Source organism: Camelus dromedarius, chromosome 28, assembly GCF_036321535.1.
Source record: "Camelus dromedarius isolate mCamDro1 chromosome 28, mCamDro1.pat, whole genome shotgun sequence".
Classification (NCBI taxonomy): Eukaryota; Metazoa; Chordata; class Mammalia; order Artiodactyla; family Camelidae; genus Camelus; species Camelus dromedarius.
In genome coordinates, this window is record NC_087463.1 from 15895560 (window position 1) to 15967648 (window position 72089).

Here is a 72089-nt window from a genome sequence, read left to right on the forward strand (position 1 = left end):
TACTCAAGATAGATAGTTGAGATAGTTGACGTGTAATATTATATGTTTAGAGTTTTTAAAGGAATCCGTATGCATTCTTATGAGTTCCTATAACTCACCCAGTCCCTGTGACTGCAGAGTTGAGGGAGAAAGCCCTTCTTCCCAGAAGGAGAGGCTTTTCTTAGATGAAATGCCCTAACATACATGCTCTGGTACAGAGGCGGTTCGCCCCAGGGTTGGGGGCTTGGCGGGGAGGGAAGAGGGAGCATGTGGGCAATTCTGGACTCCAGCAGGGAAGGGCAGGGAGGAGAGACAAATCCTTCCGGGGCGGAGAAGGAGACCCCCATCACCGCACCCAGGGCTTCACCAGGGGAGGACCCTGGCTGGCTGTGAGAGTTGACCAAACCCTCCTGATCGACTTCAGGGGCAAGCTGAGACTGCGGCAGGATTAGGGGAGGGCAATGGGTGCCTCACACAATTTCCATGTGCATTTTTCCTGTCTCAGAAGGACCGACTTTGAGTTTAAATGAGGAAATGCATGCTGAGTTTTTAAGTTTTTTTCCCCCACTGAACATCGATTCTTGATTGTTCTGACCACTTTCTAGAGCTCTAAGGCAAGAGGTAGGCAGCCCATGCGCCACTCAGCCCTAAACATGGTGCCAGGGCTCCGAGGTGGTCCTGTCACAGCTGCCGTGCTCGGGAAGACAGCCAGCCACGCCCCGCTCCCACCCCAGAGGGCTGGGCAGCAACAGGAAGGACATGGAGGCCCCCACCTTCCAGCCCTTTCTAGCACCGCCTGTTTCAGCGGGCTCAGCTTGAGTGGTCTTGACTCCAGTCTCACTTTGCACATCTCTAGCAACTAGATGCTCCCAAGGGCCTTGGAGACAAATGAACCTGCCGGCTCTGCCACTCACAGCTTTGTGGCTTTAGGCGAGTTGCGTAATTTCTCTGAGCATCCATCTTTTCTTGTGAGGAAAGAGGCTTCGCTGTCTATCTTGCAAGGTGGTTGTGCTAGCTGGAGAGATTATGTCTCTGCTGTGACATTTTGCTGGCAATCAGTGGCTGGTAATGATTATTATCCAATCCTTGGAGAGACGGTGTCAGTCTGTTTGACTGTTTGCATTACCACCTCGTAATGTTTCCACAACCACAACCACAACCACATTTCACTCTATCCATTCAACAAATATTGAACACCGTCTCCATCTCAGGCACAAAGCACCGAGGCTCTGCAGACATGAGCAGGGATCCCTTCTGCAGGAAGTGTAAGTCTCCAGCAGAAACTAAATGGCTTGCATTTACTGGTCTATAAATCAAGATAGAGAGAGATGAGTCTCTGTTCTAAATAGATAAAGTCAGTTGGTAAACAGCACTTCCAGGGCCGGCTCACACAGAGACAACATCCTAAACAGCTTGTAATTAGTGACCCAGAGCGGGGAACAGAGCTGGTTATCTCTGGGGTGCCGGCAGACATCTGGCAGAAGTAGTAAAGAACGACCCGAGAGAGTTCCTCTGGTCCCTGGGGCACATTTGGCCTGAGCTGGGCCCGGGTAATTAGCGCTAGGGCCAGGCCTCTCTGGCTGTGACCACAGTGGTTATTGGAGATTCTGTTTATGTCTCCCCAGCTGATGGACCATTACCCTCGCCCCCTTCAAAAATAGTATTAAAAGCCTCCTCCTCTCATCGCAAAAGGATGCACCACCCAGCTAAACATCCCCTTCCCAGTACCCAGGAAAGGAATCAACACTTGGCAGGCTGCCTCGAGGAGAGGAGGAGACATCCAAGATGGAGGTGTGGTTCTGGCCACAATCGCTGGAGATGCCCAGTGCGGAACGTCCGAACCAGCTGGAGGCGGTGACTTACACAAAAGCCAGGAGTTTGTCTGCATATTCCAAAGGCTCCCGCACCTGCAGAGACCCTTAGCACAAATCATCACCATCACAATGAATCACGGCCCCTGGGAAGTTTGGGCACTGTTGTCTCCTGGATTCCCCTTCAGTTGTCTGGGGAGTGTTTTTCTACAGGGCTGACCCTCTGGTAAACAAAGTTTGCATCACAGATAGGATTACTCCCTCACTCCTTGCTTTTCAAAACCAGCTCCGGAAAGCTGGTGCGTTTCCAGCCAGGGCTTACTGCCTTTTATGACACATATCTGAACAAAAGCCAAGGCAAGAGTTAAAAATAAGTATGTCAGTCAGTGGAAGAAATCCCAACTGAAAGCCTGATTTCTAAGAAGTTCCAGGGAAAACACCCCATTTACAAGCCATACGAGGGAGATAAGGCAGATAAAAACCCTGGTCATGGGTTATTTATAAAGTGATTATGAGTTGCTGATGAATAAGAGGAACCTGAGAAACTATTAGTAAACACAGTTCTGATGACTTAATATTGTCATTAGAAAAGGAAATGGAAGTTTGGAGTAGGCGTTCAAGCTAAAAACTAGAATTAAATATCACTGAGATCCTGAAATTATGGAAAATAGGCTGAAATGGTTAAATTACACAAAACTTCCCCAATTAAAAGTTATAAAGGATGACTAGTGGGTTGCTGCTTTTTTTAAAAAAAAAACATTTTTTTTATTGCGTTATAGTGGGCTGCTGCTTTTTTGTGTGGAAAAGCTTACTTGGGGGATAGTCCAAGTTTAATGCGCATGAACTCGCTCAGTACACATCTTGCCAGTTCAAAAATGAGGTGCTTTAACCCTCAGTAACACAAGCTTTCACAATCGGTGCCCTCCCTCCCACTTCTGGGGTCCCAGTTTCTTACCCCAGCAGCCCCCGACGCTGTTGCCCAGCTGGGAGATGCAGAGTCAGGCAGGGTTGTTAAATGTGGCTAGTGTTTTCCGTGCACGCACAGACTGAGCGCTCCCAGAGTTTGCGGCCTTATCCTCAGGGTGGCTTATAACTCAAACTCTGCCACCATGTTGTTCTACCATGCCCACAGCCTGAAGGCAAGAAGATGCCTTTCACCGAAGTTGCTTTAGGAAGAAACAGAGCTTGGCAGAGTGTTTCTAGAAGCTTCACTCTGTCGACACCATGAAGCAGGAAACCCATATGCTTTCTTGCCAGACCACCTCGGCCTGTTTTTCCTCCCACCTCTCTGGGCTTATCTTTCTTCCCCCTTGACTTAATCTTATCTTTAGATAAGACTGATCCCAGCGCAGTGCCACAGAAAAAATGGCAGGCAAAACAGCATCAACAAAAGGAAGAGACATACTCCCTCATAAGGGTGGAAAGATTCGGCCACACTTTCTAATAAACTTAATTGGACAAGGTCACGCTTCCCCTTCAAGGCAGTCATCACGAGCCTCTCTGGAAGGCTCCAGGCAGCAGAGAGAGTGTTGTTTACCTACTTCTGTTCAGCATACAGGACGTAGATTAAGAGAAGTAGTTCCCAGGTTCAGGAACGAGGAAAACGTCCTCACCTGTGACCATTGCTCTCCAGCTCATTAGCTGATCCTGGCTGTACTTGGGGTTGGCTTCGTTTGAAAGCAGAGATGCACCGAAACTCAGTAACCTTGAAGGTGAATGGACAGGCCGAAAGTTTCCAAGCATCTGACTGTAATAACCAGGAAACGTTCAATGAAAGTGTTATTAGCAGGCTCATGACAAGCCAAAGTGCAGCAAATAATGACAAAGGTCGCAGAGGGATACTTGCTCTGACATTAATGTCTGGAGACTATGTACTCGGAGCAGGTGTAAAAAGGAATTATTTCCTGGCATGTCTGCCTAACCCTGAGATAATGCGCAGATATCAAGGGAAATTTGTGCAGCAAGATGGGAAAATCATGCTCTTATTACTTATGTGCCAACATTTTAATGAAACTTAGAAGTACGAATGATGACGTGACACCTCGCTAGGCGTGGCTGTGTGACGGCCAGCATTCCAAATCCAGAGCTCTGAAATAGGGAGATGTAAAATCACAAGCACTGAGCATCAGAGACAAGGTATCAAAATAATTGGCTCTCTTGTGTTGGCTGCCATGGCAAGTGACATGCACTGGGCCATGATGGTGAGGGGTAGGTGTAGGGAGGGTAGATCTAGGGAGAGGAGGTGTAATTTGGAGCCCAAAAACCTGTGACTCTGGAGCTCTAGCTTAAGGGAAAAAAAAAAACACATGTCTGTTACAGTGCTTGGAATTTTAGGTATTTAAGTCTCTGCGCTCACCCATGCATCACGTGGGTAAGCCAAAGCAGAGACAAAATACATAATCTGTCTATGGCGCTGTCTAAGTGTCCCCCAAGAGCATCGAATGGAGTGTTATAGGTTTGGTGAGCCTCCAAGACCTCGGACTCCCCTCCCCTCCCTTCCAGCCCCTCTTCCCTCGGTCAGTTTCCCTTATGACCCTTGGTGGGCGAGCCCCAGACACAGCACCAGAAGCCACCATCAATACCCGAGTGTTAGCATGAGAATGAGTCATGCTTGGTGGGGACTTGTTTTGGGGGAGAGGTTTGTTTTGTCTTGACATTTACCATAAACTGTTTGCAAAGTTTTCTTTACCCCGCTCCCCAGCCCCCGCCCCCAGCATGGTGTTTACCTCCGGTCAACAACTCAGCTTCCACGCGCTGGGGTTTCATCCCTATCAGGAACAGTTTAAAATACAATTCAAAACATTTGCAACATACATAATGGGAAAAAAAGGTCATCTCTTTCACATTCCTTTTCTGAATTGTGTTGTAAATGCATAAGAAAATAAAAACACCTCTTGCAGATGTTCTTTACTTTTTCTGCTGGGCTTTATTCATTCTTTTTTTTTTAACAATCTTTTTTTTTTTTATCAGTTTACAGTGTTGTGTCAGTTTCTGGTGTACAGCATGTTTCAGTCATACATGTACTGGGCTTCATTATTTTTTAATATTATTTTTTATTTTTATTTTCATGTTAAAATATGAAGCCCAGCAGAAAACTATAGTAAGGACATAACTAAATCAGTTTTCAGAGAAAAAATGAAGATTGTAAATGAACGTATCTTCGCATAAAATGGAAAAGAAAGAAAATGTGAAGTAAAATAAGAAGGACATTTTTTTTTTCTTTTCCAATTGGAAAGCATTAAAATGAAAAACAATAGGCAGTGTGGCCAAGGATGGTGAAAACATATTTTTATTCACTGCTGGCCGGAGTGTAAATGGGTATAACCTTTCTGGAGGGCAGTTTATGTCAAAGTGTTTTCCTCTTGGGGAGAAAAAGAAAGAAGTAACTGCATGGATGACTTCAGTGAGGTAAAAGAAAACACTGGTAAAAAATGATGGAAAATATTTCTATAACTGATGGGGTAGGAGCTGCTTAGAATAAAACCAATGCTAAAATCTATAAGGGGAAAGATAGCCAAATCTACGTTCCTAAAAAGATGAAAACCCTTTATGCAAAAATACAACGTTAAGCACAGTTGTCAGGTTAGAGAAAATAATTTCTGCAGCATGAATGAGAGACAAATACTTGGGGAGATGGTAGATCATGTGTTCCAATGCCATGAGAGGGAATATAAATGGGGACATGAACTTTCTGCCGAGGAGGGTGTAAAAAATTAAAATGTTTTGGATTCAAACAGTTTCACTTAGAATTTACCTTTTTCAGAGATATGTACAGAAGAATGTTAAGATACCGAGGTTCAAGAGTGTCCCTTGTAGCATGTGTATAATAGCAAAATACTGAAAACCAATAAAATGTCCATCACCAGTAGACTGATTATTAATGATGGCATGTACTATTATTTATGCCACTCACCTAATGAGACAGATAAATGGAAAAGATGTCAAAATATATCACTAAGTATAAAAAGATTACAGAATGGGAAATGCATTATGTTCTAAATATGCATGTGCATATATGCTTGTGTATTCATGTAAACAAGTCTAGCAATTTATATACTAAAAATAATGAATTATCTCTATTAAATGAGATAACAGGGAATTTGCTTCTCAGTTCTTACATTTCCATGCTTTTGAATTTGTTTACAATGAACAAACATGAATTAATTATATAACGAGAAAAATACATTTATGTTTTAATAGAAAAAAATGAGAAGCTGGAAGGATTATGTCTTTCCCTCATTCTTTCTACCATTTTTAATTTTTAATGCACCCCAAAATGTAGCATTATGGGCACAGTAAATGGTTTTACCCACATTTCATTTAAAAAAGAAAAATACTGTAATTTAAAGATCACAAATGAAAAGAGAAAGTTCATGTCACTGTCACCTATTAGGATTATATGCATGTGATAGGTTTTGATTTGTATCTTATTCATCTTTTATTATATATTTTCATTTTTTAAAAAAATGAACAATCAACATGGCTTTCGAAGAATTAAAGAGAGGGTGGTAAAATAAAAGGAATTCCACTTCTACAGGAATAGGTGACAAAAATCTCAATTTGACTGAGCTGTTTTGTGATGTGGGAATGGAGACAATAAATATGTAAACCAAAGACTTTTGCTGCATTGAAAATTACCTTTGTTATAACCTGAAAACTAAAGAGTTCCTTTTTCAAAACTTTCTTAACTATGCAGATGAGAAATCTGATACTTGAGAGTAAACAAAGGTCAGGTCCCAGCATACAAGAATTCAACAAAGTCTTATTTCTCCTGAGATCCACAAGCATGAGGTAACCTACCCAAGATCACTTAGAGTTAGAAACAGAGTCACAATTAGAACCCTAGATCCCCAATCCTAAACTTGTTTCCCTTCACTCTGAGATGACTTTAATCCTGAATTCTTTTCCTCTTTAAAACTTAGTGTTTTTAAGTATTGCCTCTCATTATTTTCCTATTTCTTGTAAAAACCTAATGAGCTATGTATATATTAGCAAGGATTTCTGAAATTTATAAAGGATATCGAGGTTTATCTTTCTTGAAATATTTCTGAGAACTTCTTTTTGATGTTACGCCATTTAAAAACTTAGAATTGTTAATATTTGACATTGAATAATTAATTATGCTGCTGCTTGCTTTTTTTCCCAGTGCTACTGTTAGTGTTAAAATATAGATCAAGACACTTAAATAAGTAATGTCCATAGAATATAAACTTCTGGTTGCCAAGGGGGTAGGGGGTGGGAAGAGATAGACTGGGATTTCAAAATTGTAGAATAGATAAACAAGATTATACTGTATAGCACAGGGAAATATATACAAGACAAGATCTTATGGTAGCTCACAGAGAAAAAAATTAACAATGAATATACACATGTTCATGTATAACTGAAAAATTGTGCTCTACACTGGAATTTGACACAACATTGTAAAATGATTATAAATCAATAAAAAAAAGTTAAAAAAAAATAAGTAATGTCCAGATGGGAGAGTCTAATATTGAGCCTTATGACGTTGGGCCTTCACAAAAAAACTCTGGCTTTCATCCTTAATTCTTGAAAAAGAGAGAGAGAGACAGGCACACATTTCCAAGTTACGTCTCTGCATCCAGGTCAGCAGGAAATGACTATATCTGATGTTGCTCTGAAAATAACCAGGCCCTGTCCTCATATTTACACAAATGTGCAGAAGTGAGTATCTGTAGGCTTCAGTTTGCTAGAATGAAAGTCCAGATTTTGCTCCAGGATTGTGTTCTCTGTCTTCCACAAAGAATCCTGGAAAACAATTAGAAAAAGCCTGGAAATTTTCCAAACTCAAAAAAGTAGAGGAGGCCACAAGAATGCTTCCTATTCAAATAACTTCACTGTTCCGTGAGATAAATCCTTTTAGGACAAAACTCCAAATGGATATGATTCCATTAAAGAGGATGACAGCCTATTTACAACAAAGTCTACGTGGAAGTACACTCAACAAGCAACTAATAACCAAAATACAAGTACAATAAATTCTCTTATTTGTATAAAGTTATTTCAGAGTTTACAAAGTGACTTTATGCATATGTGATCATTTGAGCAATCAAAAGAGGAATTACATTCTGTTGATATAGTGGACATTTGTCATCATTTCAAATCACCCGGAGTTAACCTTCCTCAGTGGAATTCATAAGATGCTGATGTGAACCACCATGAAGGACTTCAACCTTGCCTGGATCTCAAAATTAAAAACTGTCGTGTTTGAATCCCAATTCTGCCCCCACTTTACTAGGTATGTAGCCAAGGGCAGTTTTCAAATCTTGTAAAATTAAAATAACTCTTATCTGATAGGGCTGCAGTGGCAATTAAATAAAAGACTATATGAGCTTTATGCCCATTGAACATTATCTGGCTCATTTACATTCTCCTAGTTTTCTAGGACCCTGTGGGTATGAAAAATAAAAACAGGAGACATATTTGCTGAATAACAATATAGAACTGAAAACTCGTGACTTAAAAACAAAAACAAACCCTCAGCTAAAAATAGCAGCTCAGAAAGATTCCCCTCCCACTGGAAAGTGACATCAGAAACCACAGCCACAAAGAATCTTCTCAGTATATGGGAACTGACGGAAGGCATGGGTGACTCCAGAAATCTCAAGGAGTGTCTTATGCAAGCCCTCACTTTTCAGTCCCAATTGGTCAGAATTTTGTGCTCCAGTCCCCAAAGTTCTTTCCAGGTAGTAAAGTGTCCTTCAGTTCCGTCAGAAATATTCGACATCCTATATATACAGCTTATGACATCATGGTAAAAAAAAAAAGGGGGTCTGTAGGCAGAAAAATCATAGAGACAGCATATTTAATTTTTCTGATTTGTCCTAAGGTAAAATTACACTTTTTGCAGGGGGGCAGGGAGCTTTTTTCTCTTCCTCTTTTACATAGATGGATATCCAAAGGACTAAAAATAGCTGACTTCCCCTTTTTACTTAGGAGATCTTACCCAAGTAAGAAATCATTTGATTACACAAACATTCCTAGTCTTTCCAGGCGTCATTTTTTTCTTTATATTATTTTAAAATATATTATTATGTATTGTGTTTGGTCAGAAATATATTGATTTCTTTAAAACTATTTCTAGGCTCTTGAGAAAGCATAGCAATTTGTGTGTTTCCTCTTCTCACGTCCAAGATATTCCTTGACTCAGAAATTAGAAATCATTGCCTTTCAGAATTATTTCTATTTGCTGTGGCTGTTGTACCTCTGTGTGTGTGTGTGCATGCGTGCGTGTGTGTGTTGGAGTTCGTCAGTAGAATGAACTTGGTCATTGTAATCAAATTGTCACACAAAGCCATGGGTTCTGTCCAGAAATCTAATTAGAGACCTTTTATCACTGAGACTTACATGGTCCTTCCAGTTATAAGATGAGTAAGTCTGGGGGACCTATTGTACATGGTGAATACAGTTAACAATACTGTATTATACACTTGAAAATTGCTAAGAGAATAGATCTGAATAGATCTTTTTGGTTCTACCCCACAAAAAAGAGAAGGTGATTCTGTGGGGTGATGGAAGGATTAGCTGACACAATGGTGGTAATCACTTTGGTACATTTATAACTGTCTCATATCAAAACGTTCGTTCACCTTAAATGTACACAATGTTATATTTCGACTATATCTCAATAAAGCTGAGAGGAGGTAGGGGAAGAATTGTGTGATCCTGAGATTGGAAATTTATGAAAAGCATCCTGGTGAGATGGAAAACACATTTATTTATCTTAAGAGCTAAAGAAATATGACATCAAGTAAGAGACGGACAGGAGGGGCCACAGAATGGGCTGCAGGAGCCCATGGATGGAAGAGATGAAAATAAAGTCATCATAGGCGATTGGACCTACAGGTGATGACACTGCCGTTCTAGACTATAAACAAGGCTCAGGACGTTCCTTCTGGCTGTGTAATGAGAATCCGGCTAACACGTCCACCCCCCAAATTACATGGGAAGATGACCCCCTAGTTTGGGTACTTTGAAAGGATAGTTCCTTTTTTAAGTATTGTCTTTCCACCTGGAGAAGAATTTGAATTAGGTATAGAAATGTTTAAGAGAATCAAATCTTCAGGATTAACATTTTGGGAAGGAGATTATGCATGTTTAATATTTTATGTATTCCAGTGTTTAAGGAATTACAATGTGGGAACACTTTGGACCTATATGTTATTCAAGTTAGTTAGTGTTTAAGAAAAGTGAGCCTAAGTTTAAATGAGAGTTACTAGGCCAACTCCTCCCCCCGGACTCCTGCGCAGCTGACTCTCCAGAGCGCCTTTGCCCTGTCTCCGCCCTCCTCCTCAAGTACAAAAGTAATCTAAACAGCGCATCGTTAACTTGTTTGAGATCTAGTTGAAGGGGCGCCACTCACTCCCCACTAACAATACAATACAATGGTGACTATTTAAAGGTGTGTCCCCTGGTGCCCCACAGGTAACAAGGAGCCAGCTCAGAGCATCCCCCCTCCTCCAAATGCCCAATTAATCAGCACTGCTCATTCACAGAGAGAACATTAAACATCTTGTTTATTTACTTACTTATTTTACAAATGCTCTTAAAGCATTTCAGATTTGTCCAACTCCATTTCTACCATTTGTGGATGTTGTCAGGATTGGGAGAAAGTCACGCTCCCTAACTCTCTGTCTTCCAAAAATATGACAAAAATAAAACAAAACCCAAATCTTCCTTTTACATAAGACCAAACAATCAAACAAGAAAAGGATGAGAAAAACCAACTTTTACACATCCCAACAGGTGTCAGGGATTCTGTTTTGTTTTTTTTTTTAACTGCTAAATGCATGGAAATCAATGCACTTTCTTGTTTCCAATTGTTCTGCAAAAGCCCTGACCTCGACCTGTTATGGGCACAGAAATACCTTTAGACTCTCTCAGATCGCATGGTGCTAGTTTAAAAAAAGTTAACAGGGAGTGAGGCTAGACGGTGCTTCTCAAACTTTAAGGTGCTATGAACCGCTGGGGGTGTTTTTGACATGCAGATTCTGACTCAGTATGTCTGCAGTGGGGCCCCAAGAGTCTGCATTTGTAGCTCCCAGGAAACGCAGGTGTTCTTGGTCCCCTGGTCTCATATCGAGTAACCAGGATGGTAGCCGTGAGTTAGATCAGTCTAGAACTAGAAAGTTTTGTTTTGCTGGAGGCAAAAAATGTATAAGGCAAACTCTGCCAAGAAAGATAAGTTTGCTCTGCATGTGTGTCGTGTGTGGAGTTTTCCTTTCTGAGAAAACCCTAGGGGAGGGGTGCATTTTTTCACAAGTCATACTGTAACTAATGGGTCTCTCTTATATTTGAATTTCTCCCCTTTTCTTGGATCTCTGTCATTCGGTACATTGGTGCTGATGGCACTGGAACTTGCCTACATCTTTTGAAATTTGGGACCCCTGAAAACAAGAAAACTGGTGCTATTCCTGAGGTGAGGGCCAGCACATTTTGGCTTAGTGGCTATTTCTTGAAACAAACGCCTCTGGTAATAAACCTTCAGGGCGGGGAGGCTGAGTTTTGAGGCTGAGATGAAAGAAAACACTGGCTGAAGAAACAATGCCCAAAGTCATTCAATCGTCACTTTAGCGCTGGTGTGTGTGGATGCACTTTGCAGCCCGTGGTGCGCAGCACGGGCTGAAAGCAACATCCCTCGGGGTTAGTTATGACCCGGGCATCAAAGAAGGCCACCTCGAAGCCCAGCTGCCGGGAGGGAAATGATAGCCAAAGGAAAAAACAAGGGTGGGGCCCCTGTGAAGAGACAAAAATGTCCCCTCACTTTCAACAGGAGCTAGGATCAGCTGGGCAGATTACCAAGCCTTTGGCCAGGGCTCTGGAGGACTCAGATTAGAGAGAGAGACAGTGTGTGGGTGTAAGGATAGCAGTGGGAAGGGGGGCCCCGCTACTCCAGATTTTTGTAACAACTGCATCAAAACAACTCAAGAGAAGGCGGTGGACAGAGCCACCCTAGGCAAGTTCTATAAACTGTCACCAAAACCAAATATTGTCATTACTACCGATAGCTTCCTCTCTTTGTTTGTTCTCTTTGTCCTTCTGAGCCAACCTTTGTCCCCTGCCGCCCAGACGTGAATTTTCCTGGTTAGGACACTTCGAGTTCCCGAAGGATAACAAGATGAAGAACTGGAGGCTTGGCCAGGGGTGATGACCACCCCACATGCAAAACCTCCAAAACCTCGGTGCCTGCCCTCCAGATAGAACCCCACGCTTGGAAACGGAAAGAAGCCATCTGGGGTTTCTAGAGACCAGACCCCCCGGGACCACAGGACTTCAGAGGGGCCACCGCCTTCTTCCTGGAAGGGGGGAAGGGCAGGGATGATTTTTTAAATCCCAGCCCCTTTGAAGTCTGAGTTGAAATAAAGCGAAAGGGAGATGCTGAAGCTGAGAAAACCAGGAACCATCAGGACAGCTGACACTTAGGGGCCGACTGTCAGAGCCGGCTGCCCTCTGCGCAAAATTATCTCTCTGCAATCAGTTCTGCTGTTTTCACTTATCATGCTGCCTGATAGCCTAAAAACAGAGATGAGCGTGGAACATTATCTATTCAAAATGCAACCCTCTCTGGGAGTGGTAATGAGCCATCAGCCACTTACCACATACACGTTGTTGTGAATTAGTTTAATTTAGGGACTGAGAATTAGGATGGAGAAAACTTAGAGAGCCAGAGATCGGTCTAAGCCTTTATTTTCCGCACCAGGAAACCATGGTCCTGAGAGAGGAAGTTTCTTGTTCAAGAGCATAGACGGCCAAAGGCAGAATTAGGTCACAGCTACTGCTCTTGGTCTATGTAATCAGACAGCTCACATTCCCCCACAGCACAAATTAAGGCTGATTTATTTAAAATGGTCATCTGTTATATGACATCACTTATGTATGGAATCTAAAAAAATGAGACAAATGAACTTACTTACAAAACTGAAACAGACTCACAGACATAGAAAACAAACTTGTGGTTTCCAGGGGGAAAGGTGGGGGTAGGGTGGAGGGATAAATTCAGAGTTTGGGATTAGCAGATACAAACTACTATGTATAAAACAGATAAGCAACAAGGTTCTACTGTACAGCACAGGGAACAGTATTCAATACCTTGCAATAGCCTATAATGAAAAATAATATGAAAAGGAATATATATTTGTATAACTGAATCACTATGCTGTACACCAGAAACTAACACAACATTGGAATCTGAATATACTTAAATTAAAAATAAAATAAAATCGGGGGGGAGTGGTAATGTGCTTAGCATGCACAATGTCTGGGTTCAATCCCCAGTACCTCCATAAACAAACAAACAAACAAACAAACCTAAATCCACCCCCAAAAAAAGTTTAAAAAATAAAATTAAATTAAATAGTCATCTGTTGAGCATCTCCTCTGTGCCAGGTGCAGGAAGAAGAGCCTGAGACACAATGAATGTAGCTTTCACTTTGTTGAGTTTATAATCCAGTTTGGGAGACTGGTAAATAAATAAAAAGTCGATACTGCCACCCAGTAAATTAAGCAGCTAGTTTCTGATATGTCATAAAGGAAGAAAGCAAGAAATGGTGATCAAGAGGGAAAACTCAGACTAGGTGGCAGAGAAGGTCTCAGGGGCATTTCAGGTAGGGTCTGGAGGATAAGAGAGAGTCACCCTCAACAGAGTCTAGGGCAAGTACAAATAATGGCAAAGGCCTTGAGGAAAGGAAGAGCTGTACATGATCTGGAAACTGAGAGAGGGCCAAGATTCTTGGATGTGGGACTTCAGAGACCTGGGTTCAAACAACAACCCCTACCAGCTTTGGGCTTACACACCTTAGCCCTGGGACTAAGGCTGTAAGATACGATGGTTAGACCTATTGTCCTCCTCTTGATGGTCACTAAGATGAGAATTCACCACTCTCACATTTCACTTGACCCTACTTTGGGTACTTACCTCTAAGTTTCCTACATCATACGGCAGCAACATTTTCCATTTCAGAGGAATATAAAGCTGTCTTTTATGCTCACACTGACTTTCTTGACTCTAACATGTTAATATTGCCACCTCTGTGGGTTTCTGTCAAGATCCTGACAGGTTTCCCAATTGCACATCAAATCTTTATTTCATTGTTCTGTTACTTGGTTGGACTGAAAAAGATACCGGTTCAGCTGGACTCTAATTCACCTGGATTTTAATATCCCATTTTGCTCTGTATCTTCATTTCTGCTGCCACTAGCAAATGCTAGCCTCTGTGAATATCTTGAACTGCCACTTAGAGATTGAACAAAAAGCATACCATCTAGTGAATACTGGAAAAGCTTAAATCAAAATTTCTTTTATTGTTGTATCATTGTTTTGTGAGTCTCATTAGCGTGGCTCCTATCTCTGCCCCATTCAATATTTATTTATGTATACGTTGAATTGATGTATAACCTACAGACAGAAAAGAGTGTGATACATTTTCACACATTGAACACGCCCACACAAAGAGCACCCAGATCAAGAAATGGAAGATTATTCAGAGCCCAGAAACCCTTCCACAACCTTTTTAGTCACTAACTCCTCCCAGGGTAACCACTATCACAACTTTTGATAGCACGGACTAGTTACGTCTCTTTTGGAGCTCTTTACGGATGAGAGCATACACTCTGTACTCTTGTGCCTGGCTTGCTTCACTCCACATTGTCATCTTCATCCATGTTTCGTCACCTGGATGGTTGTAGGTCACTTATTCTGGTTGCTGCATAGTATTCCACTGTGGGAACAGGCTGCAGTGTACTTACCCATTCTACAGTTGTATCTGCATGCTCTTTGAGCAATTAATATAAATTCATATTCCTAAGACCCCTGTCCACCAAATGCTCATCCTCCTTCCAAGGAGCACACAGTTACTGGTTTCTTATGTGGTCACTTTTTTTTTCTTGTTTGGAACTGCCAAGTTGTATCAGTGTTGTGGCTTTATAATCACATCCTAACTGATGAGCTGCTGTGCTAATAATACTGATAAATCATGTATGTCCATTACTCTACAGTTTATACTGTTCCTATTTTTTAGATCATTTTCTTTATTTTTAAAAAACTTCTTATTTTTTAATTGAAGTTGATTTACGTTAGTTTCAGATGAACAGCAAAGTGATTCAGAGATACATATTCAGTTTCTTCTCCATTATGGCTCATTACAATAAATTGAATATAGTTTCCTGTGCTATATAGTACATACCATATTTTTAAAATCTACTGTCTCACTTATTTAATCGTTTCCAAAATTTATGAAGTAGGTACAGGGTTAGGACCAACTTTTAACAGATGGGTTAACTGGACACCAGGGAAGTCCTTTGCCTAAAAAGATGCTTGGTTTTAAGTGGCGGAGAGAATTTCTGACCCTAAAACTTGCTATGCTTGCATTCAGGAATCAAAGTTAGTAAATGACAGCAGCTGTGAGGTGAAAACGGACAGAATTTGTGTCGGGGTTTCCCTGCCTCCCGAGGACCCAGCCCGCGCCTGAGCGGAGGGAGGTCTCTTCAGCTCCCCCGCCAAGCGTTCCGGGAAGGGGGTGCCTGGAAAAGAGACGGCGGGGCTCCCCCGCTACCCAACAAAGGTTTCCAATCCCAGGCTCCTTTCCCATCGGAATTTATTTAGTCACATAAATTTGGAAATCTGCTCTTTCCATATTTCCCAAGAGACAGCTCAAAAAAAAAAAAAAAAAAGTCACCTGCGGATGAACCGGCGACTCCACCGCCACCCCCCCCCCTTCCGCCCCCACCACCCGCGCCTGCTCTGAGCTTGCTGAAGTCAAAGGCTCCGAAAGTGATTCATTTCCTCTTTTTCTTTTGGTTTCCTTTCTCTGCCTGTTGCCTCTTTCCTTTCTCTGAAGAACTCAGCCGAGTGAGCCTGTTTGTGATGGCCTCATTCTGAGTGGAATTGGACCTGCCCTGCTCCTGCTGGGGCAGAGTTTTTGCATGAGGGGTTTCTGTGTGTGGGGTGAAGTACGCGCCCCTTCTGCATGGGGACTTTCAGGGTGGCACTTTCTTGCCCTGCCCTCTTCATTCTGGGAATGGTGGTTCTGGGGAGGCCAGGAGAGAGGGAGCCAGTCGTCCTGAGCCTTCTGTATGTGACACCCACTGAGGGAGCCGATTTGCCTGTATGATTCCTTTTCACAGGAGGAGGGGGAGGGGGAGGGAAGGGAGGGGGAGGAGGAGGAGGAAAAGGAAAAGAAAAAGAAAAAGAAAAAGAAAGAAAGCCCCTGTAGAGGAGGTGGCAGTATTATCCTTCCTTCCCCTAATAGGAAACTTCAGCTCAGCAACTTGTTTAAGTACCCATATCAAGTAAACAGTGAAGCTGGCAGACAAATAAAATGGGGGGGAGGGGTATAAGAGAACTTTATACAAAAGAATCCCATTAACCTGACTTTTGTGCCTATATAGTTTAATTCTTTTGAGACTTAGATCATTATGTCAGGTCATTTACCAGGGTCGAAGAAGATAAAGCTGGTTATTTCTAGTGTTTCAACAATGAACCCAAATTTGGCAGATTTAAAAAATCCCCTGCGGGCTCTGGTGAAGATAAGGATGAAGACAGACTGGCTCTGGGTAATAGAAGCAGCGAGAAAATAGTCTGGAGGAAAGGCAGTAATAAGGGAGAATAGGGGGCTCCTGCCCTCGGGGGTGTGCAGCTCTGTGTCAGGGGACCCACAAGGTAATCTGTGTCCCATTGTACCCCTTGTACCAGTGAGCCAGAGAAAGTGGGGTATAGACCTGTTTGCATGTACAGTGGAGAGATATCTATGAATTCTTCAGCAAGGGACTGAATGTCAAGGAACTGGTATTTTACAAGCAGACTGAAGGGTGAGGGGGCTCCACTGGCAGAGGAGGACAGGGGTCCAGGTAGAAGATTTCTGCAGTAATGTCAGAGTGAAATCACACCCTCTGGAGGCAGAGGAATTTGAGGGGGAAGGTTAAACCTAAAGGTCACTTTAAAGAACGATGTGCTAGGATTGATGACAGCTTGAATGCAGGGGTTAAAGAAGAGGTGAGAAGTCACCCCGACTGTGGTTTCAAGTGTTCTCCTTTGGGAGGATGGAATGATTATGACTCAGGTTTCTGTAAAAGTGAGCTTGAAAGGACCAATACCTGACCGCTAGGGGCTCCAAAAACTTTCTTGAAGGCTTTACTCCAGCCTTTCCAGTGCCTTGCATTGTACCTAGGAGACTGGGACGGGGGAGGGAAGGGGGGAAGGGAGCATGCTGTGGAATCAGCTCTGTCCCTCCACACACTCAAAAACGAGGAATCTGACGAAGGGCATTTCGGTCACCCCTGCTACAAACCTTGGATCAGACCCTCGTCTGAACTCAGCAGCCTTTGTTCCTCAGGAGTTCTATTGTCTTCCCACTTTGTTCATAGTGTTATTTTACTGACCCAAAGCTTTACATTTCTAAGGAGTCAAATGTGTGCTCAGGATTTGGTACTCACAAGCCAATCCAATTCTAAGATTATGAAAAGATTATGGAAATACTCACCTATGATTTCAAACACTTTAAAATTTGTCCAATATTTATATTTAAACCTGTGAGCTCTTTGGAGATTGTTTTGATTCAATTGATGAGATAGGGTTTTGGGGTTTTTTGTTGTTGTTGTTGTTGTTTTTTTTCCTGGACATACGGTCAATTATCTTAAAACCATTTATGGAGTAATCTACCTTGTTTCCATTGAATTGAAATGCCACCTCCATTCTCACATGCCTTGAGGCCTGTATCTTTAACTCTTGGCTCTGTTTAACTATTTGTCTTCAGACTTTTGTCTTTACATCTGCTTTATAATATTTTAATAAATGAAAAGGCTAGTTCACCTCCATTTGTTACATTCTTCAAGAAATCTGCCTGGGATTCTAGTGGGATTTGTGTTGTATTCAGAGTCACGGGCAGAGTCTTCTCATCCAGGAATAATTCTTCCTTCACGTCCTTTAGAACACAACCTGGATACTTCGTTTAGATTTTGCATGTGCCTTAGGGAGCATACTTATAATATATGTGTATTTTTTTGCTTTATAAACGGGTGATTTTTAAAAAAAACATTATATTTCCTAAATGGTTATTGTTGGCCTATCAGAAGGCTATTTTAGAATACTGATGTGGTGTCTAACCTGAAATAATCTTTTATGATTTCTACTGGTTCTTTCTCACTCTTTGTCCTGCTATGAATATCAGGGTGGTGGAGGTGCTGGCTTCATTCTCTTGATCTCATTGTCTCTCTATCTCCCTCTTTCTGTGTCTCTTTCACACATTCCCCATCTGTCGTCTTCCCCACAAGGGTAGCTTGGGAAGGGAGGGGCTCTTTCTGGGTACTGCCCCCTCCCCTGTCCTGTCTGGGAAGAAGAACAAAAGAACAAACTCTCACTCATTTTTTTCCCATTCAGCTCTGGCTTTTCATTTTGATTTGACTCTAAGGGCAACTGGAGATCCCCCAAAGCTTTTAGAGCAGAGAAGGGATTGTATCTTTAGGGGGAAAAAACAACAACAACTGACCATTCTGGCGGCAATGTGGACAATGGATAGAAAGGTTTGAAGAAGATGCATGGGAAAATTAGCATTAAAGAAAGTCCCCCTGGGTGCAGTGTGAAGAAGAGAGGAAAGAGGGGCCCTGGGGTGGTCCAGGTGCCAGGAGCTCCTGGCCTAGAATGCAGAGAAAAATTAAGAGCACCCAGGGGAGCTCAGGATGACTTCCTAGAGATTGGTCATGAAGGTGCCTCACAGGGAGGGGTGGGGGGCGGGGCCCGAGTCTCCTGCTTGAACATCTGGAGAGAGTTTCTGGGGGGTGGTGCTGTGTGTGGAGACCAAATCTGGAGATTGAGTGGATGCTCCAGGAGTTTACATTTGACCTACAGAAATATGAAGTTCAGGCAATTCCACACTGAGGTTTGGAATGTGGGTGGTAGAGGGGTGAAATCTCTGTGAATGTTCCATGAGAATGCTCTCGAATGAATGCCTGTGTAGGGGGAGAGGAAGGAGTCGGTGAGTTTGCAGGGGCCTGTTCCACGAGCAGGACAGCAAAGGAGACTGAGGAGGCCGAGATGAGCAGCAAGAGGATGCCTGGGACAGCACTCATTCGTAAGGGCATTAATTCTAGCCTCTCCTTCTCAGTTTCTACACTTTCAAATATGGAGGTTTATTGTTAAAGAGAAATACTTTGCTAGAAAAAAAAAAAAGAGGCAAAATTTAAATGCCCAGTGTCTGTGATCTCTGCTGACTATTGTCAACCTTGCTTATCAACCGATATCAGTGATGAACTAGGCAGAGAGTAAGAAGTTTTGGATTACCATGGCTACCAGTTTACTCCTTAGCACTGTGAATTTAGGCCTCCCTCGGTTTTGTTTTCTCATCTGTTCTGTGCCTAGACCCTTTGGTCTAGGCCCTGGGAAGAGTGGAGAACAAGCCATATAAGGTCTAAACCCACGTGGAGTTTGACTCCAAAAGGGGAAGTAGACAGTAAACAAGTCAGTCAACTCAACGCAATAGATTTCAGGGTAGATAGTCCCTTGGAGGGTAGGGATGGGCAATTTTAGACAGGACGGTCAGGGAAGGCCTTTCTAAAAAAATAGCATTTGTTCTGAGATTTGAAAAGCCAGAAGTATCTAGACCAGGAAAGATCAGGAGAAAGCATTCAGGCAGAGTCTAGGGCAAGGGCGAAGGCTCAGAAGTAGGAAGTAAGCTCGGAGAGTTTGAGGAAGACAGCCAGGGGAGGTTGGTACGAGAGGTACTGGGGTTCCACTGCATGGGAATCCCAGGCCAACAGTTCTGTATCAGCGATGCTCAGTCCCCTCGGTGAGTGCTGTTAGATTCAATTAGGCACGAACGAGGGTAATCAAGACTTCAGCCTCCCTCGGTGTCCAAGTGTACGTGCCAGCGGGAAACTGTCTCCTACCAGAGGAAGCAACTATTGATTATCCACACAGCTGGATGACAATTCTGCTTGCACAGGTGATGCTTGAAGCTTCCGGACACTCAAAACGTCTGCTAATTCCCTGTTCCCCTCTTCTCACCAATTGTGTCTTTGTTTTGCCCCTTCTGCCTCTTATGGGTCATAATTAGCATGCATTTCAGCTCTGCCTCTGCCCCATTCACCAAGTATTTATCAGCTATGGGTCAATTGTGTATGTATTCTTCTTCGTTGTATCCTTTTCCCCTAAGCTTATGTACCCTGGAAGCTTTTGTCTCCTGAGGATAATCAAGAGGTCTTTTTTGTTTTTCTTCCCCTACATAGATTGTTTAAATAGTGAACTGTAACACTCAACTGAAAAAGGGGACAAATACAAATTATTTTCGCTAAACTAACTTGTAAAAATGTTTCCTCCTGTCACATAATTTCACAAGAAATTATAATCCATTTTCAATTATTTGCTGCCGATTCATATATATATTTTTTCCTACTAGAATGTGAACTACTGGAGGTTGAGTATCATTTCTCAAGTGCCTTTTTGTCCTCTCTATTAACATACCAACATTATCTTAGAAGTTTGTTAAAATGTGTATTTCCAAGCTAGGCCCCTGCAGATTGTCATTCACTAGTCTGAGGTCAGGCAGGTCTGCGTTTTAAATAAACTCATCAGTTGGTTCTGAGGCTATATTTTCACAGATTACACTTGGAGAATCATTGCTTTCTTTATTTCATTTTATTTTTTTATTTGTGGGGGGGTGGGTGTAGGTTATTAGGTGAGCATGCACTCTGCTGCTTGAGCTGTACCCTCCTCCTGGAGAATCATTGCTTTTTAACTCTCAGACAAGACTGAATTATCTTCCGAGTAGTTATTCAATGACAACCTAAAAATCATTTTGTCCATCATCAGAAATTCTGGGTTATAGTAAGCATGGCATTTATTAATAGTTTCTTTGATGAAATTCTCTAAACTATGTGGATTTATTTACTAGTTGAAAGTCAATAATTCAGCTAACTTAAATATTCAGGCAGTCCCAACCCATTCCTATTGCTCCCCTGATCCTTGTTGAACCAGACCACTGCCTCCTTATCTCCTGGAATCTTTTCAGTTAAGAAAAGCACACATTAGATGCTCATTCTCTGTGATAATCCAGAAAACAAACAAACAAACAAACAAAAAACTTAATAAGCAAGGCAGATTTTAAAAAAGAATAGAAACTTAGGGAAATTAAAACATTTTTTCCTCTGTTTTCCACATTGTATAATGTGCTTATAAGTTGCACTAATAGAAAGTATACTTACTTTCAGGCTTCATTAAAGCATTTATTAAAAACTTGTTTGGCCTTGTGAGCGAGATGCCTGGGATAGGGGTGGGGGTCACACCACAATCTTCAGCTAAGAATTTTCAAGGTATGCAAGCTTTCCGTGGCTGACATGTTCTGAACCTGTTCCCTCAGAAGTCATCTTATTTCTTATCTTGTCTATACTACTTTGACCTTTATTTCAGCCTGCTTCAAATCCAATGTCAAATTTACTAAGGGCCTTTCAGTTTGTAAATGGGCAAACTGCAAACAGATGAAAAAACGCATATATAGAACTTTTTATCAATTGCCTTTTTAAAAAAAGTTTTACATATGCTTTTTTTCATCAGTTTGCAGGTTGAACTGTGTCCCTCAAAAAGATATGCTGAAGTCCTAATCTTCCATTTCCCCCTCCTGCCTCCAACCTGTGAACATGACTTTATTTGGAAATAGGGTCTTTGCAGACGTCATTGAGTTAAAATGAGGTCCTACGAGATTGGGGTGAAACCCCAATCCAATGATTGATGTTTGTGTAAGAAAAGGGAAATCTGGACAGAGACACTCAGGGAGAAAGTCATGTGAAGACAGAGCCAGAGACTGGAGTGATACAGCTATAAGTCAAGGGACACCCCAGATTGCTGGTGAGCACCAGAAGTCAGAAGACACAAGGAAGGATTCCTCCCCTAGAAACTTCAGACAGAACATGTTCTTGCCAATACCAAATTTTGATCTCAGAAGTCTAGCCTCCAGAACTGTGTGGGGAATACGTTTCTATTGTTTTAAACCACTCAGTTCGTGGTATTATGTTTTAAACCACTAATATAGGAGAAAATGTCAATTACATTTATGCTAAAAAAAAAAATCCAGTCTTGCTCTAATAGAACATGGTACTCTCCTAGTCAGGAAATATGGGAATTTTAATAAGACAAGGCTGAAACAGGGACTGTCTTTGCTGACAATACCATCTTGTATAACATATATCTTGACCATAATATGTATCTTGACAAGGCACACTGCCTCGGGTCTTAGCTTGACTAATCTAGTCATAATGCAGCCAGAGTGAACTTTCTAGAATTTGATCATATCACTCAAGTGCTTAAAACCTTCAGTGATGCCCCCGTGTCCTGGCAATAATGCACAAACTCCTCAGGTGGCTTCTCTCCTCACTCGCTCCCCCCCACCCCGCGCCCCTTCAGTCTCTGCATGGAACATACTTCTCTTTGGCCTCATTGCTGGGTCAACTCCTATTTATGCCTTGGGTCTCTACGGAGATGCCTTCCTGCTTAATTGCCCTTCCCGGCGGCCCCACAGTCTGCCATAATTTCCTTGACACAGCCCTGAGGCACATCTGACTGCACCTGCCTGAGCACTTACCTGTATCATCCTCTAGCCTTGCTAAGGACAAAGTGATGTCCATAGACAAGAAGCATCAGCATCACCAGAGATTAAGATACAGAATCTCAAGCCCATTAGAGCTCTGCAATCAGAAGTGCATTTTAACAAGATCATCAAGTGATTCCTATGCACACTGAATTTGTATGGTACTGGTATCTGTGAGGTAAGTTCCATGGAACCAGGAAGCATTGTTTCCTTCAGAACCCAGCACAGTGTCTGTCTTAAAATATAGAGAGATCTAAGTGATCAAGGCATCAGGTGGATTTCGTGTTAACAAACACGCTAGACAGAAGAAAAAAAAGTCCCCTTTTAAAACAGAATAGACAGACTCGGGTCTATAGCCCAGACATTTTGTCATGGGTTTCCTTTAAATGTCCCCTCCTTTATCTTTCATATCCTCTTGCTTTCCTGTCAAATCTTATTTACTGCATGAGATAGAAGAGTGACTATTCTATTAGTAATCATGTTTGCTATTTTGTTTTTGTTTTATTTTTAGTAGATTTTTAGCACTATATGTGACAACACAGACATGGCTAGATTTGCACTGTCATTTTTTTAACTTGTCTGTGAAAACAGAAAACCTGGTCATAGTCTTAAGAACTGTCTTCACCAGTCCTTTAGTTTAAGACTGATAATAGGGGTTTCTAGTGCTGCATGACAGATCATTATTTTGTCAGTCCCGGGTCCGAATTTCCCTGTGTTTTTATTTCTTGCAGGCTGTCTCATTAACTGATACATGACTCTTCCAGACTAGCATACGGTTAAGAAAGCCTTTTCACACACAGCTTCTAATTCTCTTAACAGAATGTTAGATCTGAAAAAGAGTTAATGGACCATCTCAAATCCAAAATCTTAACAAGTCTTCCATAAAGGATAGATGTGACCCATCTCTGAAGCCCACTTTGCTCCTCCCCTTTCCTTCTACTAAGTTGCATTTGCAATTCCCTAAAAGGCACAACTTGCCTAAAGTTTTTATCTAGTATGTGTCACCTGGCCAACAACATTTTATAATGATAATGTTAGAGGTCAAGATTGACACACCCTCCGTAGGTAAACAGGATATCATTTGTTTTTCTTTGGTTGAATGTCTACATCGCATTTCAAGGTGCATGATTTGATGAGAAGCTTACTAATTTATCCAGTCAGGAAGCTAATGGTGTTCCTTAAGTATTAAGTCAGTCAAAATGAGCCTCGAGAGGCCCCAGTGGTTTTGGGATGGCAGGCTCAAGATAACAGATTTTGAGGCAGCATCTCGGCTGGGCTTCCTGCGTCATGTGGTGATAACTCTTTAGTTCTGTCCATTCTTATTCCTATGTGTTAACCCCACTCAAAACTAATTTTTAAAAATTCTGAATCAGTTTTGTTCTACACTTATAGCATTGCCTCCATTTCTGCAGAACCAAGCCACAAATAAATATCTGCAGGTTTATGTTGATTGAGTGATTTGAGGTAAATAAACAAGTTCAAATGCCTAGTGGGGCCAGATAATGTAAATGAGAAGAACAAACAGCAGGGAGCCTGGCCCAGCCGAGCTCCCGCCCAACCTGTCTACACTAGTAGCTGGCTCTGCACGTTAGAAAAAGGGATCTTGGGTTGTCAGGAGCTAATGATTTTCCAAAGGACACCAGAAATCTGGGCTTTTAATGCAACGTCTCTCTTTTTTCAAAATTGAGGTATTGTTGATTAACAATGTTGCGTTTGTTTCTGGTGTACAGCATAGTGATTCAGTTATACATTTATATATATATTCCTTTTCATTATTGGATATTACAAGATATTGAATATAGTTCCTTATGCTATACAGTAGGATCTTATTTATTTTATATACATTTTACGTATAGTTTGTATTCTGCAAATCCCAAACTAATTTATCACTTCCCCCCACTTTCCCCTTGGGTAACCATAAGTTTGTTTTCTACATCGGTGAGTCTGCTTGTTTTGTACATAAATTCATTTGTGTCATTTAAAAAAAAATTCCACATATAAGTCGCATCATATGGTATTTGTCTTTCCCCTCACTCACTTCACTTAGTATGATAATCTCTAGGTCCATCCATGTTGCTGCAAATAGAATCTCTCAATTTTTCAGTGCTGGTAATGGAGTCAGATTTTCATAAGACATCTTGTAGACCAATACTGTGACCCAAACCAAACATTTCTAGGAAGTCAGCCAGCTCTAAGCAACCAATTTGCAGCCTCTGCATTACAGAGCGCAGATAATAAAAAGAACACTCATTTTCTAAGACACTGATTCCGGGGAAGTGGGTAAGAGGTCTTGCTCCAGCTGGGCCTGCCTGGGTTCAGATCCTGCCACTGCTCTCTGCCTTTGTGAGTTTGGGCGATTCACTTAATCTCTATAAACCTCACTTTTCACATTTGTGAAGAACCAGCTTCGTGGGTTGTTCTGAGGATGGAATGAGAAAAAGTCTGCGGAAACCCTCAGCCCGAGGCGGCCCTCAATATTTGTTGACTCCTTCTAGTTATAATAACAGAATTATTCAAGGTTCAGTCAAACATCGTGCAAATAACTTCTTATTTCCAGGTATCTCATTTCTCCTTGCACGAAAGCATTTGAGTTTCCTATACGATGGCCGATTTTTTTGTGTTAGTAAGCATCTGGAGCAGGCAATATAGACCGACCGAGAAAGTGCTCTACTTTTTAAATCACGGTCCTCACCGGGGACGAGAACTAGCCCCCTCCCTTCCATCCACACCTCCCCCTTTCCAAATGAAAACAGTGTTTGCTCGCTTGCAGCAGTTTGCGGTAACTTCCCAAGAGGTTCAGTTTCAGTCTGGTACTTTTCTCACGTGGCACCATCTCCATTGTTATTAAAGTTCTCCTCATTTCACTTCCCTGGAACTTCCCACAGTCTCCGAGTTTGCAAATTGTTCTTTTCCAAACTCTTTCCTGGGCTTGTTTAGAGCAGTCTCTAATTGCCCATTTATGATAAGGACGAAGCTCCAGGGCTCCCCATGCCCAACTTTCCCGCTGGAAGCCCAACTTTCCCGATGGGAGCCTGACTTTCCCGATGGGAGCCCAACTTTCCCGCTGGGAGCCCGACTTTCCCGCTGGGAGGTCCTTTCCCTGCTCGCGACTCGTAGACACCGCCACGCCTGCAGCGGACTCGTTTGTCAAGGAAGTAATTTCGGGGCTGGGTCTCGCCCGCCCAGCGCCCCGCGGCCCATGCCGGGGATCGGCGCCGCCGCGAGCCACCATCGGGTCCCGGCCGGTCGCACAGCCCGGCGCGCGGGATTCCCCGCCACCGGGGACGCGCGCTCCCCGCCTTCGCGCTGTGGCCCGAGGGGGCGGGGACAGGGGCGGGCCCTGCGTGAAGTTTCGCTACGTCACCGGGAAGTCCCCATTAGGTCCCAGCGCGGGCCGCGGCGGGAGCCCATATCTGCCAGGTTCTCGGACGCGCGCTGTGTTGGGTGTCCAGCTCCGTCTGATCGCCTGCTCCGGTCAGTCCGCCCCGCGTCGCAGCCCGCGTCCTGCAGACCCTAGGTGCTCGAGTTGGGGGGACTGCGTTCCCCGGGTTCTGCAGCGGATTTCCCGGCGGCTGCTTGCGGAGATGCCTGGAAAGAGGGCTCGTAAGAGCGCGCAGCCGAGCCCTACGCGGGTCCCGGCAGGTAGGGAGAAGCTGGGGCCCGCGGAGATCCTGGCTGGGGCGGGGGCCGGGGTCGTGGTCTCGGTTCGGGCGGAGTCAACCCATCTGCGCGGGGCCTCAAGATCGGGCCGGGTCTGCGCCCTTGCACGTGCTTTAGGGCGCCTCCAGGACGTTCTCCAGACCGTGGAGAGGGCGAGAGAGGGAAGCTCAGTTCGGGATTGGGATGCAACTGCATTTTAGCTGATGCTGGAAGCCGCTTCTCCTTCGCCTGCCTTCCATCCTCATTTGCCCTGCCCCGGGGCCGCGGGGAGGAAAAGTGCAAGTACGGGCGACAGCCACGCGGAGAAAGTCATTGTCATGGCAGGTGGGGCCGAGAGAGCCTCGGAGAGCTGCCTGGCCTCCCAGCGTTTCCTGAGACAGGCCCTCTTCCTCCGGAGTCGTGGATATTTTGAGGACCCTGCTCTGTGTGTGTGACCACTCGCTCCACCCCTAACACCAACAAAAGTAGTTCAATGCTTGATACAATCACAAAGGACTGATGGAGGGTTATGGAGGCCCTGCAAGGACCACTGAGGTCAGGAGCCTAGAAAGCCTTGCTACTTAAGTTAAAAGTATAACATTTTAATAATCGATGTTAGCTGAGGAGATGGGCGAGAAGAAGAACAGGAAGATTTTTAAATCGTCCATTTTTAAAATTCATCCATTCCTCCGCTTTTCCCCATCCAGGTAGCCCCATCAAATAACTTTTCAGGTTATTCCTCCCTGCCCCCCACCCCCCTATAAATCTTACCAAACGAGGCAGTAAGGAGCAGTAGGCAAGAAGGCAAGAAGGCCCTGGGCTGGAAATCCGTGTGGGTCCCGCTGCTGTTGCATCAGACGGTGGTAGACCCCTTTTAAACTTGGTTTAATTTTATAGAGTCCGTGGGGCTTGCGAAGGAAGTGGTTCATTGCCAATGTGACGGTGCCTACGTTGGCATCATGCTGTTCTCTCTGGCTCTTACTTGGGAGGTTTGTCTACCTTTTGTGATGTCCGAGCGTTCTGGCCATGTTGCGGAAAGGTTAATCTGTACGTAATCTTCACGATCTGACTCAGTCCCCATTAATAAAGGACAGCAGAGAGGTCCCTCTTAAACTTAATTAGATAGTAATACATTTTTTAAGAATTGAGATATAAGTGAAATATAACATTGTATTAGTTTTAAGAGTACATCATAATGATTTGATGTGTATATATTGTGAAATGATCACCACAGTAAGTTTAGTTAATATCCATCACCACATGTACTTACCTTTTTTTATTAATACATTTATAGATGTGTAGCTGTAACCAAAAGATTAAGGAAACAACTAGGTGCTATTTTTTTGGGTTTGTAGGAAGAATTGGGTTTAAAGTAAAATGTAAATTTCTAAATTGTTTGAGAAAATGTGGACTTAACTTTGGAAGAAGATTTTATGAGTCTTTCATGAGAAAATCTGAGAGTTTTTCTGATGAGACTAAGAATACATTTAGATTTGCCCCTTATGAGGGCATAATCTGACCTATGAATTATTGCCATTTAAAAAAACAAATCCTGGGGTAGGGGAATAAGAGGTACAAACTATTACATATAAAATCAGCTACAGGGATATATTGTACAACACAGGGAATGCAGCCAATATTTTACAATAATTATAAGTGAATTATAACCCTTAAAAATTTTGAGTCATTGTATTGTACATCTGTAACTAACATATAATACAGCAACTGTAACTCAATAAAAAATAAAGTAAAAACTAAATTCTACTCAAGAACAACATAAAAGAGTTTAGAATTTGACTTTTATTTCCCCAACCAATCCTATGTGAGAAAGAAAAGGATGACATCACTTGAGGCAGACAAAGGCTCACTCATTCTTTGTGGTGTACGACATAAATGTCTATTTTTGAAAGTAAGGTAACACTTGCCTCACCCAGGATGCTTTTAAAAAAAAAAGATTGCAAAGGAAATGTCTTTATTCTAACCTTAATGAATTGTTGTTTATGAATTACCGTGTGTTCATGGATGTCGTGTGTGTGTGTGTTTAGCCTTTCTCACATTCAGGGAGCAAGTGTACATAAAGTTAAAGTTAAGATATACGCGTCACAGGATAAATCCTCAACTCGTCCCTAGGATGGGCATATTAACTGGCTGATTGCAGTTTGCAGTGATGTCAACATAACTTTGGTGTTTTGCTTCTTTTTCCAGATCCTGAAGCTGAGTGCGCCATTCAGCTTAGGAGAATTGGAGACAAACTGAATTTCCGGCAGAAACTTCTGAATCTGATATCCAAACTCTTCCGCTCAGGAACATGATTTTAGAAGCCTTCGAATGAGGAGACTCCTTTAAAGCCGAAGATTTCCCAGTAGTAGGTGCAGATTTCATCGATTAGAGGAGAGACTGCCTTGTAGTGGAGAAGAGTGTGAAGGAGCTCTCACTTGCTCTCGGATAAAGATGGATTTCTGTTGGTTTCCCGGAAGTCATTCTTTGGGATGTGAGAACATTATCAAATCACTTTGTTTATTTCAAAGCAAGAATGGAATTGCTTTGAAAATAAGGAATTCATTATTTACAAATTTTGGTTTTTTGCTTAGAGACTTGTTCCGCTATTTTTGCGGAAGGTTGCTGCCCAGCCGAATGTAAGAGGAGTTGACAAAGGCTTAGACTGTAGACAGGGCCAAGAATAGAATACGTTCAATGTTTCTTTCTGCTTCTGGAATGACCACTCCATAACAATGTATAATATTTGGTTTATATATGTTATCTTGTTAAAAGTAAACATTTGTTTTCTGAGAACACTGAATGTCATAGTGAATGTTGATTTCCTAGGTCACTACAAAATAGAAAATAATTTGCTATAAGATAGAAAATAATTCTGTAGTTTCTTTACTCAAAATGTATTGTTTCTATTCAGATGAACTTTCACTAAATGTGTTCCTATAGACCTTAACTGGGAAGCTATATACTTTGAAAAAAATTTGATAGAAGTGTTACTTGGTGGCAGTAAAATTCTCACAGGTTGAATATGAAAAGATAGCATGAGGGTTTTGCATAACCAGGAATAATGACAAAAAAAAGTGAGGTTTTTTTTTTTTACTGCTGTAATTAAAACTTAGTAAAACAACTATTCTAAAGTAACTGTTGGTAAGAAAATGAATGTTTCTAAAGTTTTTAAAATCTGTAAAATGCCCTTTCTCATACTAGTCAGAATGCATTGTATAAGAGTAATCTTTCAAGAGAAATTAAGCATGTTTTTCATAATTGGGGTTGTATATATATATGTATATTTAAAGGAACAGATTGCTCGCTCATAATGAAAATCCCATTTACATACATATATGTCTTTAGAGTAATATGTAGATTCTGAGAAGGGTTTCATGAATTTGATTTATTATTATTATTATTATTATCAAAAGGCCAAGTTGTCAATAAAGTCCCCAAATATACAGAAAAGAAATAATAATGTCAGGATTGAATTTCAGCAGGGCTAATCTTATTTATTTTACCTATTTATAATTAAGATATTTTTTCGTTAGTTTGAAAATGTGTATTAGTTCCATTTTGGGGTTTTTAACTACTTGAACTCTTACAGTAAGAATGTTTTAACATAGCCTATAGTCACTTTAGATGAAAAATTACCTCAGCATCTCTTTCTTCAGTATTACTTAAAGCTATTAGTTTATTTAGTTGCAAAGATTTCTTTTCTTTAGTCTGCCTAGAGGCAGAGATTTTGCTATGTGGATATTTATGGTCTGTAACTGTATTTATACATATATATATTACATATAAAAGTTGATGCTGTAGCTCTAAACTATTAAAAATTACCACCATTCATTGCTGTGTGTTTACTTTTTTCATCTTGTAAGCTCCTGAGTATTCATTATGAAACCAAAATATTTTAACTGATTTCCATCAGCAGTTACCTTTGGGCTGGACCGTCTCCTGTGTTCCAGCCCTGTGGTCGGAGTGGGGAGCACAGGGGTGTTGGGCATGGTTTCTGCTGTCAAGGGATGTATACTTAAATTGGGAAAGGAAATAGTAAAAAATAGGAACTTCATGCCGGGCATAGGTCTTTTTGGGGGGGAGGGGAGGAAGTAATTAGGTTTATTTTTGTTTAACAGAGGTACTGGGGATTCAACCCAGGACCTCATGCATGCTAAACTTGCACTCTACCACTGAGCTATGGCCCCCACCCCTAGGCATAGGTCTTGAGTGCCGCTGAGTGCCCTACTTTGATGCCCAGAAAGTGATTTACTTAAAGTAGCCTACAGAGATCCATGATCTAATTAGAGGTGTGGTGAGCCCGTATCCTTGGCTGCTGAACTGCGAGGCAAGGGGAGCTTCTACGCCGTTTCTGTGCGGGTGACCTCACGCGTCTCCCTCTGCCCCAGCCCCGAGCAGCAAGTGTTGCTTCATCTGAAGCAAGTCATGTGCACAAGTAGGTGTGACTCCTGTGGCCTTCCTGTTTGAGTGTGAGAACTCAAGATACCCCTAGTTTGTGGCTTCGATCTAAGGCCACATCTTCAACCCACCCGTGCCTCTGAGTCTGCTGAAGTCCTGGAATGTAATTTGCCTCCCTTAGATGGGGAGAGAGAGGAAGAGCTATAGGAAGGTGACAAGGGGAGGAAGGTGACAATGGAAGATGACAAAATTGGAGGAGGGGGGAGTTTGGCTTCACAAAAAGTGGGGTGAATGCATGATTTGCTGTAAGGGTCAGTGGAAGAGGAACTCCTGTCCTTGTCCCTGTCCCTAAGCCTCTGTACAACCAGAATTTAACCACTGGTGTCATTACCTTTGTTGGTTAAGTACCCTTGTTGCTCTTTTATATAAGGAATACACAGGAGGGCTTAGGCACAGTTCACAGTCTTCAGGTAGGAGAACTACACATTTTCTATTACGTCCCAAAACTCCCCACGACGTCCACGTAATTGTAATGTATTTATTGACTGACAAAAAACTACTATGAATTAAATACTTCCTGATTTGCACCAGGGTCTGTATATTTGAAAAGCATCCATCTAGCCATCTATCTATCTATCATGTGTCTACGAACAATTTGATTTTCAGTTGAAAGGTGCTGTGCACTGCAATTTGGGGTTTTTAATCCCTTCCAATAACTGCTGATACACACAGGACACGGCAGGAACAATATCAAGGGTGAGAATCCTGTCTAACTCCTCAAACCTGTGTCAGAGGGAAAGATGCAGCAGGAGATTTTCAACACGTTGAAAAGAGGATGGTGGCCAGGAGTGATGAGGTGCAAAGGGCTCCCCCGACTTTGGAAGGCTGAAGCTGGACTTGCAAGGCAGTCATTACTGAGCTGTGTGCCTCTGAGCAAGGCAGCCTGTCTGAGCCAGAGTTAGTTGAAATCAAGAGACCCAGAGCATCTTTAAGGTCCCTTGTGATCTGAAACAGAAAATGGGGTGACAAAGGAGTCTAAAGAAGGTCTCCCACCACCCTTTCAGTCCTACTAGCCCCCCTCACTTCAGACAGTATTAGGAGAGAACTGAAAAGTTTGCAAAGAGACGCTAAAGAGTGGATGTAAAAAGGCAAAAAAAAAAAAAAAAAAGACAATAACAAAACCCCCACAAAACTCAAAACAAAAACCTCTATCATCCAGATCCTTCTCCCTAACATTGCTTCTAAGTCCTGGAGGAAGTTGTGCAAGAACTTCTTGGACTTGTATTTTCTGGGAAGTGAGGGTTCCCTGGGCATTCTGGCTTCCCTGTTGGTGGTGTCACTCTGTCAGGGCTGCCTCTTAGGAGAGGCTAAAAATAGGTGGGGTCACCTGACGGGACATACCTTGCCTGGTAATCACCTGGGGATTCTCATGTAACAGGTCATGGTCCAAGAGCAAAACTTTTGTCAATATGATCCAGGCACTAACTCAGAGCTACTCTTTTGAGGACTTTCAGAAATCGGTTTAGCTAATTCGGAGTCAAACTGTCACACCCACCTACCGTCTTCTTCCAAATTGACTACTTTTTAGAACACCAGAAAAATCAGAAAATTGAATGAGTTAAAGGTGGGGATTTAGGAGTCCTTTACTTAGAAGTCTGGGTCCCAGCCTGCCTCTCACAGTGTGTGTACTCTCTGTGATTAGAAACTGCACAATTCAGGGAGCCTGGGCTTGGGCTTGGGGTGAAAACAGAACGTGGAAATAACCCCTTGATATTTCTCGTGCTTTGGAAGGCTTCTCTCCTTTGTGCCATGCGCCCTCACTAACGGTCTCTGACAGAGCTTATGAGACTTGTTCATTTCCAACTTCACGTCTTCACCCAGCTCTTTTCAAAACCACAGAAACTCCTCTCCCCACAATTGTCATTGGCTTCTGACTTTGGAATCAGTCAGTCTTTTTGCCATTTACTCTTGGGGGGGGGGGGGAATCTGGAGACATGACTTGATTTCTTTTTTCTTATAAAATGATGTAAAATGCACCTATTTCAAACCATTCTGGTAATCAAATGAGATGAGAAAGTGCCTGACATCTGGCTCAGTCATGCTCTGTGACTGTCCTTAACTTCTCCTTCAAAATGGAGGGTTAGAGCTTAGCTTCTTTGCCAAGCTGTGGAAGATCTTGTCCAATTAAGATTATTAGACTAAAACGAAACCTTTTGAAGGAAGGTGGCAGGGCAATGATTGAGCTGGAGAGGAAGTGGCAGTTTTTCCCTTGATGAGGCCATCTGCTTTTAATTTGTAACTTCTCAGAGATGGTAGAACATTTATTGTCACCTTGTACATCTTAGGTTTCCTGAATATTACTAAATTTTCCAAAGCCCCTTGCATGTATTTGTATAAAAAACCAAGTCCTGACTTACACACTATCACCTCAAGACAGAGAGTAGAACCCGGCCAGTTGGTTTGAACTCGACTAGATTTGGTTAAGGCTGTTTTCAGCAAGGGGTTCTGAAGTGCCGGCTCTCCTCTGAGATGAAACTGTGAAAATTTCTTGATTTGGAGGACAGAAGTCAAATCCTGGCTTTAGGGAAGGGGAGTTGCATTTCTTTCATCTAGTGCTTACAATACTTCCATTTGGAAAATATGATTATCTTTTTTTTTTTTTTTTAATACTGAAGGAAACAGCCTCAGAGAATCAGCAATTTCCCCAAAGTCAATTGGCAAATGAGTGGAAGACAAAGGATTTGAACTTGTGCCTTTCTGACCTCAAAGCTGCCTTCTTTTGTCACCAGGATATGACTTCTTCACCCTGGGGTCGGTGGAGGGTGCTCATTCCAGAGCAAAGCTGGTTGTTTTCCAGCCCAGTGCCTCATTAAATACAGCCAGGTCTCAGACCCCTGAGTTTTCTGAGGGTTGAAGGTTGATTATTAAACCAGCCGCTAAATGAGAAATACCCGTAAGTGCCGCCCCGGTTCCAGTGCCTCCAGCACAGCCCTGTCGCTAATTGCTTCCCCACCTCCAGCGAGGGGGACAGGCAAGCTCAGGAAACCGTCTCACGTTACTCCAAGAAAACCCGAGCGAGCCAGCAGGGAAGGCGGTGCCGCCTCGCATCCCCGGGCGGGATTTTGTGTGGGGCGAGTGTGGAATGAATTCTGAAAGATAACGCTCCCCCCCCCCCCCCGCCCCGGCTCGCTTTTTACCAGCAAACGCCAAAACGGCACCTCCTGAGACAGACCTGCGGGAGCTATTTGTAACGGGAAAGAAAGGGACTCAAAGAATCCAGTCAAAACAGCGATTTGTGTGTTCTGTCGCCTGTCCCTTTGTTTCACCAAAGCTGAGCAGGAATTAGGAAGGAAGAAAAAATTGCTGCCACCATTTTAAAAAAAACCGAACAATAGAGAGCATCGAAATTAACCAGTCTGCGTTCCTTGATGATTCATAGGAGCTGGTGTTGGAGGAAGGGCAGGGAGCCGCGGCCGGCTGTGTGGGTTATGAAATCCTCTGGGTTTGTGAAGGGTTACTTTTTTAAGAAGAGATTCTCAGATCCTCTGTCTTCAGGAAACATAATTATCGGTTCATCAGAAAGCAGAGGAGGAAAAACATCCCTTAAAAAAAAAAAACAGAGAGAGAGAGAGAGACATACAACACAATACAGCACCTGCAACTGAAGTCAGAAAATGCCTCCTTTTCTCCTTTTGAAGTTTTTACTGGTGTCACATCAAAAAGGACAGATTTCTGAGAATTAGCAAATCAGGATTAAAACTTTTATTGAACTTTCAAAATGTGGTTATAGAAGAATATGAGGAAGTCAGGCTAATGGTTCACAGATGACTCCCTGGGGCCCTGGGAAAGTACCAGCCTGGATGATAAATCTGGGCTTTTCTTCAAGATTTTAATTAACAGAAAGGACGAAGAAGGGTGGTAATATGGTCAAGGTGTGGCTTGCTTGTAAACCATATTTTTCCAAGAATAAGCTGGTGAAATGAAAAAGTGTATGTTTTTCTAAACTTTTAGAAATATACTCTAATTTTAAATGAAATCATATTACAATTACATTGGAATTCTCTTCATAATAAATATTGCAGAAGGGTCACAGGTACTGGCCCTTTTTTGAAAAGTTACAACATGTTATTGTTTCATCGCTGAAGATTATGGAAAGTTCTCTGGCCCTGGTTTACCTGGGACTCTCCTGGTTTAAAAAAAAAAAAAAAGTCTCATGTCCTGGATATGGTTCAGTCCCAGGCAAACCCAGGAGAGCTGGTCACCCTTGTGTGGTTGTAAAGTGCTTGTAAGTGTACCTTTAGCTGACTTAACTCCGAGGATGTTCATCTAAATAAACTATAATGTACTTTTTCCCACTTTTGGCTCATTTGTGAGAAGGGCATGATTATAACTCCCCAGCCCTGTGGAATTACAAGGTTCGTAAGGGGATTAAAAGAGATCATGGATGTAAATCTTGTCAGCCCAGGGCCTGGCAGTTAATAAGCCCCCAATAAATGGTTGGTGAAAAAAATACTCTGGGGGATTACAAAGAGTTTATGAAAGCTGAATGTTATCATGGTTTTATTGGCATTATTAAGTACATACTGAGTGAAGAGCTGGAGGAAGCACCCTCCCCGACTGAGGGACTTTACAGTTTAGGTGAGGACACAGATGAGCAAAACCAGATGAAACCTCTACAAATGGCCCAGAATGAACAGTTATAAACTGTGAAATTGTTCACTAGAGAAAAGAAAAATGTCTGGTAGGGTCAGGTGGGTTTTTTTCCCCCCAGAGCTTGTATTCAAGGTTTTATTTGAGTTCCAGTCACTATAGTAAAATTAGAGAAAAAAATAATAAAGAATTAAAAAGGAAGAAAATTGACATTTATTTGCAGATGATATGATTGCCACCATAGGAAATACAAGATAATCTAAATGTAAACTATTAAAATTAAGGAGACTAAAGCAACTGGCTGGATATAGCATCAAAGTGTGTAAGTCTATGTAATATACCCAAAATATATTTTTAAATACAATTACAAAACAGGGCCAATTTATAAGGCAAACAATAGTAAAGCAAAAAAAAAAAAAATCCAGAAAGAATGTAAGATTGTGATGGAGTTTAAAAACTTTTGAAAACTATTCAAGAAAATCTAATTAATTGATGGATTTAATTTTAATTCTTTTGCAAAGGCTTTATAGACACAATGCCATTTTAAGCATAATGTACGTGAGAGCAAAACCCCCAAAGTAGGCAAATGAATAGCCCAATGAATTACTATTTGGAATAAAAAGTAAGTACTTGAACTATCAAAAAGCAAGACATTATAAATTGATAGTAATTATGTCAACATATTACTAGTAGAGGTATAGACAAATTGATAGGGTTGGATATTTTTTATTGCAAGTAATGAAAGATGCTGTTTATCAGATAAGCTATTTCACTATCAACATTGCCAGGGACTCAGAAGTCTGACCAGGCAGGTCTAGTGGGGCGCTTCTCCAAAGGCTACTCTTCTTTGGTTGATTTCCTCAAACGTACTGTGTTTTTATCGTTTTGTAATCTGTCTTCCATCTCCATTTTTTCATAGAAACTGTCTTCTTAAAGGTCACTAGCAACCTAATTGCCACATCGCAAAGCTCTTTTACTATTGCATCATGTTCAACCTCTGAGCCTCACCTCCTTCAAACTTCTGTAAAATCCTCTAAACACTTCTTAGCTGGTTCCTCTTTCCTCTTGGCTTTTAAATGTCAGTTTCCCAAGGTTCTGCTTTCAGTATGTTCTCTAAGAGTAATGACCTCATGTGCCCCCTTTAAGCTAATTAACCTCCAGTTGTCGTCCCCGCTGGCACAGGCCTGACTGTCTCCTTGCTAGATTTCTTTACTTTTTAGGATTTATTTATAGTTTTCATTTTGGATTCCTTTCCTTCTTATCTTTGCTACTCAAAGCTCTGTTATCCTCCAAGGCCAATGTCAAAAGTCATTTCCTTGAGAAGTATTTTCAGATTCCACAATCGGAAAAGACAGTCTATCTTTTGTGTTCCCATTGGACATATTTTTAAAAATCATGATACTATACTGATATCATTCAAATTTGTTAATTGATTTTGTGTCTGTTTCTCCAACTTGATTATAAGCTCCTATAGACAGACACAGATCTAATTAATTTTTTGATCACTAGCATCACTTCGCAAAATGGCATTCATTCATTCATTAACTCATCCATAAAATAATTTTGACCATGTGTACCAAGAACTGCATTTGACACTAGAGACAAAATAACTAAGAACACATGTCACAGCTTCAAATGTCTCAAAGTCTAGTGGGGAGACAGACAGAACCAGAAAATTATAATTAATCCTTTAAGTATTGTACTAAGGGGTGAGCACAAAGTGCTGAGGGAGCGCTGAGACTCACAAGGGGTGTGTGTGTCTGACAAGAAGTATTATTAAAGTCTTCATGGAATAGATGTTGCCTGAGATGGGTGTGCTGGTTGCATATTTCTATGAAACAAATTACCCCCAGATTTAGCAGCTTTGAACAATACATGTTTATTATCTCAGAGTTTCTGTGGTCAGGAATCTAAGCATGGATTAGCTGAATCTTCTGTTTCAGGGTCTCTTACAAGGCTGCAGTCAAGGTATTGACTAGGGCTGTAATCTCACCTGACAGCTTAAATGGGGAAGGATTTACTTCCAATCTCTCTCAGTTGTTGGAAGGGCTCAGTTCTTTGACGGTGGTTGGATTGAGGACCTTGTTTTCTAACTGGTAGTTGACTAGAGGCCACCCTCAATTTCTTGCCATATTAATCTCTCCAGCTTACTTTACAGAGGAAATACTGGAGAAGAATGAGAGAGAGAACAAGACGGCAGTCACGGGCTTTATAACCTAATCACAGAAGTGACATCCTATCACTTTTACTGTATTCCACTTGTTAGAAACAAGTCACTAGGTTCAAGCCACACTCAAGGAGAAGGGATTAGTTACTAGGGCATAAATACCAGGAATTGGGGATTTTTAAAATCCATTTTTAAAGCCTGTCCATCACCACAATGAATCTTAAAGAATGAAAAGGTAACTAGTTCACATGTCTCAGAGGAAACAATAAGAATTAACTCAAGATGAACCAGAGCTTGTTGAGGGTCATGAGTATTGTGATTTGAGATGCTTCTGGTGTGCATTTCAAGAACTTCCTCCAGGTCTCTGCTGGATTCTGCTGCTGTACAGGGTGTGTGTAGGGGAGGGGGTACTGGCTCCTGAGGCTTCTCTCCTCCCCTCTCTATACTGTTACGCACACAAGAAGAATGAGCACAGAAGAGAACACAGCATAGCTCCTAAGGGGGTATGGGGTTTGGGTGGGGGGATCCAAGCAACCACCCCCACAACTAGGCGGGATGAGGGGTGATGAGGACGGGGCATCTAACGTAAATCTGAAAAGTGAGCCAGCTGGAAGACCTATTGATCCTGAAGATGGGCCACACTTGTTGGGTGACTCAGCCAGTTAATTACCAGGAAGTGGTTTTTTGTTTGTTTGTTTGTTTGTTTGTTTTTAACAAGCTAATGAAGGGGAGCAAACAGGTAAGCTAACAGAATTGAGAAAGATTTCACTTTCTTATGTCAGATATGGAACTAGATTTCGTTGTTTAATTCGCTATCTACAAAAATAACCTAATGACCGCCACGTCTCTGCTCTTCTCTGCAGACTGGTATTGTAGAAGCCAGGGGTCGCTCTGCCGTTGCTAAGGAAACCAAAGCTGGATAGAGGCTCAGATAAGACCCTGTTCCCTAGTGGATTATCCAGACACCCAGAAACACATACGGTTTTCCCCTTTGTCATTCATCTCTCTGCAGACAGGAGAGCTGGGTGTGGGGTGTTGTGGATCTGGTCGGGCACATGGCCCCCATGGGACTTAAAATTGCTCTGCTGGCAGCTGGGATGACTCAGACCGCGTTCTTCAGCCAACACTGCGGGGCCTGGCAGGTGGGGCCGAGTGTGGCTGAGCACCAGAGACCTCCCCAGTTGCTTTATTTTAAGCTACAGGGTCTTATAACAGGTTTGGGAGGAAATGCACTGTTGGCTGGGAAGCGAGGAGGGCTTACACACTGTCTCTAGGTCCCTGTTTTAATAATAGTTTACCCTCTCCAATTGCTTGATGTGTGTCAGCTCCTGCATTAAGTGCCTTGTAAGTATAATTTCATTTAATCCTTCCCACAACTCTCAGGGCTAAGTCTGATGATCCCCACATTGTTTTAACAAGAGGGAAATTGAAGCTTGGAAGGTTTAGAAGCCCGCCTAGGCAGAAGGCTGAATGCAGAGGGAGAGACAGAACTTAGATCCGTCTGATTCCGAAGCCCCCGTCCTCAGTCTTTGGGATGGTGCTGCCCGTGGCCTCTCCCCATGGGAATGAGTTCATTGCTGAGAAACCAGACACTTTGCTGGGTGCTGTGGAGAATATAAAGGCGGAAACACGTGGTCATTGTTTCCTAGGAGTCACCTGCCTCTGGAAGAACTACTCGGGTGCATCGGACAATGTTGATTTTAGTCTCAGTTCTATTCCTCACCAGTGGCGTGACCCTGGCTAATTTATTTAGTCCAGGATTCCTTTTTGTTCAGCCCAAAAATGGAGATAACAGGACTGCTATGAATCTAGACGAGGAAGGGGATGGGGGAAAGTGTGCTGAAAAGTATCAGGTGCTCAGAAAAGTGAAGCTTCATTCATCTTTCACAAGATAGGGTTTTCGCTGGGCTGGTTCTGAAGCAAAGTACACTCAGGCCACACTCACGGGTCCTGATGTACCCAGGGCACCTCTCTCTCTGTTATATCTCACATCCTGTCACTCCACTGGCAATTATGTCAGCTCTACCTTGTGAGTATAACCCTTCTCAGTTCTACAGGACCACAGTCATCACTCCCCTGGGTCCTTGCAATGGTCTCCTAACTGGTCCCCTGCTCCTGCCCTCACTTGTCTCTTCAGACTCTGCTCAAGTATCGCCTAACCCGAGAAGTTTTCTTTGAGTATCCTTTAAAGAAATTGCACCATCATTTGCTAGACCTCAAACCTGCTTTATCCTTCTTCACCACTTGAAATAGATTTGTTGATCTGTTACCAGTCTGATGCCCCCTCTAGAATGCAGGGCTTCTGAGGGGAGGGGCCAGGACCTAGGACCTGGCCAGCGGTGGTCAGAACCACACTTCACCCCTTTCCATTCATTCTCAACACCGTCTACTCTTTTTTTTTTTTTTTTCAAATTGAAGTATAGTTGATGAACAACATTATATAAGTTACAGGTATACAATAGAGTGACTCAAAATTTTTAAATGTGATATTCCACTTACAGTTATTATGAAATATTGGCTATATCCCCTTGTGTTTGCACAACATAACTTTGTAGCTTATTTTATACCTCTTTTCTGAAATTTTTTTATTATGTGTATTTTTTTGTTTTAATTCGTACTTTTGATTGAAGTGTTGATTTACAGTGTTAATTTCATGCATACAGCAAAGCAGTTCAGTTACACGTATACACATACATATATTTTTTCAGATTCTTTTCCATTACAGCTCATTACAAAAAATTGAATATAGTTCCCAATGGTTTGTACCTCTTAATCCCCTTCCCCTATATTACCCTCCCTCCCCCTCCGCCACTGGTAACCACCAGTTTGTTCTCTGTATCTGTGAATCTGCTGCTTTTTTATTCTGTTCACTAGTTTGTTATATCAGTCTGCTCTTCTGAAGTTACATTCTTAATCTTAAAAAATTCAAAATATACAGAAAGCTTGAAAAAAGAGGGAGAAATTTACCCACTATAGCAGTGCCAGAAATAATCACTGTCAATACATTTAAAGCAATTTTAATGTTTTAATATAATTTTAAGAGTATTTTAATTACAAAGTATTTTCATTACAGCTCTCATTTCATTCCATATGTTCTGAATTTTGACGCTTTTTAAAAATTGAAGTAGAGTTGATTTACAATATTGAATTTTGATGCTTTACTTAAAGCGTTGGAAGATCAGAATGAGCCAAATTTTAGTTCTATGCTTAGCATCGTTAGTAAGTTTAGTGTTGTCAGCTGAATATTTCAAGAATGTTAGAGGGAAGAAGTACACAAAACAGCGTGGGCTGCCCCTTTTGTGTATAATGCCCAGACAACATGCCATACTTTACTCACATATTAATGAATTTATTAATAAACTATTTATTCAGCACCTACTATGTGCGGTGCTTCTGGCTTCCTGTCTCAGAACCTTGCACTGCCATGGGGTCGTCCTTCACGTGAGTTTGTGTTGTGCCAGTATAATAGGACCATCATGCAGAAGCCATGGTTGTGATAGTTGTGAAAGAAGATGGCTTGGCTTGTGGCTGGTTGGTGGCCTTTATGATAAAGCCCATGACCACCAAAGAGGCGGTATTTTGAAGTAGGGAGAACCTTGGGCTTAGAGACAGGAGAACCAGGCAAATGTTGCAAACAAACTTGCTAAGAGAGAACTGGGAAAGTCACTCCTTCTCCTGATGCCAATTCCCACGTGGAGAAAATGTCAGGATCGCAGGGGAGGGAAGGAGGATGGGTAATTCCTTACCTCCCATTAAAGACTCATGATCTTGGCTAATTTCCTTGGGATTTGCCACCTCTTCTATAAGTTGTACACAGCAAGAAACCAAACCAGACACCCTCCTACCCAACCAACCAAACTACCAAAAATCCATTTCGGCAACACCATCTCTCCTGCTCAGAGTCCCTGCAGTAGGCCCAGCAGCAGAAAACAGCTCTTCATGCTGCTTTGTGTTTGTTTATGCTGATCTTTGGCTGTTTCTGAATCTGAGGAAGATTCTCTGGTCTTTTTCAGAGCCTCCCATCTTCAAAGAAAGGGTGAAAAAAATTGAGGATTCGACCCACCCTAAGGAATACTCCAAGCTGTGGCCAAAATACTGATAGTCACCTGTCACTTCCTGATACTCTCAAAGGCAAAATGCCTCACAATGATAAGGACCTTGTCAAATATTCTGGTCTTGAAGCCTGACCACTTGTGCATCATTTCAACTTTTTCATGCTTTAAACGTTCTATAAGGTTGACTTTTATCTTGTTCAACCTGCTGTGAAAACAGGAGGGAAAAAGCCATCCCGGACTGGCTAATGTTTAGTTCTATGTCAAATGTAGTATTTCTAAACCTTGCTCAATATTGCCTCGTAAACTAAACAGGAGGCTCCTTCTCCATGGTTGGAGCCCTGTGACTTGAACACCCCAGATGACACATACATTTGGAATGCCATCAAACAGGGCCACGCTTCTCTTGCCAGAGGATGCCAGTGTCCGGTAACCCGTAAATGCCTTGTCTCTGAGGAGTGTTTCATTTTGCCGACAGCAGGCAATTCCTCTGTCAAGTACAGTGTGACCACATCTTCCTATCGGATTCCTTACTGAGAATTCCCATGGGAGGACTGATTGCCTATGGCTGTAAATGTTTCTTTAGATAAGTTGCAGCTTTCTTTGATGTCTTCTCTTCCAACTGAATGGAAACGAGGGTGACATTTTTCCAGCCCTTTATTTTGATAGCACGGCGGGAAGATGCTTTGATACATCGACTGAGTTTTTGGTGGGATGCTCCATGCACTTCCTTCTTCTGGGCAGCAGACACCAAGCTCTGTTGCCTCCAGGGAGAACTGTCTTAGCAGAACCAGAAAAACAAGGAAAAAAACTCTTGTTCTTTGTTTGCTTGTTTGTTTGTGGAAAAATTAAAAAGAAAAAAGAAAAATCATATTAAATATTAATGCCTGTTTAAAGAAGGTTAAGGTTTTTTTCTGGATGTTAGGAATCCTAGATCAGAGAGTCAGGGAGGGAAAAGCAATCTTCCTTTTTTTAGATAAATCTCATGGTTTGAAATTTGTGTAGATTTTTGGTTGTTGGTCTATGTTTGCATTTATAATTAAACAATGATTTAGAGAACTGTTTGCCTAAAAATAAATAATGCACAATTATTATTTTCTGCTATGAAAAGACATTACCTCTTTCACAGGGGAGACTTAGGCTGTTTTGAGCCTCTGTAAAACTGCTTGGAAAATAGCCAACTGCATTCCTTTAACAGAGTCCCATTTTCCTTGTGAATTTTTCAAAATTAATGTGCACACTCACTTCCTCCATTCTTTTTCCACATGAAAAAGACAGCAGTAAAGAAGCTCAGAAGTGAGTAGTTGACCAAAGGCCATTCTCATATTTTCATGTTTGTGTTGGGGTCTGCCACATCTGTTGGAGGGTGGGCGGCTCCCGAGGTCTGAATGACAGTTTCCATTGTTGTCTGAGACTGTTGCTTTTATGCAGTCCTGTTCACGGATAAACCATCTGAGAAGCAGAACTGTGTGGTGGTGCAGGGTATAGAGTCTGGTTTTGAACCCGTCGCTTATTAGCTGTGAGGCACGAGGCAAGTTACTTAACCTCTCTGTGGCTCAGTTTTCCAATCTGTAAACCGGAAGAATAGCACAACCAACCTCTTAGGTTGCTGTGTGGATGAAATGAGTTAAAATATGGTGAGAACTTAAGACAGTGTCGGGTATACAGTAAGGGTTTTGTAAGGATTTGCTATTACTGCTATTTTTATACATTCCCAGCAAACTATTATCGTCATCTATGGATGTAGAACTGCCAGTGTTTTTCTGCGTTAGCATCACATTTTCCAGGAAGAGTGGGAACTATCAATGTGAAGAAGGCGAATGGGTCAATGAAAAAAATGAGGACCATTGCACAAGAGGCTGAAATGGGAAATGAGCGCCTGTCTTGGAAACTCACAAGTCCAGGCACGCTTCCTAGCTTCCTAGCAGGTGCCTCAGAATCTGCCTGCCTTAGGAAAGACCCACACTTCAAACCCATTGTTCCCATCACAACTCTGGATTGTCTTGCTCAATCTTCCAGACCTGCCCCAAGGGGCCCCCTGGGAAAGGTGTCGTAATTTCATTCTAAGCGGGAGTGGTGTTGTTTTAACCAGAGAAGAGAACCATCTGATTGGTGAGAAAGTCCAAGCTTAATCTCTGAGCCGTTAGAAAAGCCCAGAGGGCTGCGCGGACAGAGCGTCTTGGCCAGGACTTGCCAAGTATGTGTGGGTGTGTCCATGACTCAGATTCTGCGGCTGAGTCAGAATAAAACATTTCTGGGGTAGGTGAATGAGACTGGCAGGGGGGATGGTTGGAGACACACTGTTTACCGTGGGAGCTCCTCTTCTTTGACTTTTCACGAACAATTCTTGTCCGGTCTGGCAGGATACATCCAGAAGACCAAGCACACCCTGTCCTTGCCAACCTTTCTAGTTCTTCCTTCAGGCTCAGAGAAAAGTTCTCTTCTTTCTCCCTGACTCTAACATCCCTTCAGAACATCAGCCTCCCCCAGGAACCAGAGCAGCTTTCCAAAAGTGGGCGGATTTAGGAATGGGGATTTGTGTGGGGAGAAAAATCGAAGACCTTACACGCGGGGTGACAGAGCAGTGGCCCCTTAAAGCGGAAACCCCATCTTAAAGCAAACAGCCTTGACCTGAACTGAGCAGAGAGCAGAAGTGTTAGGCCCTGACACCACAATGCTGGGTAAACTTGGGCACATAAGTCTGAAATTTCAAAATCTCAGTGTTCTCATTTGAAAAACAGGTATTGTAAAATCTACCATACTTTCAAGGATTCAAGGCAAACTTTCTAGTTCCAGAGGTGGACATAGAAGCAAGTTCTTTTTCTTCCCAGTAAATGGAAGCCAGCTGCCTGGGGTGTGAGTAAAGCAAAAACCAAACTTGAAGGTTGCTGCCCCCAGCCTTTCCTAGGGCAGCAGGGAAGAAAGAGTGGGGGAGAGGCTCATAGCCTCCACTTGAGACCTGGTGTTGCACAAGCGCCTGGGGAAGTGGAGGGGGCACCGTCTCCCCGGATTACTGCGATCTGAGATAACTGGCTTCTGAACTGCATTGACTCCTGACGCTTCTGACACTGAATGTGTGGGTGTTCTTTCCTGCACCGTACAACTCTCCAGTTCTCCGGATTCAGTTCAGTTCTGACACTACCTACTTGGAGTTAGTGCAGACCTGTATTTCTGGCTGACTTGCTATAAATAAGGGGTTCCCTGGACCCCCCTTCTCAGGTTCCATAATTGCTAGAATGGCTCGGAACTCAGGAAAATATTCTACTTATCTTTACCAGCTTATTATACAGAATTCTACTCAGGGACAGCCAAATGCAAGCAATGCGTCCGGCAAGGGGTGGGGGAGGGGAGTGGGTTTACGGCGCCCTCTCCGGGCACAAAATTTTCCTAGCATCTCAGTTGTTCACCGACCCAGAAGCTCCCAAACCCGGTTGCTTAGGGAATTTAATGGAGTTTTTGTTATTTGTGCACTTGGCCGTTGGTGACTGAACACAACTTCCAGCCCTTCTCTTCTCCCTCAAAGGGTGGAGCTTGACGTTCTGTCTCATTAATCCTGTTGACCTTTCTGGAGACCAGCCCCCAGGCTGAAGTGGTCTAGGCACCCCCCCCCCCAGCCTCCGGCTATCTCATTAGCACACAAAAAGACTCTTATCACTTAGGGGATTTCAAGAGTTTTAGGAGCCCTGGCTCAGGACTGAGACCAAATGCCTACTTTTTATCGTATCCCACTCGCTCTGTTCATCCAGTTGTTAGAGGAACAGCATTTCTGGGGAGGAGTCTCAGCAGGGGCTCGACTTCTTTATTGTTTGCCCTTGATCTTTAGTTATTTATTGAATTATAGTTATTTATTAATGTAAATACAAGTTTCATGTTTTCGTGTCAACAGATTTAATACTCTTTTCCTTTAAAATTGAGGATTTTGTGTCCCTGCTTAGAAATGCTTCCCCAATCAAGACGGTTTTATATATTTTGTATTTAAACTTTTGGTTTATCTGGAATCTCTTTCGGCTTAAGCAGTAACATTGGGATCCAGTTATTTATCTTCAAAATGGTTGTCCTGACGCCACGTATTAAACAAGGCTCTTTCTGTCACTGATTTGAAATACCAACCTGACTACCAAGTACATTCTGGAATGCAGTTTGGTCTGGTTCTGGAATCTGTACTACTGTTTATTTCTTTTGCAGTTAAAGGAAAAGGTATTTTCATGATTGCATCTGCATTTTATGTTTTGATATCTGGAAGAGCAAGTTTCTAGAGAGAATCTTCAGTATTTTCAAGTGGGAACGGGATGGTGTGAGCAGAGAGGTTACTGGTGTTACAGGAGAAGGGTGGTATTTAGATGGAAGAGTCCAGAAGAGGCAGGGAAATGGTTTTCTGAGCCAGTATGAGAAGTTAATCTTGACCAGGAGGAAGGGCACTGCTGACGCTGTGAGGAGGCAGAGGGGAAGGACCCAGCGGCAGGCTCACAGCCCGTCCAGGGGAAGTCACCTTCCCTTGGTTTGGGATGCTGTGACGACCTTAGGCAGCCGTGTTCTGTGTGCATCCCAACCACGTGTAACGGAATCAGGAAGACTCTGAGCAAGGTGCTACTTCAGAAGTGAACGTCAGCCTGTGAATTGATGTGCTATGGAAGAGCTTTGTTCAAACACGGATCTCCAGGATGTTGATCTACTTGACAGTCACTTTCTAGTTCCGGATTCTCTTTACATACAAAACATAGGCTCACGGTATGAATAACAAAGCAAGTTTGAATGCTGCCTTTCTTCCTCCCTAGACCCAGAGGGAGTAAAGAAGAGTTGTGTCCCCATCCAAAAGTGAGTCAAGGGTTGGAATTTCTTACCACCATGGTTGGGGCCAGTGGTCACTCACTGCAGAGAAGGGGAAGGGGGCCACTGTTTTCCCTGAGGTTCTGGTTCTAGCAAACCCTGGGTCTTGCCTCATCTAGTTAAGGAGAAGCAGCAAGTTTGCCAGGCTGTGTCAGCACGGCCAACAGCCCCCTGGGGTGTGTGGATGTCCTGTTTCTCCAAACTGCACCAGGACAGACGCCCACAGAGAGCTTCTTGTGACCGGGCTAGCCCACAAGCTCGACATGATTAACGCACTTGTCTTTTAAAAATAACCAGCCCAGAGTCAATCAAACGTAATTCCCACACCTAAAATCCCAACTGCTGCTTTGTGTTCAAATGGCATCGGCCTGGTTTATACTCAAAGGTATTAATGAATTTAAGAGAACTGTCTCTGCTCTGAAAGGAAGAGACGAAGTGGCATTTGCCCTTTGGGGTCCAGGGCCCAAAGGGGGTTCCTCTGGGGAACCTGCCAGTTCGTTAGGTTAATGGTGTTCAGTCTGTGGTCTCCATATATTTGGAGGCAGATGCAAAGGCTTTCCAAGGGGCACCCAAACTTGGGGCGTTTTAGGGAATGAAGCCCTGGATGTTCAACTTCAGTATGTGTATTTTCAGAAAATTGATCTGCCTGGGAGTTTACCTTCAGGTCGTCTTTCATAACCACCCCTTGCCCATTCATTACAAATCTTACTGAGGCTACCATCCCGGGTGTGAATGCCCCTGAGTGTGACAGGGAAGGACAGCTGGAAATGTGCGTGAGGTGTTCAGAAAGCCAGTGACTGATGAGGGCTGGTGGGTTCTTTTTTGCAAATTAGGGAGTTTTCAATCAGAGGAAGTTATAAACTTGCTGTTAGTTTTCAGTCAGACACCTATTCAAGTGATTTGTTTTGAGTGACAGACAACGAATAAGGTAATTTATTTTTGTGCTATGTCTTCGAAAGAGTTTTATTTTACCAGTCAAACTGAGAAGTTGTTCAGATAATTGAATGACATTTTTCTACCCAGATTCCTTCTGTTTCTATTTAGGTAAGGAAAGTTTTTACAACTATTTCAAAAAAGTGAAAGTAGGAATAAAACTGATGTGAAACTAGTTTTAGTCTATCATCCACAGATCCATTTAATAATTGAAAAAAAATCCCCAAATCATTAAACAAAACATTCCCACTCCTTTCTGAAGCGCTTCATGCAAAATACCTTTATTATATTATGCTTTATATTTACTTTACATTTAATGACTTAGAAGATGTAGTATTTAGATGCTGTGACCAGTTGTTGACTGACAACAATTGTAAATATAATTCAATCCAGAAAAAAATATTTTTTTCAACACAGAGCTTTATGGTCAGAAGAAATCATTTTTTTCAATTTCAATTTATAAACCTATTTTTGTTATGGAAGCATAAGGAAGATCAATGAAAGGCTTTCAGACATAAAACTGTTAGATGAGGACATAATTCTGTGGGGAAAGGCAGAGCACTGGGCCAGGGTCTGTGAACTCCTCCTGCCCTCAGATGGCCCCCTCCACACTGCCTTTGAGAAGCTGAGGCCATGTGAGTTCTGGGAGAGCGTCTCCCGGATGGAATAGGAAAGGCTAAGCCCGTTACTCAGGCTACCGGAAGTTGGCTGCCATCACTTAGAAGAGAAGAAAAAACATTTTGATTTTCCTTCTTCAGGAGGATAGAAGGCAAGGCTACATGCTAAGTGTGAAGGTGAGGAGGGCTGTTACTCAGGAGGGGGTTCTCCCCACCCCCTGCCCCAGGGGTTTAACCTAAGTTTATTTCTCCTTCATGTGAAACCTTTTTGACACAGTGGAGAGAGCAGGTAGCAGTGTGTGTGTGTGTGTGTGTGTGTGTGTGTGTGTGTGTGTGTGTGTGTGTGTGATCTGCTTCCCAAAGTCATTCATTCAAGGTCAAATTGAACAGAGACTCTAATTCTTTAACTGGTGACATCCAAGTCTGCCCCAGTCATTAGCATCTGCTGTGCCGAAGAGGGACGAGATGGAGGATCATCTGTGGGAGGTGTGGATGGGCCAGACCTAGGAGAAGTGCAACATCACTCTGCTCGCATCCCGGGACCAGATCTCAGCAGCATGAGGGCTGTGAAGTGTCATTTTCCTGGGTGTCCTGGAAGAAGAGGACATGGGTCGGCTCCTCAGCTGGCTAGATCTGCCGTCCTGGGGTAGAGGGTTTGAAGAAAGCTGAGAAGGTTGAAAATAGCCTGAGTGAGGAACAGCTGAGCAGGAAAACATGAGCCTACTGGCAGCATCACTGTCAAGTTCCCTCTGTGGGGTGGAGGGACCGGTTTCCTCCAGCCGTTCACGACAACAGGGTGGAGAGCTGGCTAGAACTGGGTTGGGGTTTTAGGGGCTAAGCATGGCTAAAGGACAAGGGGACTGGGGAGTGAGGACCTTGGTAGCAAAGAGGTGAGGAACCACCGCATATTTTGTGGGTAAGGACAGGAGTGGGCATGGCTGAGCAGCAGGAAAGGGCTCAGGTGCCTAGAGGTCTTGATGAAATTGGAGAGAGATGTAGCAGATGGAAGAGAGTGAGAGCTGGGAGGTGGAGATCGCCATCCAAGAAGGGTGTGTGTTATGGACCGAATGTGTCCCCCCACCAAATTCATATGTTGAAACCCTTCCCTTCCATGTGATGGTAGTAACAGCTGGGGCCTTGGGGAGGTGATTAGGTCATGAGTGTGGAGCCCTCAGGCATGGGATGCGTGCCCTTAGGAGAGTCCCGAGAGAGCTTGCTTCCCCCTCTCTCTCCCTCTCCTTCTCTCTGTCTCTCTCCCTCTTCTTCTCTCTCTCTCTCTCATGTGAGGATACAATGAGAAAACAGCCATCTGCTGCCCTAAAGAGGATCTTCAGCAGAACCCACCATGCTGGCACCCTGAGCTCTGACGTCCAGCCTCCAGAACTGTAAGAAATAAATTTCTGTTGTTTATAAGCCACCCGGTCTGTGATGTTCCATAACAGCCGTCAGAAAGAACTAAGTCAGTGTGTTTCAATTTATGATTTTGGATTTTGAACAATTTTGGATTTTGGGGAGAGCAAAAATGTAATGAGAGGCCAAGGGAGAAAGGGCGGGGGGTCAAGGTACAGATGCGATGCAGCGAAGGTGATACTTTCTCCTTTTTATTTCCTCAGATGTCACTCATTTGGGTGCTGGATTTCCATGCACACCTGTTGTCTTGACCATTAGAAGGTTAAATGATTTAAGTCAGAAGCAGTTGAAAATGATTGCTAAGTGGATTTTGCTTGTAAAATATTAAAAAAATTTCAGTGATGTGTATTTGTTTAACAGAGAAAAAGACGTTAAAATACACAGCCCCTTTTGGGTACTTATGTTTACCAACTTTTTTCTGTATTCTATATAAGTAAAGGCTTCTATCACACAGGAGGTGTGATGTCAGTTTAGCACAGTGTAAATTGAACTCTGTCTTGGGGGTGGATGGAAATGGAACCTAGCTTACTTCAACCTCGTGAGGTTACCTTGTATCTTTTATAACCCACATGGTCTGAAGTGAATGACTGGCCAAGGACAAATAAGAACAGCACTTTTAATGCACAATACCTTCTGTTATATTATTAGATAATATTATCAGTATCCTGACACAGAAATGAGGGTTTTATGGGGCCTAATTAGAAATACCAGTAACAATTTAAACTCTGAAGATTAAGAAATACTTTTTTTTTTCTTTTTTATTGGGAGGAGTAATTAGGTTTATTTATTTATTTTTAGAGGAGGTACCGGGGATTGAACCCAGGACCTTATGCATGCTAAGCATGCACTCTGCCACTTGAGCTATACCCTCTCTCCTCTAAGAAATACTTTTATATTTTAGCCCAAGCTAGTCAAATTTCCTTTTTCCTATAAACCCTCACCAGCTGTTAGCTAGGGAGGCTGTCCAGGTGGAAAAAACTGAGGTAATCATCTTGGTTTACATAGTCAAAAAGCAACCTGTTTTTAGATAATGTCTGTATTGCTCAGGCATGAGTGTTGGGGAATTCCAGAAAGAGCTTGCTCTAGAAGACTCTGTCCATACTCACTGCATTCAAGCACAACCTTAAAATCAGTTGCAAAAAAGTATTTCTCTGTGTTGACTTCAAACAATCTTTCATCATGTAGGCCACAAATAGAATCCAAGAAGTTGACTATTGGATGTTTAACACAAACACCATGGGGCAGGTGGTTTGACCTCCTTCTTCTTTCTCTCCATGTCCTTGCTGGTCCTCAGTAAGAAGCTGGAGCTGATCTAATCAAACCTCCTCCCCAATTCTGCAGGGATGCTCTCATCTTGTGTGAACCCGAGTAGGATGAGAAATCAGAGGTTTGGGTGTAACTTAGAATATTCACTCCTATTTTAGGGACTAAAACATCTTTAAGAAACGTATTTTGGGCCCAAGAAGCTGGAAGTTTAAAAATTCCATAAATCAATATTAAAAATTCGCAAAATTTCCATTTCTTGGGAAATTAAAACAATTAAAAAGATCTCAAATGTACAATGTTGTCTTCTCCGTGTATAAGCACCACTGTAAATTCAATTTCTGGAATACAAAATGTCTGAGATTTCCACTCTCCCTACATGAAAACGGTGAAGTGTCGACTTCTTCAGATTTGTATTTTAGCCACATGGCTTTGCTCTTTAATCTTAGAATAATGGTGACTATCATCTGTTTTCTGTAGTATTATTCATCTGTTAACTGAAGCCAAGGAGCACTGAGTTTATCTACGTCAGGATAATAGAGTGCATAAGAAGAAGAGAAATCCATTTTATAACAACAAAGGGGGCATAAAATGAGAGTATGTTCCTAAAGAAAGTCATGTTCCAAAGGTATAGCTCAGGGTCAGAGTGCATGCCTAGCATGCAGAAGGTCCTGGGTTCAATCCCCAGTACCTCCACTAAAATAAGTAAATAAAAACCTAATTACCTGCCCCCCTCAAAGAGAAGAATAAAAAATAAATTCAAAAGCATGGACAGATGTGATGGATTTCCCCAACAGCCTGAGGCTTTTTTTTTTTTTTTTTTTAACGAGGAATTGTCTTTGGTTAAAAAAAAATGAAGTAGAGAAGACCAGTAGTTTGCATCACTGTCCCCAGAGAAGTTGTTCAATGCTTAGATATAATTTCCGTCATCTGAGGATCAAGCAAAAAGCATTGTTTTTAAAAGTATCATTTGGAGTACTTCTACTTAGCTCCTAAACACAGAGTGCACGTTTGGAAATTGTGGACTCTTGGAAAATATTTGATGACTGAAAAGTAATTTTCTCACTGATTGTCAGTGTGCTGGGTTGGATAATGTCCCTTGCAAGTTCATGTCCACCTGGAACCTTAGAATGTGACCTCATTTGGAAATAGGGTCTTTGCAGATGCAGTTAATTAGGTTAAGATGGGGTCATACCCATGGACTGGGCCCTAAGTCCAATGACTGGTGTCCGTATGAAAAGGCCATATCAAGACACAGAGACATACAGGGAGGACTCCATGTGAGGACGGAGGCAGATGCTAGTGTGATGAGTCTACAAGCCAAGCCCTGCTGGCCACTGCCAGAAGCTTGGAAGAGGTAAGGAAGGAGCCTTCCCAAGGGAAAAAGCACGGCCCTGTTGACACTTTAATTTCAGCCTTCCAGCATCCAGAACTGTGAGAGAATAAATCTGTTTAAGTCACCTAGTCTGTGGTACTTTGTTAGGGCCCTAGGAAACCAACATAATTAGGTTGAGTAAAATATGGGGGTGACAATGACATTTTTTCTGTGTGTTATAATGACCAGCTTGTAGCACAGCCTGGACCAACCCAAGATGCTTCCTGCAGGAGGAGTGAAGCACACAGGTTCTTTGGCTCAGGGTTTACTCAAACGTAGCTAATAGAGTTCCATTCAGATAAAGAAATGATTTTTTATTTTAAATATAGCCAGGTTTGCTATGCTTCGTGGGTCTCTTTATCTTCAGTAAATTGAACTCTGCCTGGAAACATCATGTACTGCAATCCCTGAAAATATTACTTCTCATAATTTGATTTTGCATTTTCCTTCATCTCCAAGGTCAATCTCATAGATACATCATATTTAATCTTACTTTCAGCTAACAGTTCCAAATGCTATGTTTCTTTGTCCTATGAATGCTCTCCAGACCATTCTGTTGCTTATTCACCAAAGTTTATGAGGCTACGAACCTTTTTTGTGATGTGTTTTTTGAGGCTTATGCAATATTTTTATATGCTGATAGATATAACCAAAGCATAGAGGTTACGTAAACTAACAAGTCATGGCTCATCACAATAGAAATGTAAGCAGAAGTTTAATTCATTATTTTGTTAATTATTCTTCCCTGGTACAGTCATCAGACTCTATTTCCTCTTTTGCCCTGATACACTTTATTGTTTTATAAACTTTCTTCTGAGTGTTAATATGAGAAGAGAGTTATTCTGGCCCCCTTCACACAGAGAGCTAATGGGATGAAGGACCTGCTCAATACTGTATTTTTCCTATCAGTGTGTAGGTCTTCTAGCTGGATTAGTGCCAGCTCTTCCTCCTATTCTCAGCCCAAATCTCATCCTTTGGCGCTCTCAGTTTCCTTTTCTATCAGGAATGAACTCCAGGCTCATAAGCACATGCCCTGAAATGACCAACCAACATTCTCTTACAAATGGATACCTTTGATGTTAACACAGGGAAATAAGGCAGAGCTCTTTACATGGACATCAGCCGAGACGGAAACTGAAGACTTTTGGCTCAGTCTGGCCATTAACTTACATAATTATGAAAGCTTAGGTGTTTGCTTTTTGGTGATATTTACCCTGAAGCACAGTGAAATTTAATCTAAGACCTGGTTTAATGTTTTGATTTTTCTTTCATGTGGTCTGATCCTGTTGTAAGCGTGGAGCTGGTACCTGTTTACCCAGATGATCACAAAGTTTGAGAAGGCTCTTGAGAGGTGAGGGAATAACATAAACTATAAACATGGTTCGATGATCTGCTGAAACTTTGCCTGTGAAGTGAATGCCTAAGGTTGTCATGTTCTGGGAAATACAGATGGCTTTCATGGAGATAAATTAAACATAACATTTCAAGCCTACCAGCCAGCTAACTCGGGAAATGTGTTAGATGTACACAGTCAGGATTTTAGAATCTGAGAGGTTTGGGGTCTCATGTATTCTTTCTTTAATGGCAGTTCAACTGGTGACTGTTAAATATTGTCAATCTAGAGAAAATGAGAAGAAAGAGAGTCGAGTTCTGGGAATTACTGCAGTGGGATGGTAGCTTTAAATATAGGGGAGATCACTGGTGACGGTCTTGAGGGGCAGATGGACTCACAGCTCGCCAATTCTGCAGACTCTATGGAAAGGAATAGAACTGAGTGGTCAAAATAAAGGCATAAAGAAAAAGTAAAACAAATACCAAGGGTACAGGCCTCTGGGTTATAGAATACCACCCAACATCTTTTTCTGTAAAGTATCAAGTCCCATCTGTTGGGGAAACTTTTCTTCCTTAATGTCTATAGAGAACAAATAATTTTCTTAGAACTATGGGTGGTTATTTATGTTTTTAAGATGGTTCTTAGACTTAAAAAAAAAATCTCTCTTTATAGCAAGTTAAACTTTAGTTTTCAATTGTGATTTTTAAAAAAATCCTGCAAAATATTTCAAGCTGAACCCAGCAACGCACATTTTTGCCAACGAAGTGTGAGGATAGGCCCGTGAACGACACAGCCCGTTATCTGCCAGCGACTAACTTGAGTTTTGCCCTAACTCACAGCTCATCTGAGTAAAAACAGTACTTAACTTCAATGTTTTTCTGTCATTTCAGGATCTCACTGTACCACAACATGTCACTGTGGTACAGAATTAAGAAGGGAATTGAAACAAGGGAAATTTTTACTGTTAAGAACTGTAAGAAGCAATGCCTGCTTTAGGTGATTGCTGTGCTTTCTAATTACACGAACTCTTCACAGTTTGTGTAACAAGAATTTCATCTTCTCTTTCTTTAGCCAGGTTTTTGGGGTGGCCTCCACCCGATTGTCAGGAGACTTTCAGTGTTTAATAAGGAGACATAGGCCCACATATTGGCTGCCAGTGTTCAAGGTGTCCACCAGTGACTGTGGAACTTTGGGAAAGTCGTTCCTCATCATTGAGCTTGGTTGGTTTCCATTTTTATAGAGTTGAGCTATGTAGCTAAAAAAGCTCTTTTTTTTTTTATGTTGAATTTTGGTAATTTGTTGTTGAGGTATATAGTAAGTAACATCAAAATAGAAATAATTGAAATATAAGTACCCAAAATTTGATGAGCGAAATAGTGTCCCAAGGGAGAAGTGAAAATCCAAAGCTACTCATCATGAAGGCCGTTTTCACATAGTTTGCGTTAGGCAGCGTTTGCACACGAGTGTACCTTTCAAGGGTGTATTATCTGGGGAGTGTTTGCTAGGACTGCCGTAACAAAATACCACGGACTAGGTGATTTAAACAACAGAAATTAATTTGTATCACAATTCTGCAGGCAGAAGTCTGAGATCAAGGCGTCGGCAGTGCTGACTTTGTCTGAGGCCTCTCTCTGTGGCTTATGAACGGCTGCCTTCTCTCTGTGTCCTCCCCTGGTCTTTGTGTGCGTCTGTGTCCAAATCTTCTCTTTCTATAAGGATACCAGTCATGTTGGATTAAGGCCCACTTTAATGACCTCATTTTAACTTAATCACCTCTTCAGAGACCCTCTCTCCAAGTGCTATTACATTCTGAAGCACTGGAATTAGTACTTCAACATACGAATTTTGGGGAGGGCACATTTCAGTGAATACAGTGGATATGTAGCTTTAACAGCTTTACTGAGGCATAATTTATGTGCTATAAATTTTACCCATTTTAAGTTCAATGAGTCTTAGTAAGTGTGTATAGCCCTGTGACCATCACCACAACCCAATTTTAGAACCACATGGTATTGTTCTAAGTCTTAAAGATCACAATGATGTAATGGGAATATTGAATGGCAGCCTAACTGTTGCATTCTGAAATTACTTACTCAAATTTATATTTTAATAAACGGTTAAAACTATTGCTTTTGTGCCCGTGTGAAGTCAGGAAATAGATGGGAAATCTCTGCACTTTCCCTTCAATTTTGCCATGAACCTAAAACTGCTCTATAAAAAAGAAGCCTTGATAAAAACGAAACAAAACAAAAGCAATTGCTTATTGGCTTAAAATCTTCCATAATCAATTGGTGTTAATACATTTTCTACTTAGCATTCTGTTTGTTTATTTATTTATTTTTTGGCCATGGTTTTTTGCACAAGGATGAAGGCACAGCCCCAAGCAATGGAGGGTTTCATCTAACTGCTGAGAGTCGGTTTGACAGAATAGAGACAGCACTGAACCAGGAGCTGGGAGATCGGGGTTTACTGTGGGTTCTGTGCTTTCCTCCCTGAGCCCCAGACCCCTAAACAAAATAAGACCGTGTTTACCACATGGGGTTGGTATAAGCATCAGATGAGATTACATAGGTCAAAAATCATTAAAAATCGTAAATTGCAATATAAATGTAAAGTGGTATTACTCTTTGAAGAGGAATAAAATGGGGTCCCTGATTAGACAGAATTAAAATAGACTTTTCTGAACTATTAACAGTTTACCCGGTTACTTTGAAGCATAATTACCTTGCTAGACCCTCAAAGTTTAAATTGGTTTACCATCTAATTATTCATGTGCCCAACCACCTAAAGAAATTGACTCAAAAGCACAAAGAGAGATTAGGGTGTATACTGACTATTACAAGGTCAGGTTTTCAAGTTCATGAACAGAAGTCATATTTCATTATAATTCTAAGTATATCTTTTATTAGATTGCATTTCCATACACTGAGAGAGCTACTTTCAGTTTGAAGCTTCCTTTAAAATTTTTCATTATTTTTTTGAAAGGGGGGAGGTAATTAGGTTCAATTATTTATTTTACTTTTTTTAATGGAGGTGTCGGGGATTGACCTCATGCCTCCTGAGCAGACGCCCTACCATTGGGCTATACCCTCCCTCCCTTTGCTTTTGTTCACAAGGTTCTCCCCTCAAAGACATCTGTTTTATTTGGAAATAGAGGAGGAGAAAGGAAAAGTCACTCCCCACCATTCTACTCTACCATTTATCTGAATTCAGATTATCCTGACTTCAGCCAAAATACTCTGGTGCTAAAGTCACACTTGGGTCTTAACTGAGATATATGTAGTGAGGTAGGTTTATAGCAAATTGGCTTATCATTAAATAAAGCTTCTTCAACAGCCATCATTTTAATAGAGAGTTTTAGACCTTGGAGCAATGCACTAGAATAGAAGGTAGGCCACTTTGCAAAATGGAACATTTATTGTGATGGGATGTGAATATAGACAATATGTGGGGATATACAGGATGGTTTTTAGGCAGCTATTTTGGGGAATGATATTTATTTCCACAAAATTATCAGTGCTTCCTTATCCCTTTAACTTTTGTAAAAAGTTCACCCTAGCAGTGTGTATGTGAACCACTGTTGTGAACCAATGCAGCCTGCAACTTCAAGTATAATAAAGTACTGGTAAATCATGTTTAGAATTTATGACTGGCACTTCTTAGACTGAATCACTCAAATTCTAAAAAGCAGATGTATTCTTAAGAATGTGAAATCCTCTTTCTAAATGAATCATGAATTCGCTTTTTCAAATGGAAACTATTAGCAGTGCATCGAACCATATGTGGAAAGAAATCAGATAACAGAAAGTTCTGTTGGCTTCCCCAGGATGTTAGTTTTAAAGACTCTTTTTACAAACAGATCTAACTTAATGAACTTGCTTTTCCTTCATTGAAACTGAAGTCTAACCTGGCCATGGAGCTCAATGTCTTAACGCACATAATGCTTTCAGGAAAGCCACTGAAAACAGCTGGGGCTAAGAGGGTCTCCAGATCCCAAGGCCACGGCTAAATTATAAAAGACAAGAGGAGGGTCCAGTTGCAGGTTCTGCATTCGATGGGCGTCTCAAGGGAGGAACAGAATGTCTTTCCTTCTGAATCCCATAGAATCTATCTTGCTCCTTAGACAACAGTGGGAGAGGGGGACTCTAGAATTATTTGAAGTGCAACCTTAAGAGGTATGTGAGATTATGCTCATTAAAAACAAATTTAGGTGGAACCTCAGAAACGGAAGTGGTACGAAAGCAGCAATATAGCCTTTTGCGCATCGAAGGTAACTACAGTTTCTGCCTCCGGAGCTCCTAGCGAGCGATGAGGTTGGCGAAACTGACCCAGGCTCAGCCTTATGTTTTTAACCAGAAACTCTCTACCCTTTATTCCTGTTCTTTTAAAACAAGAATGAATAAAAATCTGAGACTTTTCCCAGCCTAAGTTTCTGCATCATTGCTTCTTTTTATCAAAAAGTTTCCAGAAGAGTCATCGCTAGTTTATTCACTGATTAAGTGAGATGTGGTAAATTGTGAAGGCACCTATTTCTCAAGAGATTTGGAGAAGTGTTCAGCAATCAAGTTTTAATCCCAACTAGTGCAACAGGAGTGGGTGGGATTATTCATGGTCGCTCTGAACAGTGTTTCTTGTAAGCAGTGGCCACAAACATGGGAACTTATGCTCATTTTCTCTGACTGCAGGGGTTGCATGTTCCTGCACTAGAAAAAGCTGCTCTTGTTTCTCCAGTTTTCAGATGGTTTCCATAAATCCATCTTTATTCTTAGGGCATCAGTCCTTCCCCTCGTAGGTGGAAGATAGTTTTTGTTTAGCAGAAGGCTGGGTCTGTCTTTCCCTTAACTGATGATAATCTTTGTGTAGTTGCTGCTGGTAGAAGACTTTCAGGACATCTCTGTAGACTCAATAAGCCAATGTAGACAGAAGGACATCTCAGGGCTGGCCCCTGAGAAAGACCTGTGCAGAAGCAGGAAAAGGTAAGAAAAGCCAGATCCACCAATGACCTTCAGTAGAAGCAAAGAAATAAATTATGAATCAATCTTAAATAAGTTAAGGGCCAATTTTTCCAAGTGAAATTGGTGCTCAGCTGTGCATGTCAAAAACTTGTGTGCTAAAGAGGGAGACAGATTTCTAAATATGACTTGCTGACATCAACATGTGCCTGCATTTTCAATCAGCAAATATTTATTATTGTCAAATACATCCCCGGGATCCTTTAATTATTAGAAGTGCAGAAATGCATAGACATGATCTCGGCCAAGATGGGACACATATTAACAAAGGTCTTAACAATCTCAAAAGGGTAATTTGAGTGGTTTAAAAAAGAAAAAGAATTCTTTTGGAAATGTCATTGTAGAATAAACACACAGTCTATATATGAATTAGTGCTAAGGCTTTTAGTACCCTCATAATGAAACATTAAGACAAATCATATATATATATATATATATATATATATATATATATATATATATATATATATGATGTATAAATACATATGTATCTCCAATATAACCGTTAATACTCATTTGCTAATCTATGGTACTCTGATATTAACTGCATATTAAAATGAGCTAATTTTTATCAGTGAAGACATGATTTTTTTTTCTATTTTAATAGTACTTGACAACAACAACTAACATTTAAGAGGCTTATCATGACTCCTTGATTTGAGCTGGATATACACCAAAGAGCACTTGATTAAATTTTAAGGCAGTTTGAAAAGAAATTTCCTGAGAGACTTAACATCCTTTACCATATTGGTTTCCACTCTGTATCTCTACTTGAGGCTCTAATGAATCCCATACTTGGGTCTCCTTTCTATTTACTTGTTCTAATAAAAGAGAAATAGAAAAAAGTTACTCATTCCTGTGCTTAGAACAAGGAAGTTCAGGAACACAATTCATTTGGTGGCGCTGACAATGACAGACGTCAGCATCTGACCACATCAAATGCTGAATGTTCATGTCGGGCTAAGCTGCCAGAGAGGCTGCGGAGCAGCCCTGAATCCCTGACCTGACAACTCTGGGTGGCATTTTCTTGGCGAGGTCGGATATAGAAACTGAGCCACAGAGAAGTGAAAGTATTCGTTAACGCGTTAGGTTAAGAACAAGCCCAGAGAAACGATTAGAATTTGTGAGTCTTAGCAGGCTATTTTCTTTCTTGAGCCTGGTTTTCCCCTCAACTAAGTCATGGAACATAATTTTTTCTAGAAGAGAAATCCTATTCTTTACCTTTAAAGCTTAACTCCCATTCCCAAAATGTACACAAGTACCATGTACCAAAGGGGAAGCATCTTCAAAATCTTTTTTTTTTTTAATAAAAAGTTTATTGGATTTAAGGTGCAATGGAATATCTAACTGTAGTGCTAAAACACGCAGTATTTAAAGGTCAATTTAAATTTTTGTTAGCTTACACTCAAGCTAAAAATGCTCTTAATAGTAATTTAGAAAATGTATCATAAAAGACTGTGCCAAAGCCTCAAGCTTTAATCAGGTCACTTATTGGAGTGACAATTTTTAAAATAAAATAGTATTTATGCAATTCTCCTGAAAGAGACCTCCCTCAAGACACACACTTGTCCATCTTTTTTGTCACCGTTAAGGCCACCACTGCCAAGTAGAACAAAACGTTTTACAGCTGATCATTTCAGAGTGTTATCAGGTCGGTCAGGAGAAACAAAATCCTTTAGTGATGGTCTTCGTGCCCTGCTTTGATGACAGGCAGCCCAGAGGCCAAGCAAAGAAGAAGCACCTCCGTACCAGAAGCTCACGCTTCGTTTAGTGTCCTGAGAAAGCCAGCATATGCCGTGATTCAGGCTGAGGGTGCGTGGGATTAGAACTAGTCGCAGAGAGGCAGCCCTGGTACTTCCTGCTGCCTAAAACGTACATTCGCCTTTTAACCCCTTGTATTCTGATGGCTCCAATTTTATCTGCGCCGAAGTGATTTTCACATATCTTGAGTGTTGGAATGTGATCTACAAAAATTCCTTGGTGTCCAGAGGTCCAGAGACACTGTGCCGTGGATGGGGGGCCAGCCCTATTTTTAAAAGAATATTGGGAACATAAGGATCACAAAGTATTTTGTGTGTGACTTCTGGGAGATGCAGCTTAGACATTGATGTATTGGTACCTCTGGCACATTTTTTTCTTTTCCTTTTCTTTTTCTTTTTTTAAATTAATAAAACTTTTTTTTATTGAAGTATAGTCGATTTATAATGCTGTGTTAGTTTCAGGTATACAGCAAGGTGATTCAGTTATACATAAATATATATGTATCTATTCTTTTTTCAGAATCTTTTCCATTATAGGTTATTCCAAGATATTGAATATAGTTCCCTGTGCTGTACAGTAGGTCCTTGTTGTTTATCTATTTTATATATAATAATGTGTATCTGTTAATCCCAAATTCCTACTTTATCCCTCCCCCTCTTCTCCCTTTGGTAACCATAAGTTTATTTTCTATGTCTGTGAGTCTGCTTCTGTTTTGTAAATAAGTTCATTTGTATAACTTTTTTAGATTCCACATGTAAGTGATATCATATATTTGTCTTTCTCTGTCTGACTTCACTTAGTATGATAATCTCTAGGTCCAACCACATTGCTGCAAATGGCATTATATCATTCTTTTTTGCTGAGTAATATTCCATTGTGTGTGTATACAATCTTTTTTATCCATTCAGCTGTTGATGGACATTTAGGCTGCTTCCATGTCTTGGCTATTGTAAACAGAGCTGCTATGAACACTGGGGTGAGTGTATCTTTTGGAATTAGAGTTTTCTTCTTTTCCAGATATACGCCTAGGAGTGGGATTGCTACAATATATAGTAGTTCTATTTTTAGTTTTTAAAGGAACCCTGTGGGACATTTAAATGGTTATGAGACTAACAGGGAAGAATCATTTATTCCAAATATTTCATGCAATCAAGTTATGCTTATCTATTTTATCTATTCAAATATGTCAAAATATGTCATTTAAAAAATACTGAAATAGTTCAAACATATAAAAAAAGGATATATTCATTCATTTAACAGCTATCTTCTGCAAGTCTACTACATGCCAGCAACTGACCACTACGCTTAGGACACATCAGACAACTCTGTAGACGGGATCCCTTCCTTTATGGAGAATACGTTCTGGCAGAGGACACAGGCAATAAAGAATTACTGCAGAGATAGCCTTGAACAGACGATAGGCAATGGGTCCCTGTGACCAACAGGGGACTGGGTTTAGATAGTCCCTGTGTGGTAGTGGGCAGGAAAGCAGACTGTGGGTCTAGATGTTGGTGGGGGTGGGTGGATGTAGTCGGTGGTGGGGGAGGCGCAGGAAGTTCTGATTGGTCAGTGTGCTCTGAGAAGCAGGAAGCAAGGTCAGCAGAAAGTGAGGATGGGGGAGGGGGTGATGGAGATTTGAGGACAGAAGCTGGAGGTGTGAAAAGTTTATCTATTTAGTTCAGAATATGATGTAACAGGTATTTATTAACAACCACTGAGATCAAACAGATAACATTTTTCTGTACTTTGTTCAGATTTTTTTTTTTAAGTGAAGAGTTACAGAGATAGTCAAAGGAACTCTCCACTGATGGTTTAGCCTTGCCGTCCTCCCAAAGACAACCACTCCCTTGAAGCTGCAAGTTGTTCAGGTTATTAGTGTTTAAGTTGGATCTTAAGATGCTTGTCCCTCTGAGAAACTGAGTTTCACAGGTTTTCCCCTCTCCCACTGCTTTGATTGCTTTGCTTTTTTCAATTGTGGTAAAATATACAAAACAGTATCATTTTAACCTACATAAGTGTACGATTCAGTGACATTATATCCACACACAAAGCTGTGTAACCATCACCACTATCTCGTTTCATAACTTTTTTGTCATTCTCAACATAAACTCCATACCCATTGGACAATACCTCCCCCCTTCCCCTCTCCTCTACTTTTGGTAACCCAGTTCCACTTTCTGTCTCCATGAATTTGCCAATTCTGGGTACCACGTATACGTGGAATTGTACTATATTTGTCCTTCTGTGTCTGGCTTATTTCATTTAGCACAGTGGCTTCAAGACCCATCCATAGTGTAGCATGTATCCAAATTTCTTTTTTATCCTTTTTGTGGCTGCACAGTATTTTTGGTAGGCTTTTAGCATCAAAAAAACTTACTGCAACAGCCATAGTGTGGGTACAGGGTCAAAAGGACCCAAAACACTGGTGATGACATCTGTTGTCCTCTTCACAGTCCCACGTCTATCTCCTATAGTCCCGAGTGCAAATCAATCTTCATAAAAATGCTTCCTGAGCTGCTTCAGTAGCATCACCTATAAGCCATGCTGAGTGTGTGTGGTAAGGCAGGATCTTGTTCCTAGCTGTGACTCAAGACCCTGGAAGGCTGCCAGGATCCCAACTCTGAGGTCATGTTTGCCGCAAATTCTCGCTGCTGGGTTGAGTGGGCAGGTGCAGAGGAAGATGGCAACTGGATACCAAAAGCAGCTGCTGCCTGCTGACCGGAAACAGGGTCATCACAAGCAGGGGGTCGAGGAGAAACATTTTGGTAATGGTTTCCATCATGTTCCTCCCTGAAAGGAAAATCTTTAAAATGACAGAGCCCCCAAAAGAGAGAACGTGAATTACAGTGATTGTCGTCTTTTAGAACTGTGCATTCTGTGGCTTCTTGCATGGCTTTTGAAATTTGAAAGGCTTGGATTCAGCGATACTACAGTTGAAACTCACTTGGTCGTTTTATCTCAAAAATTGTTGTGGTTTCGAAGAAATTCTGGTTCACTTTCCAGGTGTCGATCCTCAGAAGAACTAATGCTTAAAAAAACCATTTTCTAAAATTCTTAAAATGAGACCTTATTTTTGAAATGAGAAAAAAACGTTAGTTAAAAGACTCGTTTCCATCCTTATTAAATATAAAGTGACTTGTTCTTTCTGTATTAGAGCCTATTTCTTCCAGGCGATTCCTAATACCAGTAACAGTGAACAACTATTTTTTTAAGGTTTAGTTTATGCCAGTGCCTGGGAAGGCATGTTATACACGTCCTGACTTAATGGTCATTAACTATTCTATGAAGTAGGTGACGTATTAATTATCAATATACTTGTCTTATAAACGAGGAAACGGAGGTTTAGCACGGTTACAAAACAAACAGCGTAACCTTGATTCCTGGCAGGCATTGTCCAATGCCAGTTACCTTATCCTTAGTCGCCACACTGCACCAGGCTATCAGAGGAAGTTCAGGATGGAAGGGTGACTGGAACAGCCTGGGCAAACAGCTCGCTTTACAAATCAGGAGACTGAGGCCCTGTCCCATGCCCACTGGGCTGCTTAATCACAGGACCAGCGCTGGAACTGGAGTGACCCACGTGCTTTCCTACAAGACTGTTTGTATTTTCTTGTTAAACTGCTGTCTATCCAATGGCTTAAACAAACAAACAAACAAACAAACAAAAAAACCCTTGTAAATACTAAAACCTAAACCAGTAAGTTGAAGGAAGTACAAGCTGGGAGAGGAGGTATCATGACTTTTCTAGAAAGTGATAAATGGCTTAATGGCTTGACATTTCAAGGTATTTGTTAATCTTGCAACCACCCTGAATTAGAAGAACTTCTTTCAGAAAATTTTAAAAAATTTATTTATTTATTTAAATTTAAAATCCATTTATTTATTTATTTTTTAAAAAATGTATTCTTTTTTGTTGCGGTATAGTTGATGTACACTACTATCTAAGTTTCAGGTGTGCACCATCGTCATTCACAATTTTTAAAGGTTATATTCCATTTATGGGTTTTTTTTTTTATAAAATACTGGCTATATTCCCTGTGTTGTACAATATATCCTTGTAGCTTATTTATTTTTAGGAGGATTTCTTTAGAAGAACAGGTCTGCCAAGCCTGGCTCTTTCCTTCCAGGGAAAGCGTGGCTGGAACCAGACGAGATCTTGCAGCTCAGAGGCCCGTCAGCAGGGCTTCGGCAAAGCCAGCGGCTGAGAGGCCCAGCTCTTTACAAAACACACACACCTGGACGTGACAGCAGTGGCGGTTCCCTCTGCAAAACAGGAAAGCCTTATATAGCAAAACCTCAATTAACAGGAAGCCAAGAATCCGAACCCCTCATTAACCAATGACTCTTGTAACCAACTGATTGGCTTCTCAAATAATTGTACTGAATGTTCCTGCTGTTCAAAAAAAAAACCAAACAAAACCACACAAAACCTCAGAGCTGAATTTGCACCCACTTTCAGAAAGTACAAGAGATCTTTTGATATACATTGCTGTATGATACTTGTCCCCATGGGCTACATTTGACCATTTTTATTATTAATGTCCCTTTGCCTTAATTGCTCTATTTGTGTATTATGCATTTTTATAAATGGCTTCACAAGTCCTTTTGAAACAAAACAAAACAAAAGGGTAATAATTAAAGCTACATCTTTCTACTAAATGCAGCCTTTTTAAAAGGTCCACAAAAAATGGTGTGCTCATTTCTGACTGCTAATCTCCATCTCTGCAAGCTGCGGAAGCTTCACGTAACCTGTGTCTCCCTGCTACTGCCTGACCTGCCACATCTGAAGCCCAGCTCCGTATGTGCAAGAATATCTCCTCCTTGTCTATTCTGTCTCAGCCCCATCCAGCCTTTGGTTAGGAGGCTTGAGGAAAGCTCTATTTTTTTTTTTTTAAACTGCCTTATATTGTAATGTATCTTCTTGCAAATGCATCTTCTAAATATTTTTGAACCAATCCTAGTTCTTTATCTTCTCTGGTTCTAATTCTGTTCAGTTCTTTACTTCTCTATCAGACAATGGCAATACATTCTTTCTTTTTTACTTTAATTTGTATAATTTTAAGTTGTACAAGTCAGTGGTTTTTAGTATAGTCACAGAGTTCTGCACATCACCACTATTTAATTAAAACAGGACCTATTTACTTTACTACATGACTCTACACCAAACATATTTTGGAAAATGGCAGTTTTGAAGGGTATCTTATTTTTTCATTGTTTCTAAAAGAGAGAGGGGTTTAGTTAATTGCAGGTAACTGTAGAGAACTCCACGGGTCTCTTAGATTCCTGCAACCCAATCTATCTATGTAGGTTCCTGCCCTAAATGTTATACACTTTCTTCAGGCCTTTTATTCAGTCACCACTTTTCAAAAACACATCTGAGAAACAAACAGATACACAAAAGTGCGTCCCTGTACGCACAACAAATCAACAAGTATTACTATTCCCGCCTCTGTTCAAATAACAAAACAGCCTCCAAGCAAAGCCGGTTAGATCGTAAGCAAACAAACAAGCAGCATTTAGTGTCACTCCTGAGAAAACCTCTCTACTCACTGGTCAGGAAGACAACCAGCATTTTTGAATGTGAAGAAAAGGTTAAACTGAAGTTTGTACTCTAAAAAAGAGTAAAGTATAAAATAACTTTCAGAAAGCATTTTATTCAATGTGTGCAAAATAAATATGAAGTGATGGTCTATCTGTAATAAACTCTAATCATGTTGAAACGTCATCGATTCATCCCTGTTTATCTTTCACAAGATGTTGGATAAACACATTGTTTCTGTCCTTTTGTTTACTTACCTCTGTATGTGCTTTAGTTTCCTGAAAGGGAATTAGGACTGTGAATTTGAGCCTCACTGATGACAAGATAGCAATTTTTCATTCCAAACCAAATGGTATAAATATATTAAAGAATATTAGAGAAAAAAAACTCACTATATAAAGATACATTTAAAACATTTGTTCCCTAAAAAGAAGCTATTTCAAAGCTGTTAGAAATCTTGGGGGAGTGTACAGCTCAGTGGTAGAGCATGTGCTTAGCATGCAAGAGGTCGTGGGTTCAATTCCCAGCACCCCTGTTGAAAAAATAAAAACATAAATAAATAGAAATAAATAAACCGAATTACCTCCCCCTCCAAAAAATAAAAACTTTTAAAAGAAATCTCTTGAGAAATGTTGGAAGCAGAAAAGACGCCTAGAGTTCTTCACACCCTTTTCCCACCCATAACCTTGGGTTCCTGTCCTGCAATCTGCTGCATTTGTGTAAAACAAACCGGTCGCCACAAGAAGAACATTTTAAACATGCCAGAGAGTTCCCTGTGAGTCTGTCATCTTCAACTGTTTCACGGGAAATGGTTTCCAATTGCACTAACTCATTGTCCAACCGTCCCATCTCTTCCCCCTTTCACCCTCACTGCATCTCTCTAGTGTGTGAGGCCATTACCTATTGAATGCTCTCATCAGAACTGCATTTTGTAAAGCACTCTTTATTAATAGCAAGTTTAAAAAGAAAGAAACTCACCCATCCACTGACCCATTAAAACGTCTAACAAGAGGCAGGGGGGTGAGAGAAATAGGTAAGGGAGATTAGAAAGTGCAAATTTCCAGTTACAAAATAAATGAGTCATGGATATGAAATGTACAGTGTGGGCAATACAGTTAATAATGATGTAATATCTTTGTGTGGTAACAGATGGTAGCTAGGCTTGTCATGGTGACCGTTCTGTAATATACAGAAATATCGAATCACTATGCTGTGCACCAGGAACTAACATAGTGTTGTAGGTCAATTATATGTCAAAAACAAACTTACTGAAAATACAGATCAGATTTATGGTTACCAGAGGCAGGGGTTGGGTGGGGGGCTGGGGGTGGGGAACTGGATGAAGATGGTCAAAAGGTACAAACATCCAGCTATAAGATAAATAAGTACTAGGGATGTGATGTGCAACATAATTAATATAGTTAATATGACTGAATGTTATATATGAAAGTTGTTAAGGGAGTAAGTCCTTTTAGAGTTCTCATCACAAGAAAAAATTTTTTCCTTTTTCTTTTATTTTGTATCTCTATGAAATGACGGATGTTCAACTAAACTTTGCGATAATCATTTCATGATACGTGTAAGTCAAATCATTGTGCTGTACACCTTAAACTTACATAGTGCTTTATGTCAATTATATCACAATAAAACTGGAAGAAAAAAATTAAACATCAAACGAAACAAAACAACCATTTCCAATCAGAATAACCCGTCCTGGGTTCTTATGTCTTCATGAAAATTTCAGACGAGGAAGCCGAAGGCTGCTGTGTCTTGAACACACTCTGTTCCTTTCCTCAACTTGCCAGAGTTGTTGCAGGAAAAGTCAAATGACCCTCGGGGACAATACCTCTTCCTTTATTCTTCTTTTAATTGGAAAAAGTTAAAAAAGGAAAGGAAACAACTGAACACAATACAACAAAAATTAGCACACATAAGAAAATATCAAACTTTTGTCATTTCTTTTGTAAAATAAATACCACTGATTAAGTTGAAGTCCCCTCAACCTCCTCCTTGGTCCAATCTCCCTTAATTTCTCCCTGAAAGCCACCACCGTGAGGATTTGGGTGTGGGATCTGTCACTCCATGCTTTTACTTTAGCTACAAATCTATATTCTTTATTAGTAACATATAATATTGCTTGCATGACACAGTATAGTATCATGTCTTGCCAAGATCAGATTAAACTACCTTAATCTCTAGGGGTAAAAGAGGATAAACTGTCCTTAAATTATAACCTCTGTTTTAGAAATTGTTTCTTGAAGCAAATCTTAATTTCTGGAAAAATCAAAGTAGTAGATCTATGCTACAGACAAGAATCTGGAGGTGAACCCTTTGGCCTTGGTGACTTTACAAGGTTCTGCTAGAAAATAAAACCAGGCTGGGATTATCTATTACCTAAGATCTGTAAATCTGAGGAAAGCATCCTTTGGAACATTTCTGACTTTAGATTTCTCTGGCAAAGTAATTTTTTTTCCTACAGCTATCAAAATCTTTAGGTGGTCACACGGTGAATACATAAATACTTGCTATGTTTTAAATCCCTGGATACAAGATGTTTTGTAGTCATAGTTTTACGTGTCTAACTGTAGATGTTTCATGTTAGTGTGACACAAGTTTGGGAAATAAGATTTAAAATGCAAATTAGTCATAGTGTTTATAAATTCACCTTTTTTCTATATGGAAAAATTTAACGCTTGTCAGAAATAGGCTCTGGAATTAAAAATTCCTCAAAGGTATAAGTTCTATACGTCAATCTTAAAGAAGACTAATAGTACTGTGAAAAATAGCTGAATACTGTAACACTTTAGAATATAATGTTGCCTCAATCAAGTTGACGAATGCAAGTTGGTGTTAATAAATCTAGTAGGCTAGCGCCACCTTGTGACTGAAATACTCAACTACACCATGTTGGACTGCAGTGGGTAAGAACTTTCTTCCTTCTTAAAAGGTTTAGTCATTCATTCCGTTCCTGGTGTTATTGGTAACTGGATTGACAGTGTCTATCAATAGGGCGATAAGCCAGCCCTGCTTTCCCCAAAATGAGGAGCCTCCAGGGAACACAGACTTTTAAGGTTCAGAACCAGGACAGTCCCGGATAAACTGGGGCCAGCTGCTCCCCCACCTGCTAAGTGTAAAGCATTGGGCACTCTGGATGTAGCAATGAATGGGACGGGCAAAGTCACTGTTTACGGAGCGTGTGCTACTGTTGGGTGAGGGGAACAGACACAGACGATGTGCAACGTGACATATCAGGTAGCTATAAGTTATGCAGGTAGTCAAGATAGGGTAACTGAAAGTCACTTGGTGGCTCTTTTAGGTTGAGTGCTTGGTGACGGAGGAGGTAGTATTTGAATTTAGCACTGCATGACACGCAGGAGGTGATCGCATGAAGATAAAAGGAAGAACATTCCAGGCAAAGAAAAAAGTTGGAATAGAGTGAGGAATAAGCTTGGTGTGTTTAAGGAGCCCAAAGGTGCCAGTGTGGCTGGAATTTAGTGGCTGTGTTAGCTTACTACGGCTTCCTGACAAATTATCACCAATTATGTAACTTAAAATTACAGGAATTTATTGCCTCACAGTCTGGAGGCCAGAGGTCTAACATCAAGCTGTCAGCAGGGCCATACTTCCTCTGAATACCCCAGAGGAAGCTCCTTCCTAGCCTCTTTCTAGCTTCTGGTGGTGGCCGGAAATCCTTGGTGTCCCTTGGCTTGCGAACGCAGCATTCCAGTCTCTGCCTCCATCTCCACGTGGTGCCCTCCCTGTCCCCATCTTCACGTGGCTTGTGCCTTTTCCTGTAAGGACATGAGTCCCTGGATTAGGGCTTACTGTGTTAATATCATCTAAACTTGATCACATCCGCAAAGATCCTATTTTCAAAGAAGTTTCACATTTATAGGTATGGGAAGGGCGGTTAGGAATTCAGCATATCTTCTCTGGGGACACGAATGAACCCACTACAGTGGACAAGAAATGGCACAAGAAGGCGACAGAGAGGTAGGCAGATCACTCTGGGATTTGCAAGGTAAGGTAAGGAATACAGCTCCTGGTGAGTTTTAAGAAGCAGAGAGATGTGATAGCATACCTTTTTAAAAGAAAGATGACTACTGCGGGGAGATGGACCACGGGAGGGTCAGAGTGGAGGAAAAGGGGGTAGGAGGCAAGCAAGGAGCCTCCCTGCAGTCTTCAGAGGAAGTAAAGCCCTGCTGACGGCTTGTTTTTAGACCTCTGGCCTCCAGACAGTGAGGCAATAAATTTAATTGCCACTGGGCAATTGTTCTCTCTTGGAGTCTCCAGGGAGCATGGTGGGCCAGGTAAGAACCAAGGTCTCCTCCCAAACGTCGTCTTTAGGAGGCAAGGAGCACTGCCCCTTTGATTTAAACATTTTTGATAATGAAGGGTATGGATGGAAGTGATGCTTTCATACCAAAAGAATGATTTACTATAATTCCAGAACCAGGCATGTTTATTAAACACCAAAGGCATTTTATTTCCTATGAAATTGTTCCAAATACACAAAACATGAAAATCAGATCTAAACACACAAGTGCTGCTACTCAGATCTTACAAATACGATTTCTGTTCTATCTGTCTCAGATTTGGGAAACAGAAAATAAAACGTTTCACAGGTGGAGTCGAAGCTCTGTTCCCGTCCCTTCGAGCCTCCTCCAGATTCACTTCCCCTCCAGGGGTCATGGGCTGTTATCACCATGATGATTCAGTTGCTGGTTACTCATCTTGACGGCTGTATTACGTTTCCTTTCCGAATATTCCAAATTTAAACATTTCCCTATTGGTGCTTATCTAGATGATTTTGGAAAAATCTTGATACTAAAATGATGCTACGGTGAACGTGTACATACGTCTTTTAGGTCACCTGGTGCAGTTTCAATAGCGTGTAAACGTGGAAGTGAACTTTCTGAGTGATGGGTTTTGACGTCTTGAAGTTTAATGGATGTTGACAAATTTCCTTTCGAAGTGGGTGTAACAGTTTACGCTCTCACCAGCGGTCTCTTCTGACCCTGTGTGCTCTACGTCTTTGCACACTCCTGGTACTGTCAGTCTTGAACACTTCTGTCAATTTTATGCATGCAAAGCCAGAGGTCATTGTTGTTTTAAGTCTTTTCACTGTCTTATTATTGGTTTTATTGAGACGTAACTCACATACCATACAACTAACTCTTTAAAAAGTGTACAAATTTAGTGGTTTTAGTTATTTTTGCTTTTTAATTGTGTCTTTTTTCTGTACAGAGTTGTCAGGGTTTGATGTAGTTAGACTCATTGATCCCTCCCACCCCGCCCTCCCCTTGATTGTTTCTGCTTTTTTGTATCTTGATGCAAGATTTCTTTCCTTAACACAATTCAAAAAAGTTACTCCCCTCCATTTTCTTCTGGAATGTAAAACATTTTTTTCCACATTTAGGTTTTAAATGTCCCTAAAATAGACTTTTACGTATGGTGTGAACTTAGGCATCTAAATTATCTCTTTTTATGTGGATAATCAGTTGACCCCAAAGCATTTATTGGCTAGTTCATTCTCTCCCACTGATCTGCAGTGTTAGTTCAAGGATATATTGGTTTCTGTATTTACTTTCTAAAATGTTTTAACTACCCTTTTGTCTTTACTGTGTCAAAATCTCAGTGTCTTAATCATGAGACTTTATAATGATATTTCTTAGAGCAAGGACATCCCCTATCTTTTTAATAAAAGATGTTCGATTTCTTGGCCCTCTGCCTTTCCAAGGGAAATTTAACATTAGCTTGTCAAGTTCCACACAAAACCTTAATAAAATTTGAAATGCATTTTATTGAGTTCCTAGATGTATTTGGAGAGAACTGACATCTTTATTACAGTGAGTATTCCCAGCCATGAACATGGCCTGTCTGACTGGCAGCTTCCTTAATTTTTGTCCCTGCTTCCAACTGGAGATGAATTGTCAAATAAGGCTATTTACCTCTTAGTTCTTTCTGTTTTCCTTTCTGAAGCATTTGTTCATTCATTCGCTCAGAAATATTTATCAAGTGTCTCCTGTGTGCCAGTCTCGTCGGCCGCCCTGAATCCCCTCTGTGTGGAAGTTCACGCAGACCTGCCTAGCCCTCCTGATGGATCTTGTTTTCTCTTTCCAAACAAAGCTTTGTTTTAAGCTTAACTGGACAGTGACCTTAAGTGTGAGTGACTACTAGGATTAATCCTTCTAATGTGTGTTTGCAATTATTAAATGGAGCTGTCAACATAAATCAGTCTCTGATTGGTGGTTTATTCCTGGGAAATATTTTGAGCTGAGTAGACTATTTTTAATTTTAAATTTTTATGTCCTTCACTTCTAATGCAGCTGCTGGAGTATAAAAGCCTGAAGAAGTCATTGCATATCCCTTTACTCATTTCCCATCTGCTCAGGGATCCACACCGAGTGGACCTCCATTCAGATGTAAGATGAGGGAGAAGCCTCTGTTGACACAGCTCATACTGAATGTCCCCGAACAAGAAATGTGGGATTCAGAGGGCTTGTGTGGGGTGTGACAGAGTGGAGGTGAGGCTCCGAAGGGGATTCTCAGATGAAGCAAAAAACTCAAGGGCAATCTTAACGGCAGAAACTCAGGATACAACACTCTGAACGGGAAGGCCAAAGCGTGATGTAAAAATGCTGTGAACAAAACATAAGGTGTTCAGCTTGGTTCGTGAGCTAGTGAAAGCCAGTACCCTTGAGAGAACAGTTTTCTCTCTACCTTATTATT

At 41.4% G+C, this 72089-nt stretch overlaps 1 protein-coding gene across 1 annotated transcript; it reads left to right on the forward strand.

The window, feature by feature from the left end:
* The first annotated feature begins 25774 nt into the window (after positions 1 to 25774).
* On the forward strand, positions 25775 to 29851 carry PMAIP1 (phorbol-12-myristate-13-acetate-induced protein 1). The gene is made up of 2 exons (XM_031441812.2): positions 25775 to 26023; positions 28226 to 29851. The coding sequence occupies exons 1-2, from the start codon at positions 25966 to 25968 to the stop codon at positions 28330 to 28332; spliced, it is 165 nt and encodes a 54-aa protein (XP_031297672.1). The 5' UTR covers positions 25775 to 25965; the 3' UTR covers positions 28333 to 29851.
* Positions 29852 to 72089: the final 42238 nt, after the last annotated feature.

What these genes read in the sequence shown, in the direction of transcription:
- PMAIP1 (XM_031441812.2), top strand. Translation starts at nt 25,966, where the DNA reads ATGCCTGGAAAGAGGGCTCGTAAGAGCGCGCAGCCGAGCCCTACGCGG. An exon ending in CCCTACGCGGGTCCCGGCAG is followed by an intron (nt 26,024 to 28,225) that starts GTAGGGAGAAGC and finishes TTCTTTTTCCAG; the next exon opens with ATCCTGAAGCTGAGTGCGCC.